This window comes from Loxodonta africana, chromosome Y (genome assembly GCF_030014295.1).
Source record: "Loxodonta africana isolate mLoxAfr1 chromosome Y, mLoxAfr1.hap2, whole genome shotgun sequence".
Lineage (NCBI taxonomy): Eukaryota > Metazoa > Chordata > Mammalia > Proboscidea > Elephantidae > Loxodonta > Loxodonta africana.
The window spans coordinates 24,810,940-24,883,028 of record NC_087370.1 but is presented as its reverse complement, the minus strand read 5'-3'; the positions used below and the strand labels follow the sequence as shown (position 1 = coordinate 24,883,028).

At 42.4% G+C, this 72,089-nt stretch overlaps 1 long non-coding RNA gene across 1 annotated transcript; it reads right to left on the bottom strand.

The window, feature by feature from the left end:
- Window positions 1-56,996: 56,996 nt before the first annotated feature.
- LOC135229051 (uncharacterized) lies at window positions 56,997-65,162 on the bottom strand. The gene is made up of 3 exons (XR_010319862.1): window positions 65,064-65,162; window positions 63,311-63,468; window positions 56,997-59,717 (listed from the first exon to the last, which is right to left on the bottom strand). It is a non-coding gene; the product is annotated as an uncharacterized LOC135229051 (long non-coding RNA).
- Between the last annotated feature and the right edge of the window lie 6,927 nt (window positions 65,163-72,089).

Below are 72,089 nucleotides of genomic sequence, written 5' to 3'. Positions count from 1 at the left end.
GCCTCTGTTTACACGTTCCCTTGTCTGCTGATCTTGCCTGAACATCCAGCAAAAAATACCAACCCCTGTTCAATCTCGACTTTTCACCTGCTTTCTTTTCCTCCAGAATACTTGTCAACAATCTGATGTTACAATACTATGTTGTTATTTGATTGCACACCGCCTCCACCATTAGATTGTAAGGACTTCTGCTTTTCAGCACTGTATACCCATTGTCTACACAGTGCCTGGCACATAGTTAGTGCTCAACATATATTCCTCAGATGAATTTCTCTTAGAGACCATAGAACACATGAGTGCTTCGGGCAATGGCTGGGTGGGGGCGCAAGAATTCACTACTCAGAAATGACACTAGGTATTCCCTAGAGAGGAGCAGACCCATAAACAAAATAGAGGATACCATCTACCATCATCCATCTACCTCAGAATAGAAACTCTTCTATTACTGCTAGGTTCGTAATGTCTGCGTGAAAATCAGTCTTTTTTTTCCTTAAACTTTTCCTCGTACTCAGTATGAACGCATGGAGCCAAAATATGATGTGTGAACTTCCAATTTTCTTCTTTTGGGATTTTCAATGGAACCAGAATTGCAACCCTTCCTGTCCGGGCCTTCCTGTCCATGTAGCTGGTCACCTTCATGCGGGACCTGACCATCAACCCAGGCATCATCTCAGACTCCCATCTCCAGCTGCACGTACTGTCCCTCTCCAGGCTGTCCTCTGCGGACATCGGTTACACCTCCACCACCACCTTAAAGATGCTACTGAACATCCAGACACAGCACAGTCCTCGGTTATGACGGCTGCCTCAGATGGGCTTTTTATGCTGTTTGTAGGGCTAGACAACTTCCTTCTGTCCACGACGGCTTATGTCTGGTTCTGTCGCCTCAAGAAATGCCTCATGCTCCCTCTCACTCTGGGCACTCACCTCCATCACGGGAACAGCCTGGGCTGCCTGTTGGAAGAAGAGATACCTCATGGAACAGAGCCCAGTCATCCCATCCAGGGCCATCCTAGATCACCCAGCATCCAGCCAAGCCCAAGTTCGTGAGAGAACCCAGCCTGGAGACGCAGCTTCCTCCTGGACCCTCAGCTAATGTAGGTGCATGTGGGAGCCAACCAAGACCAGAAACCCATTTTCACCTGCCCACATGTGCCTCAGAAGACCTCGTAAGAAAATGCCTAGAATAAGAACTGCCAGACTGCCCAAAAGACCTAAGATGTCATAGCATAGAAAACCGTATGGAACACGTTTCTACTCTGACAGACACGGGGTCCCCATAAGTCGGCACTGACTTGATGAGCGACTACTTTTCTTGGCAACTTGCTTTGGGTAATAATAAAAACTAGCATGTGCCAGGTCCCAGCCTAGGACTCCAGGGGCCTGAATGTCTCCTCTTACTCTGAGCACCCGATTCTGCCATGTGAATAGCCTAGGCTGCTCCAATTATGCATGGGTGGAGAGTGCCGCCTCCATTTAAATCCTTGCACCACAAGATATTGTGGTAGCCCTAAATGGCTATTACCAGGAATGTTAGTAAGAGAATTAATCCTCAGGTGACTGGAACCCTGAGCACAAAACAACAAATAACAAGGTTACACAGAATGACCCTAACCCCCATCAAAAAATCCAAAAAACAAAAAAATGAAACCCATTGACGTTGAGTTGATTCTGACTCATAGCAACCCCATAGATGAGAATTACCTACGACACAGTAATTCCACTCCACTAGGTATAGACCCAAAAGAATGGAAAACAGGGACTCAAGCATTCTGTGAATATTCATAGAAATATTATTCACAGTAGACAAAAGGTGAAAACCACCCAAGTACCCATCAAACCAGTAATGAACAAAATGTGATATATACACACAATGGAGTATTATTATTTAACCCTCAAGAGAAAGGAAATTCTGGTACATGCTATGACACGGATGAACCTTGAAGACATTCTGAGTAAAATATGCCAGACACCAAAGTAAAATACCCCAGGCAAACATTGTATGATTTTGTTTATATGAAATGTCAAGAACAGACAAATACAGAGAGACCAAAGTTTATAAACAGTTACCAGGGGTTGGAGGGAGGTGAAATGAGGCATTATTGCTTCATGGGTACAAAGCATGTTTGGGTGATGAAAATTTTTTTGACATAGATAAGGGTGACGGTTGAACAACACTGTGAATGTACTTACTGCATTTCCACAATTAAGATGGTTAAGATGGCAAAGTTTACATTACATATATTTTATCACGATTTTTTTTAATTCAGTTATAAAAAAACAAAAATTAGACCAAATGATGTCTAGTCGGTTCACACAAAACAAAAGGGCCTTTGACAGATTATGCACTCTTTCTTATAAAAAAACTTAAAACGAAAATTGGATACCACATTTTTGTTGACTGCTTTCAAACAGACTTCATTTTCAGACAGGTTTATGTTTATAGAAAAATTGTGTATAGAGTCCCCGTGAACCCCACCTACACCCAGTGTTTCTAATATCATTAACATCTTGCATTCCTCTGGTGTGGGACACATGGGTTACAATGAACAAATTAATATTAATACATTATAAAATTAGCTAAAGTCCATAGATTACATCACGGTTCACTCTTTGTGTTGTAGTCATATGGGTTTTGACAGATGTATGTCATGTGTTCATCATTACAGTACCCTACAGAATAGTTACACTGCCCTAAAAATGCCCAGTGCTCCCTCTATTCATTCTGCCTCCCTCTCCCTAAGCCCTTTTTGACCACTGATCTTTGTACTGACTCTACAGTTTTGAGTTTTCCAGAATTCCACAGACTTGGAATCACACACTATGTGGCACTTCTGGAGTGGCTTCTTTTACTTACTTCTTTCCACTCTGCAACATTTTTAACTCCCTAGTCGAAATGTGGAGCCACAATGGTACGGTGGTTAAGAGCACATGGCTGCTAACCAAACGGTCAGCACTTCAAACGTACCACCCCTACTCGGGAAAAAGATGTGCCAGTCTGCCTCTGTAAAGATTACAGCCTTGGAAACCCTATGGAGCAGTTCTACTCTGACCTATAGGGTCACTATTAACTGGAAGTCACACACCACAAACAACAAAATCTATACTACTGACAGGGCAATAAAGATACAGCCATAGGCAAAAAAAAAAAAAAAAAAAAAACCCGCTGCCATCAACTCGATTTCAACTCATACTCATAGCAATGCCATAGGACAGAGTACAACTGCTCCATAGGGTTTCCAAGGAGCGGCTGGTAGATTTGAACTGCCGACCATCTGATTAGTAGCTGAGCTCTTAACCACTATGCCCCCAGGGCTCCCAACCCATAGACATTGAGTCGATTCTGACTCACTGCAGCCCTATAGGACAGAGCAGGACTACCTCAAAGGCTTCCCAAGGAGTGGCTGGAGGATTCAAACTGGCAATCTTTTGGTTAGCTGCCATATCTTAGCCATTGCGCTACAAGGGCTCCTTATAAGTATAGGTATATATGCTAAATCTTAATAAATGTTCAAATGACAAACGAGATGTCCACTTTCAGTAGACTGGACCAAGTCTTCCCGAGATGACACCTTAAAAAGTCTAGATGGAGTAAGACACATCTTCATTAACGTATTAAACAAGATACTCAGGAACTGTCAGACGAAATTCAGAAAAATATGGAATAAGAGGGAAGTCAAGCATTTTCGCTGAACTTTATCAAGAAGGGGCTGATTCAGTTAGAAAACTATGGAAACGAGGTTCATACGCAGGGGCATAAATAGGCGCCCAAGCATCCCAAAAGTGGGAGCCATAGGAATACAACACAAGGGCTTGGTGGCCTGGTCGTGAGTCACCCAAATGGGAATCTCACGTTCCAAACGTCTGAAGGTCTCTGACGTGAGCAGCAATTCCACACACCTGGCATAGCAAAAATGGGCAGTGCCCACACAGGCGGCCTCTTGGCCTCATCAAGTCAGAGGTGAGGAGGGCGTACCAAGAGGTAATCCAAGGAAGTGGCAAAGGATCCTAATAACAAACGGATGCTACTTTGCAAAGTGATCAAAACGTTAATACTGTAGTATTATCTTCTTAAAGATGTTTCAGTGTATCAAGCGTCCCTTTAATGTTTTACGTATAGAAAAGTCTACTATATATTACATAATATGGCAACCACTTCACTAACTGATGTTAGATACGAACTGTACCTAAAAGTTCTGACTGACGCACAAATTTGACTTAAGGACAGACTTACGAACAGAACTCGTTCATAATTTGGGGGACTGCCTGTACTGCTATAAACAATTTAAAAGATAAAGGGGAGAGAAGGTAAAGATATTTCTTGCAAATTTCCAATTAATAAACATAGGAGAAATGATTGAAATAGAAAACATTTGGCACATTCATAAGGTTTCTGTCCCCTGTGAGTTCATTTATGCATAGTGAGGGCTGAGGAATCACAAAAGGCTTTCCCAAACTCCTTACATTCATAAGGCCTCGCTCCACTGTGAATTCTCTTTAATGAGGGATAAGGTATGTCTAAAGACTTTCTCCCAATCTTTATGTTCATAAAGGCTTTCTCTACTGTGAGATCTTATGTGTATAGTGAGGTGTAAGAACGAAAAGCTTTCCCACATTCCTTACCTTCCTAACATGTCAATCCGCTGTGAGTTCTCGTGTGTTTAGTGAGGTGTGAGGCTTGACTAAAGGCTTTCCCACATTCCTAAGATTTCACTCCACTGTCAGTTCTCATATGTCTGTTGAAGCATGAGGACCACCGAAAGGCTTCCCCACATTCCATACATTCATAAGGCCTCCACTCTGAGTTCTTATATGTTTAATGAGGGATGAGGACTAAAGGTGTTCCCACATTACTTACATTTACATGGCTTCTCTCCACTGTGGGTTCTTATATGTGTTGTGAGGTGTGAGGCCTGAGTAAAGACGTTCCCACATTCCTTACATTCATAAGATTTCTCTCCACTGTGAGTTATTTTATGTGCAGTGAGGCCTGAGGGATAACTAAAGTATTTCCCACATTCCGGACATTCATAAGGCTTCTCTGCACTGTGAGTTCTTATATGTCTAGTGAGGCCTGAGGGATAACTAAAGCATTTCCCACATTCCTTACATTCATAAGGCTTCTCTCCACTGTGACTTCTTTTATCTACAGAAAGAACTGAGGGCCATCTAAAGGCTTTCCCACATTCCTGACATTAACAGGGTCTCTCTCCACTGTGAGTTCTTTTATGAGTAGCAGTGGGCTGAGTAACACCTAAAGGTTTTCCCACATTTCTTACATTCATAAGGCCTCACATCATTGTGAGTTCTTCTATGTTTAATGAGGTATTTTGCCTGAATATAGGCTTTCCCACATTCCTTACATTCATAAGGCTTCTCTCCACTGTGACTTCTTTTATGTACAGTAAGAACTGAGGGCCATCTAAAGGCTTTCCCACATTCCTCACATGCATAAGCCCTCACATCACTGTGAGTTTTTCTGTGTTGAGTGAGGTATTTGGCCTGACTAAAGGCTTTCCCACATTCCTTACATTCATAGGATCTGTCTCCACTGTGAGTTCTTTCATGTAGAATGAGGTGTGAGAATCATCTAAAGGATTTCTCACATTCCTTACATTCATAAGGTTTATCCATATTAAGAAATTTTTTATGTAACGTTAGGGATAAAGGACTATAGGTTTTAAGACATTCTTCACATTCACTCATCTGACCTCTTACATGTGTCCAGAAGGATGAGAAACTACAGGAATCCTTCCCACATTCATTACATTCACAGCATTTCTCACTGGTGAGTCTCATCACAAGATTCCTAAAGGTTGAGATACAAATGAAGTCCTTCTCAAACACCTTACATTTATTGGGTTTCTTTCCATTAACAGTTCTCATAGGAGTGGTTGGCAGAGAGGGAGAACTGCAGGCTTCTCCATATTCCTTACACTGACAAGTAATGCATCCGTTGTAAGATCTGGTATGATGGTTACGTGGTGAGTGATCCATGAAGGCTGTTGCACAGTTATGGCATTGAAAAGGATTTACTTCGGGAGGATTTCTATTAAGTCCGGTAAGATCTGGAATCCAACAGAAGGCTTCCCAACATTGATTGCCTTCGTTACTTTCATGGAGGTTCTCTGCTGTATGACTTCTGTTAAAAATAGGCAACATGCATTGGAAATAAATTTTTTCCATTGCGCTATTACCAAACACACTGAAAGTACATGGTTTTTGTCCTGATTTGTCTCATGTTTCACAGATTAAATCGTCTATGATAAATACTACCATTATGTCACTGTTTTTCTAAAACATGAGACTTCTGATCATTGTATCCAAGTGAAATATGTTTCAAATACTCGAAACCTGACTCATTTTTTAAATATGTTGTATTATGAAAGTTCTCTGAACACACATACAGCTAGATTCATTTATACATACATAGATATATCTACACGTGCATACATACACCTACTCACGTATCAACCTTGAGATTCCAAAGATCGGGTCATTGTGCAAAAATGGATGGTAACCACATCAGATCATAAAATGAAGGATGACTATATCGTTACATAACTGCCAAAGTATATCCTTACATGACTGCCAGACCACTGAGATTCACGGCCTAGCCAAAGTGACACATAATCTTAACCATCATACCCAGTGTTACTCTTGCCTTGCACCTCAGCGTTGTTTACTTGCAAATGTATGTTGTTGATGTGCAAAATAGTCGGAGAGTAGATTTTTCACTATTGTCTTAAATGTAAAATGTTGGATACAGAAATAGTCAATAAGTGAGGAGGAGGTGTATTTATTACTACACATCAAGGCTTCAGAACGGTTTGTAACAGTTCAGGAACTGACAACATAAATGAAGACACTATACACATTCCATCAACAGCCAAGCTTGTTGTCCTGTGATTTTGATCCAAACAGGAAACAAAGAGCAACACTCTGCTCACAAATGGTGGCCTATATGCCACACCGAATGTGTGTTTCTCTTCACAGTCTTGCCAATAATTCCAATCACCCAAACAGATCCTGAAACTTTCAGGAGCTTGATGCAACAGATTGTTTTTCTGGTAGGAATGTGGAGAGCAACACGCATCCAAAGTGGCGCAGTCCACCAGAATCTTTGAGCAGGGCACCACTGATTGTTTGCTAATTGAGTCAAAATCCAAACAGACGAAACCCCAAGTATGGCCTCAGGACACCCATATAGCTCAGTAATGTGGTCACACCTGTGGTTCACCCTTCAACCAAAGATTAGACAGGCCCATAAAACAAAAAAGAAACTAAGGGGGCGCACCAGCCTGGCAGCAACGACAAGAAGGCATGAGGGTACAGGAAAGGTGGTAATGGAGAACCCAAGGTTAAGAAGGGGAGACATGTCGTGGGGTTGGCAGCCAATGTCACAAAACAGTATGTGCATTAGTTGTGTAATTAGAAACGAGTCTGTTGTGTAAACCTTCATCTAAAGCACAATAAGAAAAAATGCAGACAAAAAAGCAAATGGGCAACACATTTGGTTGCCCTACACTGTATCCGCTGCCCTCGTTACTTTGGCATTAGCTGAATCGTAACAACATGCGTGAAGTCCTAATACACATACATATATACACACATATGTATGTATTTCTATGTCATCACACTTTAGGGCTTTCTCCTGAGGCACTGTTTTCTTTGAATGACACTCACCTCAAATGTCTGCCCTGGTTTTTATACTGATCTTTATTGCCGTGCAATTCAAAGGTTTCTCCTAACATGGACAACGAGGTATTATTCTTCTTGTATCCCACCACTGTACATTCACTGGATAACTTTTCCCCATCATTAAAGTTTTGAGAGACTGACCCCGTAATTCAAGTTCAGGTTCACGACATAAAACAAAAAAAGAAAGGAATTGTTAGGGGATAAAAAAGGCTCTGAACAAAGAAACACGCAGCCACGTTTTGCTGTTGCAGCACACTCACGATGGTTAAAAAGCAATTTACTAGGAAATACTTCCGTGAGGATTTACAGTGATGGCGACGTAAAAAAGGTGTAGCTAGGAGAGCTAAATAGAAAAGCGCTGGGCATAACACACATGTAACATTTAAAGAGGCAAAAGGTCTCCATGACCACGGTTGTGAGGATTACTAAAGTCAGAAAAGTAAGCTCGGGTGTCTGCAAAGTTGTCTCCTCAACACAGTAGAGACTTTTTCTGACCGATTCAAATGTAATTCCCTCCAGGCAGGGCTAGTCCTTCAAAAAATTCTTGCTTTCCTGGTGCTTCCCCACACACTGACCCTGGGTGAATCCTCTCTCCACTGTCTTCAGATCTTTTCCCTGTTTCTCTGGGAAAACAAATGCTTACAGCGGACATGGTGTTCACGGAGAAACACACATCACAAAGGAGGACTGTGAAGAGCAACGGACATTTCCTTGACATGCAGCCAACACTTTGCTCTTCGGGCTCTCTGAACATAGGTGTGAGTTTATGTGCACCAAGATAATCATATCAGTCTTGTAACAAACACAATAAAACTCTCTACCAGGTCCCACACCACTTATCTCTCAGTACCCCAAAGGGACCCCTGCAGCCAGTATTTACACTTACAATGCTCCAAGAACCTGAGGACTTTTAATCACAAAGGAAATAAAAACTCACTTTAATACACAGAGCTTTATATTCATGGGGACGCCAGGATACGTGAGCTCCATAGACCAAAGGACCACCCCTGTTTTATTGAACAATTTATTGCCATTCCTCAGCCCAAATACAGAAGCATCGTCAATGAGTAAAATACTTATGTTCACTAAAGAAATAAATAGGGGGGAAAAAAAGAGTCATGCCATCCTTACCTACTGAGGCCAGGTTTCTGAAAGTTTCCATCATCACATCTCTGTAGAGAGTTCTCTGAGCAAGAGTCAGCAAAGGCCACTCTTCCTGGCTAAAGACCACAGCGACATCCTCAGCGATCACCGAGTCCTAAAACATCCCATATACATTCGGATCAGGAGGGTACCATGTATTCCACGGTGTCCAAGGACGAAGGCTGAGGCTGACGGTCACGGAGAACTGAGAATTGAAGGGGATTTGACACAAAGTTCTGTGCTCTAAGGTCTACTCGAGAGTACAGCCATCAGCCACGTCCCTTCACTAACTATATTCACTTCCTCCTCACTGACTGCGTCCTGTCTTGTGGCCTTCTAACGCACTGAAATAACATCACCACAGTTTGAAAGCTGCCAACTGCAGTCTTATTCTTCTCTCTTCATGGTCTAGGATAGTTAGAAAACACTGCAGACATTTGAAAAATGCTCTCACTCAGATCACCACCTGTATCTCCTTCCATTAAGACCCACCAGAACATTCAACGAAACACAAAGCACACGGTGAGGATTAACAACTGGATAACACTTCAGAATGGCAGTTTTTCCTTCTGACCTTCACAGCCATGAGAGGAACAAGCGCCCGCACAAATTAGAAACCCAAAGCCCTGGGCTGGTTATATTTTCTTGAACTCTAGCAGATCAAGTGGTGACAGGTTCATCAGCTAAAAAAAAAAAAAAAAAAAAATTCTTTCAGAGAATTATGGATTTCTATGTGTCAGTCAACTATTTTTCAAAAACTCACTTGTTCTGTCATACTTTCTGTCCCTTCCAGAGGCAGGCAAAGGTAATAAAAATTAAAACGAGCTCAGATGAGACAGGGAACATGAGAACCCAGATCTCCCCACAATGTTCAAATTCCAAGACCCCACGCAACTGGATGCACGCCAATTACATATTAGTGACTGCCCCCTCAACAAACATCAACGCATATGCCCTCACGCACACACACTCTCCTGCGATAAGATGACAGACGGCTACCTCTGCAGAAAGGACAACAGCATATACTTGTGTCTGCTGAGAAGTTACAACTTCCATTTTGTAAGGACCACCCAACACGATAAGCATAATCAATGACACCAAGTTACACGTGTAAACACTGTTGAATTTGCAAACGGTTCATTAGTTTTAATTTTTACAACAAAAACATATAATTTTGTAAGTAAGCTGAAATGCAGACGGATTAACTCTAAAATTGCCTGTGAAGCCTACGAAAGAGGATTACCACCAACCCTCCAGAGGCTCCACTCCAAACTTCTCTAATATTTGCAGCCCCTGGAGGCATACATCCATGACCACCGGAACCCTGACATGTGGAATCCCCTGGTCTGTAAGAGTGACCTCTGTGACATAGCACCGATCCGTCGGCTTCCTCACATAGCCAGAGGGTGCTAAGTCAGAGCGGCTTTAGAGGAAGAAGGCTCCTCTTGTCAGAGAAGTGGTGAAATGTGCTGACTATGTCCTCTCTAATCAGTCCTGGTATGACGGGTCACAACAAATTTTGAGCCAGAAGCAACATCCAATAGTCCCCTCCACTGCAGTGGACCAGGTGCATGTTTTAAAGACATCAAAAACCCTAACCTTCATTATAAGATAGAATAATGATAAAATATTCCACGTATTGAGCAACTACGGTTTATGAAAGGTTTTTCAAGTTTTCAACACACTAGCTTATTTATATCTCATGGCTCTCCTACACGGATATCATTTCAAACAGCTCACAGTTGAGTAAAGTTAGAGACAATCGATTAACCACGAGCTCGACGCTGCCAGCCAGAATGCTGACGTGCCAGGGTCAGGAGGCAGGTCCATTTGTCTTTGATGTCTCAATTTCTGACAACCCCGTTTCTGCTCATATGCTACAGTTTTGTTCTTAATCCTGGCTGTTATTCTCCAAAAGTACCATGGATGATCTAGAGCCCTGCTGGATACTAGGGAGACGAGACAAAGGAAACATCCTATTCAATTCACACAACCCGGAGATGCTTCTCCTGGTAAAGCCCTGTATCTCAGACAAGACTTTGTGCCTTCAGGTCCTTAACTGTGCTTATGTTCACTTATTAAAATTGATTTAGGTCACATTGACACACAGTCTACTTCATGTTGACAAAGCAGATACAGCTTTACAACAAAACAGAAATATATCTGGATAAGCAGAAATCGTTAACTTTCAGAGACATTTTCCTGACGGCACTGCAATACACGGTGAGCAAATGTTTTCTTGGTGTATAAACTGATGTCCATCCTGGATACCAGTTAGTGCACGAGTGTGTGCATGTGTGTAAGCGAACAGTGGTGGACGAGGCCGAAGAGTCTGGCCCAGATGGGACTGCAAAAAAAAAAAGAGAGAGAAGAAAACGGGCGCGGGGGCCGCGGAGTGCAGGTGGGGGCAGGACATTTAGGACAGAGACCTCACACCTGGACAGGACTGCCCAGTCCACAGCTGCTCCCTCAGAACGCTCACTTCTGCTTCCGGTTTCCGGGACTCTAGATGCTCAATAGAGGGCTTCCGTGCAGGAACCTGGAGTGCTCTCTATCTGGGGACCTAGGGGCTCAGTGGTTCTCCCTGGTGTGTGGGATCTGGCCATGGCTGCCCTTCATTTCCTCTACAGAGAAACGCCTGGTTTTTCTTGAATGCGTATATGAACTGAAATGCAGAATTCAACAATCTAATATACTGAAAAGGGGTATGTTCTCTACATTTAATGACATTTCTTAGAAATGACATGAGACACTTTTAGCTACAGCTCACTGAGAAAGCTTAGTCACATGGTACCATCTGGTAGCAAGGAATGCTGGGAAATAAAATGCTATTCCTAGGTGACCACAGTTACAACTCAAACTCAGGAATTCTATGACTAAAGTCCAAAAGAACAACAAATATTGAAGGAGACCAACATCTGTTACCAAAAGTGGGCAATACTGACATACGTGTTGGGGGTACAAATAGCAGAACTTGAGGACTGATTTAACGGGCAGTGACTGATGAAAGCAGACAGAAAACTCGTAATTTCCACTTTTAAGACCTAACCAACAGGACAAATGGCAGTGCCTTTCTAGAAATGGAGAAATCAAAGGCAGAGAAACTTGAGGCAACACAGGATTCATTAGTTACTATGACCTTGTCCACACAGCCCTGAAGAACAGAAGCAATTTTCCCATTTTCCTGTGCACATACTCAAAGATGTTTTATGACCTGAGATGTGTATCTGTAAGAGGCACAAAGACGAGGATCTAACTAAAGTTCTTTAAGGTTAATTTATTTTTACAAAAATACGGTGTGGGCCATTGAATGCATGTGTTCATTTCCCCCCAAAGGGGGTCTGTGGGTGTTCTGGAATACTCTGTCAACCGCAGAAAGAAAAGCGCACTCACGTAAGAAGGCCAGATACAAGCACTCAAAGGAGCCAGAGGATGCTACAGCACGCTTGGATACATGGCCACACAGGTGATTACACCCAGGGACAAAGCAACAACATGTTGGAACTATAGGAGAGGGCTTAAATATGGCAAGAGGGTCTAGATCTCGGAGTTGGGATGTGCTAAGAACTTACTGACCAGTTTAAAAGTTTCTACTGCCTTAGTGTGGGAAAAGCCCAGGACCAGAGAACAAGTATCAAGCCACAAGTTGTTTACAGCTTACCTAGGAAATGTCAACCAACATGGACAAAAAGTAGCAAACCTTCCAAGCCCACTGGCAGTCACTGGTGACAGACAGCAGGGACACAGGAGCATGTCCTGAGGGGGACAAGAGGAGCCGGTCCTAAGGAGGCCAAGAGAAGCCTCTCCTGAAGGAGCTGAGAGGCGGCCTGTCTTCAGGAGGCTACCAATAGAGATGCCGGTGTTGGGATAAGCTGGGACCTATGATGGGCCACAGCATTAAGCTGCCCCTCAGGCACAAAGGGAACTCTTATGCAATGCACATACACTGTAAAACGAAACACTGACCCAAATCCTAAAGCAGACTACCTCCTAGGAATTTTATCTGACTTGCAGAGAGCAAAGTTTCAGCCCTGGGGAATAGGATCCATGACCAGAGAGCCTGGAGCTCTACGTTGGAAAGCACTAAAAGCTGAATATCCTAGAAGCAATTTGTAATTTCAGGGGTCACTTTGGAAAAATGAGATCCCTCCTATTTCTCCTTCCACTTTGGGAAAATGAGTTCCCATTTGCGTTGTCTTTTCTTTCCTCTTTGAGGAATACTGATTGGGTGTTCAAGTTTTCTCACAGGGTCAGATACCTATACATCTGATATTCTGGCAAGTTAATAAGTTTTCTTTAGGACCTGTTTTTCTGCAGAATTGAGTCAATCTTACCAAGGAATTCATATACATTTTAAGACCCTGCGTTCCCTATTTGCTTTCTATTCTGTTACATTGTTTAAGAGTACAGGCCTGACTTTTCATCTGAACTCAATAGACTGATGAGTTTATGTTGTTTTTCTGTCACATTTTGCTCTGAAAGCTTGACTGTGATGTAGTAATTGTAACCGTAGTAATCTTTTAGTCCATTCAGTCCCATGTAGTTAATTTTGGTTCACTGTAATTCTGGACCAGCAGCACTATGTAACTGGTTGTTTTCTACACAAGAGTTCTAGAAATCTTAATTCAGTCTAGTGGTATCCACATTCAAACTATAGTAGTCTTTTTTATAAGGCTGAGAGATGGAATTACAAAAGTAATGCAAAGTTAAATAAAATCAATACAAAAATATAACCCAACTGAGGGAGCAGAAGAGCAGTGGGATGCAGACCCCAAATTCTCGTAGAAAGGCCAGACTTAACGGTCAGTCTGGGACTGGAGGGACCCCGGAGGCCATGGACCCCAGACCTTCTGTTACTCGAGGGCAAGAACCATTCCCAAAGCCAACTCTACAGACAGGGATTGGACTGGACTATGGGATAGAAAATGATACTGGTGAAGAGGGAGCTTCTTGGAGCAAGTGGTCACATAAGACGATGTAGGCATTTCCTGTCTGGAGGGGAGATGAGAGGGCAGAGGGGGCCAGAAGCTACCCAAATGGACACAAGGAGAGAGAGTGGAGAGAAGTACTGTGCTATCTCATCAGAAGGAGAGCAATTAGGGGTGCATAGCAAGGTGTATGTAAATTTTTGTATGAGAGACTGAATTGATTTGTAAACTTTCACTTAAAGCGCAATAAAAATTAATTTAAAATATATATATATAACCTAAACATATCTCTAACTATGACTTTCTTTTCAAGTGCTTTTTCACATATAATAGATAGTAATCTTGAGATGCAATAATGTATAGTGAGAATACAACATTTTTGCTGAAATAAGGCACACCTTCTACACATTTGTTAACCAACCACGGCCTATCCTAGACCAGCTAGCATCCAGTTAAGCCCGAGCTTGGGGGAAAATCCAGCCTGGATTAGCAGCTGCCTTTCTGACCCACAGCTGATGCAAAGGCATCCAAGGGCCTGCCAGGAATAGAAACCTGTTATGTGGACCCAAAAATAACAGCTTCTTTTTCTAACTCCCTGAGTTTTTACACAGTCATAGCAACTTAACCATTTTCATATAATTTAGTAACTTCAATTACATTAATCATGTTGTGCAACCATCACCAGTATTTGCTGTCAAACTTTCCATCACTATAAACAAAAGAAACTCAATGCCTGCCACAAGTCTGAGTTGACTGGAAAGCAACTTTTTTTAGGTAGCATAGGTTGGTAGAGGGGAAAGTCTGGGTGATTCAGGATCTGACAATCACATCAGCATTGGCCAGGGATAAGGGCAGAGCCTGATGACATAATCATCCTGGCCTTTCTACTAGGTGAGTCCAACTAGCACAGAAGCAGCTGCACGTGATTTGTTCTATGAATTTTACACGTCTTCTTTGATTTCCCTGGTCCCTATATCTCAATCTACTGTGTAAGTCCGGGCTCAACACACTACACAACCCCAGGCCAATTCTGCCCCAACAACTGCATTTATAAATAGCATTTCCTTGGAACATGGCCACGACAATTCATGGAAATACTGCCTATAGCTGCTTTCAAGATACACTGACAGAGCCAAGGCTTTGCAAAGCTAAATATCTGGGCTGCAAAGTCTAAAGTGTTTACTATGTAGTCCTTTACAAAAGTGTTTGCTGGACCCTGCTCTAAGTCATGGTACAGAACACATTTCACTTTCAAAGTAAACTTTCTTACTAGAAAGGAAATGAACACCCTACCCGTGTATGTAACTTAAAACCTGTCACATCACTTGAAATATGTGAATGTGTACCCCAGCTACACCCATCAAATGACGGGATCAGAGGGAACATGTACCATAAAAACACTTTGTCCAAAATAAGCCGTGCTTTCCCCCGCCCTTCCAGTTCTTCTACAATCTGCAAGATTCAAAACAGAAATAAGTAGCAGGAGGATCAAGATGGTGGCACAGATACGGCAGAAGTTGGAGGTCAGGCTTCCCAATAGTGGGAGCCATATCATTATATCACAGAGACTACATAGCCTGGCTGTGATTCATCCAAAAGGGAATACTGAGCTCTGAATGATCTAAGGTTTCTGAGATTGGTAATAGTAACTCCAAACACCTGTCTTGGCAAAAAAAAAAAAAAAAAAGCTCTTTGGAAAAAGAAAAATTATATCTTCAATTATGTCCTTAGTTGAAATATCTAACATATTGACAACCATTAAGCCTTGATAACAAATATCTGAACAACTCTTATTCTTTTAGTATACCTTAAACATGATTCCAAATAATAAAAAAAATCTAAAAAATATGACATCACAGAACCATAAAATTATCACACAGGAAATGAACCAAATAGACAACAGGAATAGATACGAGAAAGTAAACATACTCATAAATTCTATACTGAAACACAAGATTACAAAATTAGAAGCGGTAGATAGGTTTCATATCATTACATACACAGCAGGAAGTAGGTTTCGTGAACTTAAAGACTGTTGTTGTTACATGCAATTGCGTCAATTCCGAATCACTGCGATCCCATGTACAACAGAACACTTTTAGGTCCTACGCCATCCTAACAATACTTGCTATGCTTGGGCCAACTGTTAGAACTTCTGTGTAAATCCATCTCTTTGAAGGTCTTCCTCTTTTTTGCTGAACCTCTGCTTTACCGAGCGTGATGTCCTTCTCCAGGGACTGATTCCTCCTGACTACACGACCAAAGTATGTGAGACGCAGTCTTGCCATTCTTGCTTCCAAGGAGCATTCTGGTTGCACTTCTTCCAAGACAGATTTGTTCGTTCCTTCGGTAATCCATGGTATAGTCAATATTCTTCCCCCAGCACCATAATTTGAAGGCCTCAATTCTTCGCTCTTCTTTATTCACTGCTCAGCTTTAAAATGCAAATTAGGCAATTGAAAACAGCCTGGCTTGAGTCAGGTGCACCTAAGTCCTCAGGGTGACATCTTTGCTTTTTAACACTTTAAGGAGATCTCTTGAAGCCCATTTGCCCAAGATAATGTGTCTTTTGATTTCCTCACTACTGCTTTCATAGGTGTTGATTGTGGAACCAAATAAAGTGAACTTAAAGATACGTACAAAAATAAACAGAATAAAGCAGAGCTATAAAAGTTGGAAAACACTGATGGAATGGAAGGCAAAAGAGGACAAAAAAACTCATGAGAAGGAAAGTAGAGGTGGGTTAAAGTGGGCAAACCTTTCTTCCTGTAATACCCAGAGATCTTGTTTGTGGATATTCTGCTTTTTGTGAAAAAGCCTCTTTTCTCGAGATTTCTTCTGGGTTTTTAAAAATCAATTCAATGCTTTCAATTTAATCTCATACCCTTGGTACCTCTGATTCCAGGAGTGAGGTCAGAATTAGTCTCAATCGCTAGTACCACTTGGGAGTTGATCTTCTTCCACTCTCATGTAAAATCCCTTGTCCTTTTACTGTCTTTTGTCTATACCAGCTTCTTTCCCTCTTCACTGTTCTATGCCCATGTCCCAGTCTTTTAGTGGACTGATCCAGGACTTTTGAATCTGGCTCATCCTATTACAAAGATCCCCCCTTGCAGGAACTCCAGTCCTGGATCCCTTGCCCACTAGTGATACAGTGTTTCCGTGTTGCTCGTTCTTACTGTTTGCAGCTGGGCAGAGGCCAACATCCCCTGTAAGTTCAGGTAAGGAGTTGTGCAGGGGAAGGGTCCATGCTCTGCATTTCCCTCCCCCACCACCTGATGAAGTGGGCTCACATGTGCGGTGCCTAGGAGGGCAGCCTCCTAGCCTCCCAAACTCAGAGGTGAGAGAAACCTATCAAGACAGAATCCAATAAAGTGGTAGAGGTTCGTAATAACACACGGTTACAACTTTGTAATGCACATCAAAATGTCATTACTGTTATCACTGTACTATCATGTTCAAAATATTTTATTGAAACTACAAGTGTTTTCTTAGACCTTTTTTATGCATAGAAAGGTACTCTGTACAGTATATTCTAAGGAAAACATCCGACTAAATGACATTACATACAAATAATCGTACCTAAGCGTTCCGGTGTGAAAATTCAACTAAAAAACGCACTTAGGAATGGAACTCCACCATAATCTGCACTGCCTATACTATTATGAATAATCAAAAACAAATATCAGAGTAAAAGAAAATCTATTTCTTTCAGAATGCCAAGTTATAGATATATTTTATTGGATATCGGAACAAAAAATATCATCCGGTAAAGACCACAGTAATAATAATACATATTTATATGCAAATACTAACATAGGTAGGCCAAAGTACAATGAAAACCAGAGTATTTACACAGTCTCAAACTATCACTATATGACAGTTATTAATTATAACAGACAAAACAGTTTACGATAAGAATGGAAGGAATGTTTCAAATATGAAAACAAAACAGTCTGATCCAAATATAAGATGAGTGTATTTTATTGTTTGCAAAATAACATCAAGGATATAACATTAAATAATATAAAACCTCATTTGCTCAATGCTATTCCCTGCAGCCTCATTGGTAATAGCAAAGACTTTAACAAAGGTAAAATTTAGCTTAGACTGAGAAAGTAACAAACACTTATGAGGACAGTCCCAGTTACAATGAAACTGGCATTTCTCTCAAAGGCATAAATTATGTTTGAGGATCCTTTGAGTTAGTATTAATTTCTTACTAAAAGTCTTTGTTCTTTATTTATAAACTTTCAGAAATTTGCTGTTCAAAAGCATAACTGTAAGGATGAAATATCTCACTTTTGATCTAAGAGTAATCAATCAACTCGCTGTGAGTTCTTCTATGTGAAGTGAGGTGCGAGGAACAAATAAAGGCCTTCCCACATTGCTTACATTGATAAGGTTTCTCTCCACTGTGAGTTCTTTTATGCATAGTAAGGGCTGAGGAATAAATAAAGGCTTTTCCACATTCCGTACATTCATAAGGCCTTACTTCATTGTGAGTTTTTTTATGTCTACTGAGGGCTGGGGAACAACTGAAGGTTTTCCCACATTGTGTACATTCATAAGGTTTCTCTCCACTGTGAGTTTTTTTATGTGAAGTGAGGGGGGAGGAACGAATAAAGGCTTTGCCACATTCCTTACATTCATGAGGCCTCTCTCCACTGTGAGTTCTTATATGTGAAGTGAGGTGGGAGGAACAAATAAAGCCTTTCCCACATTGTTTACATTCATAAGGTTTCTCTCCACTGTGAGCTCTTTTATGCATAGTAAGGCATGAGGAATATATGAAGGCTTTCCCACATTCTGTACATTCATAAGGCCTCACTCCATTGTGTGTTTTTTTATGCCTAATGAGGGCTGTGGAACAACTAAAGGCTTTCCCACATGGTATACATTCATAAGGTTTCTCTCCACTGTGAGTTCTTTTATGTGAAGTGAGGTTGGAGAAACGAATAAAGGCTTTCCCACATTCCTTACATTCATGAGGCCTCTCTCCACTGGGAGTTCTTATATGTGAATTGAGGCGGGAGGGACAAATAAAGGCTTTCCCACACTGAAACATTCATAAGGCCTTTCTCCACTGTGAGTCCTTTTATGCACACTGAAGGATGAAGAACTACTAAAGGATTTCCCACACTGATTACATTCAAAAGGTTTCTGTCCACTGTGAGTTCTTTTATGCATACTAAGGGCTGAGGAATAACAAAAGGCTTTCCCACATTCCTCACATTCATAAGGCTTTTCTCTGTTAGGACATTTTTTAGGTAAAATGAGGGATAAAGGACTACAGATTTTACAACATTCTTTACATGCATGCTTATGGCCACTCACGTGTGTACAAAGGGATGACAAACTACAAAATCCTTTCCCACATTTGTTGCATTTGCAGCATTTCTCACCAGTGAGTGCTGTCACAGGATTCTTAAGGGTTCACATACAAATCATATCCTTCCCAGACACCTTACATTTATGGCGTCTATTTCCATGAAGAACTCTTAAAGGAGTGGTTAGGTGAGAGGAACAGCTGCAGGATTCTCCACATTCCTTACCCTGAAAGGCACTGCATCTGGTGGAAGATCTGATATGATGGTTATATGCTGAGTGATCCATGAAGACCTTTCCACAATCAGAGTATTCAAAAGAGTTTACTCCTGGAGGGTTTCTTTTGAGTGCAGTAAGATCTGGAATCCAGCTGAACGTTTTCCAAGACTGAGTGCCCTCATTACTTTCATGGAAGTTCTCTACTGTATGACTGCTGTTAAAAATAGGGAACATGGTGTTGGAAATTAATGTGTTCCCATTTCACCATTACCAAATATTCAGAACATGCTTGCTTTTTTCCTGACTTGTCCCATGTTTCCTAGGTTAAATACCCTAGTACAGATACGACCATTACTCTCACAGAGTATCCTTAAAATAAGAGGCTTTCTGATAACCGCGTCCAGGTGAAATACGTTTCAAATACTCTGTATCTCACTCATCTATTTGAATATGCTGTAATATACAAATTTCCAAAGTGCATACTTTTCCATCTATGTTCATATACATAGACGTCTACGTGTGTGTGTTGTGTACACCTTCTCCTCATTTATCAACATGGTTAAGTTCCAAAGACCAGCTCGTTATACAATTTTGGCATTATGTGAAAATGGAGGATGACATTAGATCAGAAAATAAAGGATGACAACATGATTCCATAATCACCAAGTTATATCATTACATAAGTGATAAACCAGTGAGAATCATGGCTCCGCCATGTTGACACAATTTTAACCATCACAGCCGGCATTACTTAGTTTTCATCTCAACATTCATTACCGCCAAATATCCATCATTAACGCTGAAAATAGTCAGATACTAGATTTTTTTTATCATAATCATACATGCAAAATAGATACAGAGACAGTCAAAAGTGAGAACGTAAACGTTTGTAGGTATCAAGATTTCAAAATGGTTCGTAATGCTTCAGGAACTGCCTACAGAAACAAAGGCAGCAAATACTTTGCATAGAAACTAAATATTTTGCCCATTCAATTTTGACGTCAGTAGGTAAAAAACAGCTGTGCCCCGATCAAAGATAGCAGTCAAGTGTGTGTCAATTTGAATGTGTGTCGTTCTGTCAATTTGAATGTATCTCGTTCTTCAGGGTCCTGTCAATAATCTACTCTCCCATATGGACACCAAAAGTCTCAGGAGCCTGATGCAGGAAATTGGATTACCGGCAGGACTGCAGAGAGTGACACATACTCAAAGTAGCACAAATAGTTGCCATTCTTGAGCAGGGCACCACTGGCTATTTCCTACTTGGGTCCAAACCTGACAGGGAACAGATTTGTTTTCTATGCAATGCATACACTGCCCTCGTTTATCTTGGCATGTACTAAACATTTACAATACTGGCTGAAAGTGCTTATATACATAGATAAATATATATGGGTGTACATTACTGTCAGGACACTTTTGGTCTTCCTCCTGAGGCACTGTTTTCTTCTTTGAATGACACTCACTTCAAATATTTCCCCTGGGTTTCAGAGTGATCTACATTGCCATGCCATCTGTAGACTTCTCCTAACATGGACAACTGGGGGTTATTCTTTATGTATTGCAGCATTGTATCTTCACCGGATAACTTTACTCCATGAATAAGGTTCTGGGAGACTGACCCAAATATTCAAGTTGAGGTTCAAAATACGAAATAAAAAACAGAGCAGTTATTGAGAAAAAGGCTGCTGTGAACAAAGAAAGACTTAACCACATTTCATTGAGCACATTCACAATGGTTAAAAAGCAATTTACTATGAAATAATTCCATAAGGACTGAGAGTGACGGTGACATAAATAAGTGTAGTTAGGAGAACGAAGAAGAAAACTACTGGACACGATACACAATATAACATTAAAGAAGAAAAGGCTCTCCTCTCCGTGACCACGGTTTTGAGGACACTGCTAAAGTAGAAAAGTAAGTTCAGGTATCTGTGACGTAGTTTCCACAACCCAAAAGGGAGTTTTTTTAGCTGACTAATTCAAATATAATTCCATTCACACAGGGCTTGCCCTTCCAAAAATTCCTGCTTTCCTGCTGCTTCCTGACACAGGGGTCCTGGATGGGTCCTATCCTCACTGTACTCAGATCTTTCCTTTTTTCTCTGAGAAATCAAATGGGTATAGCTCACATGGTCCTATTGGAGAAATGCACATCATGAGAGAAGACGGTGAAGAGCAATGAATATTTTCCTGACAGTGAGCCAATATTTTCCTCTTCAGGATCTCTGACGATAGAAGGTGTGACTTTATATACAGCAAAATAATCATGTTGAACTTGTAATAAATAATGTAAAACTCTCCACAAGGTCCCAAACCACCTACATCTCAATGTCCCATAGTGACCCTGAAGCCAATGCTTACACTTACAACACTTAGAAAGCCTCAGGGCTTTTCATCACAGGAGAAATGAAAACTCACTTTAATATAAGAAGAGCTTTATGCTCATCCAGAATCCAGGATATGTCAGCTCCATGGACCAAGGGACCACACCTGATTTAGTTAACCATTTATTCCCATTCCTCAGCCCAGATTCTGGAGTAAAGTCAATGAGTCAAATATTTTTGTTTGCTAAAGAAAGAAGTAAAAAAAGAAAAGATGCCCTTCTTACCTACTGAGGTCAGGTTTCTGAAGGTTTCCATCATCACATCTCTGTAGAGTTTCCTCTCAGCAACATCCAGCAACGCCCACTCTTCCTGGCTAAAGACCACAGCCACGTCCTCAATGACCACTGAGTCCTAAAACATTCCATACATGATCAATCAGCAAGGTTCCATGGACTTCAGTGTGTACAAGAAGGAAGGGTAGGGCTCACAGCCCAGGGGAACTAAGAATTCAAAGGGATTTGACACAAAGTTCTGCATTTTACCAAGGTTTACCTTTGGCTAGTCATCAGTCTCTTCCCTTCACTAACTACATTCACTGCCTCATCGATTCCATCCTGTCTCATACACTTTCAACAAGCACAAATAAGCTTTCCACAGTTTGACTCAGACCCACATAGCAGAAATTAGAGAAATACTCTCATTCAGACTATCACTTCCTTGTTAAAAAACAATTCCACTTCCTTCCACAGGACCCACCAGAACACTCAACAAAACAAAAAGCAAAGGGTAAAGGTAGGCTGAGGTATTACCAAGTGGAAAACACTGCAGAAGGACAGTGTTTCCTTTTGCCCCTCACAGCCATGGCAGGACCAAGGTCCTACACAAACTGGCAAACCAGGACCCTGAGCTGATCATATGTTCTCGAACTCGAAGACATCAGAAGGTGACACATTCACCTGCTGAATTCTTTTGGAGAATTAGGAATTTTTACAAGTCAATCACCTATTCCTCAAAAACTCAGTTCTTCTGTCATCTTCTGCCCTTTTCAGAAACATGCAAAGGGAATACAATTTTAAGAGCTTAGATAAGACAGGAAACAGGAGAATCCAGACTGCCACACAATCCTCACATTTCAAGATGTGATGTAACTGTACATTAATTATTAGTGACTGCTCCCCTCAACAAACATGAATTCATATATCCTCAAATAAAAAGAATCTAATGTTACCCTATGCCAAAGAGCAAAACCTTCGCAGACACAAGAACGGCACACCCTTGCGTTTGCTGAACGAGAAGAGGTTATGATTTCCATTTCATAATGATGACACAATGTGAGGAACGTAATCAATGTCATCAAGTCATACACGGTAAACTTTGTTGAATTGGTGAATATTACAGTATATGTAATATCTGCAACAATAGACACCATTTTTTAAGTAAGGTGAAGTGCAGTTTATCTGTTAAATTGCCTGTGAAGCCTAGGAAACAGTTACACACCAGCCCTCTAGAGACTCCGCTCCAAAATTCTCTCCCATTTGCAGCCCCTGGAAGGCACACAACCACGACTATCTGAACCCTGACCACTGGAATCCCTGGGTCTGTAAGAGTGACCTCTGTGAAAGAACACCAATCCATTGGCTTCCTCCTGTCATGAGGAAAGAAAAGGCTCCTAAACCAGTGCAGCTTTACAGTAAAAAGACTCCTCATCTTAGGGAAGGGGTGAAATGAGCAGTCTATGTCATTTCTAATCAATCCTGGTATGACGAGATCACGACAACATATTGGAGTGGCGATACATTCTACATAAAATGCAGGCCAGTAAGGGGATAAGCAGCCAAGTAACAGAAGTATATTTCCCTTTAGTAAATTAGTGAAGGGAGCAAAATGATTATTTCACAAAACATTAACTAGCGAAACTTGGCTTGGCAAGACAAAAAGGGATAGCACTTTCAGTTCTAAAAAATTAGAAGCAGACTGTAAACATTCTGCAAACACTCATATATGTTTAACATGCTTTTTGATGTCAACAAGTCCCAGAGTAGAGGTGCAGGAGCCAAAGGGCTCCACGAACCTTCATGCCCAGTAAAGGAAAGATATACTGCTTAAACCCAGGGAAAGAAAAAAACTCATTACCTGTAGGTCAAACATGTAAAGTTAGGAAATGGGAAAAACAAAAGCAGAATAAAGGAATATTATGAACAAAGTAACAAGAAAATAAAGACCACGATAATGACACAAAACACAAATGAAGGCTTCCAGTTTCTGGTCTGAGATAGAAGGAGCTTGAAAGCTGTCACTTCCATCCTCACAAGAAAAAACGAAATATCCTGAACTCAGAGAATTGACGTAACATGGGCAAACGGGTGTCCTAAAACTGGAGGGACACATAAGCAGCTATGGAGAATCATACCAGAGCAAAAACCTCCTCTAGGTTCAGTATCAGGGAAGGAAAACTTAAAATACAGTCGATGAATTGCTGGAGAATGGATGTGGACCAACTTCCAAGTTAAAAATGCAAGGGGTCCAAACTTAGGTGAATCCAGAGTTTTCTGAGTTTTACCTACAGGAACCCTATCAGGTCCTCAGTGAGACCATCAGGGAAAAATCTTATGATTCCTTCTAGTAGGGGGAAGAGGAAAAGAAGCCATTTCAAAAATTTCCCAGAGGGTTTCATTCTACCTGATAAAGCCTCCCTCAAGGGAACCTATTTTACAGAGTGTAACTGATCTGCAATAGTAAAACATCCAACTGCAGCCTCATCTAGGCTTCCTGTCTCACCAAAGTGGGTGAGGGGGAGCAGAGGAGCACCTGTAGGGTCACTGCCCAGGGCACAGGCTCACTAAAACTGAGACTTAATCACTCGGCTGTCTCAGGCCTCCCTTTTGTCCCTACCTTACAGCCTCATCTATAGGGCTCCTACGTAATAACAGGATTCCAACAGAATTGCAAGCCTCAGGCCTGATGTAAGAAGTTATCTAAGAAGCCCAGACACAATAGGTAAGAAAAAAACAAGCACATCAGAGCAACTGAGAACTACAGTATACAAAGCCTAATGACTAGCCAGGAAAAAATAAATCTCCTAAGAAAGGCCTATTTATTTACCTCATTTCTTTTACTTAATACATAATCCCTGTCTTTCAACAGAAATCTACCAGGCATACTAAAGACAAAACCACAGCTTGAAGAGACAATGCAAGCATCAAGATCAGCCTGAAGTAGAACCAACATTTTGTAATCACCAGACCAAAAATTTCGACTAACACACTTTGAGTTATTCTAACACTAAAAATGCTAATAATAAAGGACAGAACATGTAACAACACATGGTAAAGTTAGCAGAGAAGGAAACCGTAACAAGGAAACCAAAGGAAATGGCACAAATCCATTGCTAGTAACAACAATGAAAAACACCTTTAACAAATTCCTCTAATGACAGGAGAAAGCCAAGAAGAGATTAGTGAGCTTGAAAATATGTTAATGAACTCAAAACTGATATGAAAAAGATGGAACAGAATATGCAAAAACTTTCAGACAATTACTAGAAGAGGGTTATCCACATATTGAGGATGCCAGAAAGGAAAGAAAATAGAAACAGAAAGAAATAGTTCAGGTAATAATGACTGAGAAACTTAGAAAAGCTAAGACACACACCAAACCAAAGATTTAGGAAGCTCAGAGAATACCAAGGAGAACAAATAGCAAAAAACTATACCTCGTGATCTCACATTCAAAATGCTCAAAATCAAAAAGAAAATACGGAAAGAAGCCAGAGGAGAAAAAAAATCAACTTTTTACTGAAAAGAACCGTTAGAATTAGAGTATATTTGTCTTAAGAAATCATGCAAACAAGGAGAATGAAACATTTAGCATTTTGTTGAGAGAGAGAGAGAAAAAAAAGACTACACTAGAATTCTGTACCTAGCAATACTAGCCTTTAAAGGGAAGGAGGAACATAGGAAATAACAAGCGTTGGCAAGGATGTGGAGAAACTGGAACCATCATCTATTGCTCTTGGGAATGGAAAACGGCACACCTCCTGTGGAAAGCTTGGCAGTTCCTCAAAAAGTTCACCCCACAGCTACGATATGACCCAGTAATCCCACTCCTGTGCAAATAAACAGAAGAATTAAAGACAGAAAATCTGTACGCCAATATTCCTTGCAGGAGTATTCACAAGAGCTAAAATACGGAAGCAACCTAAATGCCCATCAACAGATGAATGGATGAACAGAATAAGAGTCTATCCACGCAACGGAATACTGATTAGCTACAAAGAGAAATAAGTCCTGATAGATGCTACACTACAGATGAGCTTTTAAAATGTTATGTTGAGTGAAATTAATTCAGTCAAAAAAGGACAAATACCATAGGATCTAACATCTAGGAAACAGGCAAATGTAGAGTGAACAAATTTATTAGTCATCAGCAGGGATGGGAAAGAGGGGAAAAGGAGGTTCACTGCAGAGAGGGCACTGAGATTCTACTACTGGTGGTGCAGTAAGGAAGAAAAAGATAGCGGCAAAAGTGGCAAAACAAATGAACTTAAACAACTTTGCTACATTATCGTTGATCTTAAGTTGTCATCTAGGTGGTACCAGACAGAGCAGGAAAAAAACGTAGAACAAAACTAAAATTCAAAAAAAGGGGACAGATTTAGTGGTCTAACAGAGACTGGAAGAACCCCTGAGATTATGGACCCCAGACACTCTTCTAACTCAGTACTAAAGCCACTCCCAAAGTCCACCTTTCAACCAAAGATTAGACAGGCCTATTAAAAAAAGCAGTAACACACGTGACCAAAGTGCTTCTTAGTTCAATCAAGTATGCAAGACCAAATGGGCAACACCTGCCCAAAAGCAAAGACATGAAGGTAGGAAGGGACAGGACAACTGTATGAACGGATACCGAGAACCCAGGGTGGAAAGCAGAAAGGGCAGAGTGCTGATGCTCTGTGGAGATTGCAACCAATGTCACAAACAATCTGTGCGTAAATTTTTGAATGAGAAACTAATTTCCTCTGTAAACTTGCACCTAAAGAGAAATTTTAAAAAATACTTTTCCAGTGTAGAGTTGGAAAGGAACATGGATAATCCAAAAAGGGCCATAGACAAAACATATACACCCAAACAATATACACACTTAGGTAGTCCACATTTTGATAGTAAAAGCAGATATCAAACTGATACCCATTATTCCATTCCGATTCAACCTCACCCAAAGGGTTATATCTGGTACATGACAACAAAGAAAATTAAAGAAAAAAAGTAAAGAAATAAGAACGTCAAATTGGGAGCTCCCCGTATTATTTTACAGATTAAATAACAGTACATGTAAAACTCCAAAAGACGGTGTAGACGATTATGGGATTAAAGAGATTTTGCACATTCAGATTACAAAATAAATATCAAAGGTGGAAAGGTTTCATTTACAAACACTAGTACCAATAAGTTGAGCAGTGAACTTTTAAAAGACAACATGCATTTTAGTTAAAAAAAACAACACCTAAAAGGAGTATAATTAAGTAGATTAAAGTTCCCAATGAAAAAGTGGTAAAACATTATAAATGACATCCAAATAGACAGCAGTAAATAAAACGGTACGATGTACCCTGATCATGATTCTCCCCAGATAAATTGTTATTTCCAATGCACTTCCATAAAATTCCAAGCAATGTCATTATTTTTTAGGACTTCACAAAAAACTGCGTTGAAAAAGTATTTCAAAGGGCAAATGCTCAACATTACCCAATACGTTCTAAGGAAAAAGGCACTGGGGTCTGTCCCAACACGTCATATGTAATGTTAAGACTTCTATTCATTTCCTTTATTGATAAAGTTATATTAGATTTATAAATATTTATGTTGTTTTATATTTATAGTAGATTTCAAATGACAGCTTGAGAAGACAAAGTATTATGACATGTGCAAAGACCTGGACTTAAAAAACCAAAAGGGAAGAACATGCTCAACATTTCTGAAGCTGAAAGAACTGAAGAAAAAATTCAAGTCTCAAGTTGCAATACTGAAAGATTCTATGGGCAAAAAATTGAACAATGAAGGAATCATCAAAAGAAGATGGAAGAAACACACACGGTCACTGTACCAAAACAAACTGGTCAACATTCAGTCATTTCAGATGGTACCCAATACTCAAGAACCAATGGTAATAAATGGATAAATAAATTATGGTATATTCACACAATGGAATAAAAAAACTACACATCAATAAGGAAAAATGATGAATCCCTGAAACATTTTATAACATGGAGGAATCTGGAAGGTATTATATGCTGAGTGAACTGAGCTGCAAAAGGACAAATATTGTATAATACCACTAGTATAAGAACTCCAGAAATAGTTTAAACAGGGAAGAAAATATTCTTTGATAGTTATGAGGTGGGGAGGGAGGAAGAGAGGGAGGGAGAGAGGTATTTACTAATTAGTCGATAAGAACTATTTTAGGTGAAGGGAAAGACAACACACTACAGGCGAGGTCAGTACAACTGGACTAAACCAGAAGCGAAGAAGTTTCCTCAATAAACAGAACTCTTCAAAGGCCAGCATAGCAGGGGCAGGGATTTGGGGGGACATCTAAGTCAACTGGCATAATAAAATCTATTCAGAAAACATTCTGCACCCCACTTTGGAGAGTGGCATCTGGGGTCTTAAATGCTAGCAAGTGGCCATCTAAGATGCATCAATTGGTCTCAACCCACCTGGGGCAAAGGAGAATGAAGAAAACCAAAGACACAAGGCAATTATGAGCCCAAGAGACAGAAAGGGCCACATAAACCAGAGACTACATCAGCTTGAGACCGGAAGAACTAGATGGTGCCCGGCTACAACCGATGACTGCGCCGACAGGGAACACAACAGAGAGCCCCTGAGGGAGCAGGAGAGCAGTAGGATGCAGACCCCAAATTCTTTTAAAAAGACCAGACTTAATGGTCTGACTGAGACTAGAAGTACCCCGGTGGTCATGGTCCCCAGACCTTCCGTTAGGCCAAGGCAGGAACCATTACCAAAGCCAACACTTCAGACAGGGATTGGACTGGTCAATGGGATAGAAAATGATACTGGTGAAGAACGAGCTTCTTGGATCAAGTAGACACACAAGACTATGTTGGCATCTCCTGTCTGGAGGGGAGATGAGAGGGCAGAGAGGGTCACAAGCTGGCCGAATGGACACAAAAAGAGAGAATAGAGAGAAGGAGTGTGCTGTCTCACTGTGGGGGGGGGCGGTGGGGGGCGGGGAATTAGGAGTATATAGCAAAGTATATATAATTTTTTATATGAGAGATTGACTTGATTTGTAAACTTTCACTGAAAGCACAATTAAAAAAAAAAGAACCGATGGTAATGAAGGATGAAGGCCAAGCTACACTGAAGACACCGGTGAAAAACAAGGCTCTAGAGATTGACGCAATACCAACTCAGATGTTTCACCAAGCGGATGCAGCACTACAAGTGCTCACTGTCGATGCCAAGAAATTTGGAAGACAGCTATCTGGCCAACTGACTGGGGAGATCCGTGTTTATGACTATTCTAAAGAAAGGTGATCAAACAGAATGTGGAAATCATCAAACAATATCATTAACATCACATGCAAGTAAAATTTTGCTAAGGATCACTCAGAACAGTTGTAGCAGTACGTCAACAAGGATCAGCCAGAAATTTAAGCTGGATTCAGAAGAGGACATGGAATGAGGGATATCACAGCTGATGTCTTAAAACAGAGAACACCACAAAGACCTTTTCCTGTGTTTCACTGACTATGCAATGCCTGCGTATACACCAAGAAGTAGTCCTTCAGACAGAACAAGGGGATACTGCACAGCTTAAAGTCAGGGAAGGTGTGTGTCTGGGTTGTATCCTTTCACCAAACCTATTCCATCTGTATGCTCTGCAAATCATCAGAGAAGCTACACTATATGAGAAAGAATTCAGCATCTGGATTGGGGAAAGACTTGTTAACAACGTGCATTATGCAGATGACACAACCTAGCTTACTGAAAGGGAAGAGAACTTGAAGAACTTATTCATGACAATCAAAGCCTACAACATTCAGTATGGATTATAAATCACTCAAGAACCCAGAGTAATAACGAAGTTACACTAAGCACAAAAGAGGCAAAGCTAAACAACACAGAGTTTATGGATTAAGACTTGGGTGACAAAGCTATAATATTACCAATAATATTGGTAGTAGTCATAAACTTTTAAATAGAGTTACCAACAATCTCCAGGAAAGAGAAGATGAGAACTTCCTCAAGATTTAAGCAAGCTCCAGAGTAACTTTTAAATAAGTTAAATTAAGCATTTCTCTGTGTCTGAGAAGTTTATATTCAGTTGAAAATTTTTCATTAGAAACACAACTAGGAACTTAGAATTTTCATCTAGCGTCATCTGTAAATCCGAGAACATCAATACACAAATCTCATAGGATCAGAGAACCCTTTAATTTTAGATCCTGATTTAAAGCTATGGAGAACATCTACAATTACACAGGTTTAAACACTAGCTCTAGGTGGGAGGACAAGGACCGACACTGGGGAGCCATGCTTTCCACACACCTGAAAGCTCGAGGTAAAAAAAAAATTCCCAAATGGAGGAAAAACAGGTCTGTGGAGCCCACACAGGACACAGCTGGATGCACCGTCCCAAGTTTCATAACTTTGTTGACATCAGGAGAGCACTACCATGATCCAGGACCCGGTAAACAGTCAGGGCCTTCCCCTACAAACTATCCACCCCCTTTTCTAACCCATATCACAGTGTGAACAGGGAGCTGTGGTTTTAGAACACCACAAGAAATGCTCCACTGCCTAGAAGGAGTCAAGAACATTGTTCAGAGAGATGGGACAAGGATGGCTCTGGAGGGCTGGGCTCAATCTGCACATCCAGAGCTGCTCTGTCTCTAGATTCTGCTCAGGAGACTGTTATTCAACACAGAGCACCAAGGCCCACGGTGGGGATGGTATTGCCCCACGGTGCCAGCTCTGAGAGTCACATAAGGAAGGTGAACCCAGGCATCTAAATCCTGACAAGCCACCTGTGTATAGGGGAAGGGCCCAATGACAGTGGGGGAGGGCCTCAGGGTGCCTCCTAGGCCTCAGTCCCTTGGCCTCCTCTGCTACTTTTTTTCTTCACTGAGGAACCACATCCCCGCAGCACACAGTTGCTCCCCCAACAATTCAGATCCAGCCTCACCCACTTTGCTAAGGACAAGCCAGTTCTCCGTAGAACTCACCATTTCCTTTTCCAACTTCTAGAATTCTAAGGGAATGTCGTCTCTCAGCCTAAGAAGTTACTTCAGGAAGAGGGATAGGAGTGGAAGCAGAGCACTGGGCAGTCTGGAGGCAGATGAATAATGCTTGGCCCACACACCAGCCAGAGCAGTTGAAATCCTTCTCTGTGATTAACGCATGTGCAAGATGGTCACCCTAGGTCCTCAGCTGCCTGGACTGGACTAGTTCTCTCTGCACCACACCGGAGACCTGAAATGGAAGACGGATAGGGAGGAAACAGTGTGGAGGAAGCAGGGAGTCACAGGCCTTTGGCCTCCTCCCAGGCTCAGGGCAAAGCTCCACCCTGAGGGCCTTTACACTGAAGGCAGAACAGGCTCCAGCCCCCACAGCACACACCTGCATTCTTCAGGCAGCACCATGGGCCTCTCCTTTCTGCAACAACACCACAGATGGAGGAATTTACCTCTCCCGGAGCATGAGGAGGAACCAGGCCTGGCCAGGCTGCAAAACTTGAACCTGATTTCCTCCAGGGAGTTAGGGGTACAATATTGAAGTTGTGGGCTCACCTGTGTAACTCCATCCCTTACAGATCAACACACGCAGTTACCTCGTATCAATGTGAATTGTCAGGAAGAAAATAGTTTTCAACTTTGGACAATGAACGTATCAAAGTTCAGTCATCATTAACCATGTGGAGCTAAATCTCTTGAGATTTGCTCTTTTTATAAGGAGTGACATACATATGCATGAACAGCGAGGGGAGGATCTTTAGTTTGGTGGTGCGTGCGCAGTCCGCATAATTTTAGTGCGTGGGCTTTTGTGCACGGCTCGGAAAATACTGCACACAGCCCTAAAAAAATGGCCGTGGCGCTCTATTATCACCCCAGGAAGGTCATATAGCAGGTCAATTTGAAATCTGTGCACCTGCGCCTCAGCCTCTTGCCACGAGAGGAGAACGAAACTGGGGATTCAACCGATCATGCTGAAGTGCTGTAAAAGTTGTAACAAAAACGCAGCCAGAGTAGACTTTTCTGAAAAACAACGATTACAGGATGGTGAATAACCCTTAATAACCGTTTCAGGACTGCCTGCTTCAGTGTCCTCAAAGAAAAAGGTTTAATAGAACTCCAAAGTTCTCACAATGGTTTTCAGATGGTAAATTCTTCCTATCTTCCCATGGGATGTCGCAGAAAAATCCAAATCCATTTGACTCGCTCATAATAATAATAAACCCATTGCCGTTGAGTCGATTAGTGACACTACAGGACGGAGTAGAATTGCCCCATAGAGTTTCCAAGGAGCGCCTGGTAGATTTGAACTGCCCACCTTTTGGTTAGTAGATGTGGCTCTTAACCACTATGCCATCAGGGTTTCCATAATAATAATCGCAGATATTACTTACTGAGCACTTATTCTCCCTCAGGGGTTGTGTTAAATATTTTATATGTATAACTTGCCTCACTGCCCTTTCGGGAAAGTTACCAAGATGATGAATACGTAATATATCCCCTTTTCTGTAATCTTGGTCAAAATTAGAAAAACAAAACACTCGAGCACCAAACCCAAGAAGTCATTAATTCCAAATTGGATGGATGGTTCATTTTGATCAACAGCATTTTCAACAACACATGTGTACAAGACTAAATGGGCACACCAACACGGAGGCCCGGGACCCTGCATGTCTCCCGCTCCCTGAGCACCACAGGTCTGCGCGGCTCCCACCAACTCACCTGTCCACGCACCGACACAAGCAGGTCCCACCTCCGCGGCCTCCACGAAGCAGCTGCGGCCGCGGGGCCGCGGGCGCGCAGGAAACAAGCGGACAAGCGGCGGCGGCTCCCCGGCTCCAGGGAGGTCCGAGGCTCTGGGAGCGGAGAGACCAGGAGGCCGCGGGGAGCTGTGGCTGCGCCCTCAGACCCGGGACACGACCTGCGCTCGTCGGGCCGCGGAGCGCTACGGTCACCGACTAGGGCTACCGACCGTGGACGCCCACTTCCGCTTCCGGGAATGCTGGTGCCGCAGAGAAAAGCTTCCATACGGGAACCTACAACGATCCAACTCGGGACCGCTGGGTTTAGTAGTTCCCTGTTGTATTAGGGATCTGTCCCCAGTCGTCCTTATTTCCTCTTTATTTTAGCCCAAAAGAGCAGTTTTAGACATTTTTTTCTCCCAAATTACCCAGTAAAATTGATACCTCAGACATACTCTGTATCGGTTTTTGTAATCATTGTCTTTCGAAGGCCTCAATTGATTGTAATATCCAGGAAATTTTAAGCTCCTAAACCCTATTTCTGCTGCGCCATTTCATTGCGTCAGGATAATTATGGCCTTATTTACTCTTCAGTTACACCAGTGGCTCCTAAACTTGATTGCACACACACATCACATGTGAATTTTGCAAAAATGCAGATTCTGATTACGCACGTCTGTGGTAGGACCCTAAAACTATCAAGTAGTGTTGGCGATGCTGAGCCACACTTGGAATCAAGAGACATTGGATGGTGATTATATTTATTACCACTATTTTATTTATGGAGGAGATATAACCGAACGAGGGCTGTTGTTGCGTCCTATTAGCCAGTTGAAATAAGACGGACGCCACACCACCAGTTACAAGAGAAACAAAATGGAAATTTATTGTCTGCGCACACAAGGAGCAAAGCAGGATTCCACAAACATGAGGCCATGTGCTCCCTCTCTGACGGGGTTGCGGATGCTTTTAATTCCGATGGCCTCTGGGGGTTGGTTTTGGTGCCCAGAACTCTCCGCCCTTAGCTCTCCCATGTCCACATCTGGAGGTCCAGATGTTGAATCATGTCGTGAAGTCCATGTCCAAGGACAAACTGAGGACACAGGTCTTCAGGTCCTGCGCATGCCCAAAGTACCGGCACCAAGTACAAATTGTGCTTAGAGCCGTGCAGTGTGCTCCAGCCAAAACGAAATGATAAGCCCTGGCTTGGAGGCTGCTAGCCGGGAGGGGAACCGCGACGGAATGGGGCGAAATCCCCACGGAGGCCTCAGAGGCATTTTCCTAACGGCACTGGAATACACGGTGCACAAATGTCTTCTTGGTGTGTGATCTGATGTCCACCCCTGACACCAGTTAGTGTGCGAGTCTGTGCGTGTGTGTAAGCGACCAGTGGTAGACCAGGCCAAAGGGTCTGGCCCAGAATGGACTGCAAATAAAAAGAGAACAGAGGGGCGTAGGGGGAGCAGGCTACATGTAACCTTAGGCCATTGAGGAACAGAGCCCTCACACCACAACACACTGCCATGTCCATGGCTGCCCACCCAGAACGCTCACTTCCACTTCCGGTTTCCGGGATGCTCACTGCTCAGGAGGTGGCTTCCCTACCAGAACCTAAAGCGCTCTAAGTCGGGGCCTGTGGTTGAGTGGCTCCCCCTGATGTTTGGGATCTAGCCATGGCTGTCCTTTATTTCCTCCACAGAGAAAAGCCTGGGTTGTCTTAAGTGCAAATGTAAACTGAAATGGGGAATTCAGGAATCAAATGTCCTTAGAGAGGTAAGTTGTCTACCTTTAAGGACATTTCTTAGAAATTACATATGACACTTTTAGTTAGAGCTCATTGAAGAGAACTCAGTCACATGGTCCCATATGGTAGCAAGGACTACTGGGATATAAAATGGTGGTCCTAGGCGACCAGATTTAGAACGGAAACTCAGGAATTCTATGATGAAAGTCCAAGGTGACAACAAATATTGAGGGAGGTGAACATCTGCTACAGAAGTAGACAATACTATGTTTTGGAGGTCCAAGTAGCAGAACTTGAAGACTGATTTAATGGGCAGTGACTGAGGTAAACAGAAGTAACACACCTGATTTCCACCTTTCTGACATAACCAACAGGGTAAATGGTAATGCCTTTCTACAAATGGAGAAAAGAAAGGAGGGGAAGTTTGAGTAAAAGACGAAGGAATAATTAGTTACTGTGACCTTGTCCACACAGCCCTGAAAAGGGGAAGCAGTTTTTCCATTTTACTGTGCACACATCCAGAGATGTTTTATGACCTGAGGCATGTATAAAAGAGGCTGAAAGAGTAGGATCTAAAGTTCTTCAAGGTTAATTAAAGAAAAAAAAAATCTCTCGGCCATAGAATACATGTGGTAATCTCCCCCCAAAGGGGGTCTGTGGGTGTTGCACAATGCTCTGTCAACCGCGGAAAGAAAAACACACTAACATTAAGAGGGCCAGAATTAAGCACTCATAGGAGCCAGAGGATCCTACAGCACACTTGGATACAGGGCCACACAGGTGATTACACCCAGGGACAAAGCAACAACATGTTGGAACTGTATGAGAGGGCATTAAGTATGGCAGGTAAAAGGGTCTAAGTGTTGGAGTTGACACGTGCTAGGAATTTATTGATCGGTTTAAAAGTTTCTACTGCTTTAGTGTGGGAAAAGCCCAGAACCAGAGAAAAAGTATCAAGCTACAAGTTGTTTACAGCTTACCCAGGAAATGTCAGTGAACCTGGACAAAAAGTAGCAAACCTTTGAAGCCCACTGCCAGTCACTGGTGATAGACAGCAGGGCCACAGGAGCCTGTCCTCAGGAGGCCAAGAGGAGCCTGTCCTGAGGGAGCTGAGAGGAGGCCTGTCTCCAGGAAACTACCAATAGAGAGACACTTATGTTGGAATAAGCTGGGACATGAGATGGGCCACAGCATCAGGCTTCTCATCAGGGAACTCTCATGCAGTGGATGTACACTGTAAAACGAAACAGTGAACAAACCCTGCTAGGAATTTTAATGGACTTGGGGAGAGCAGAGTTTCAGCCCCTGGGAATAGGATCCTTGACAAGGGAGCTTCAAACTCCACCTACTGGGATGCTGCTTTGGGTTTCATATCGAAAAACACTAGAAACTAAATATATTAGAAGCAATTTGGAATTTCAGGGCTCACTTTGGGAAAATGAGTTCCCACCTGCAACTTCTTCCACATTGGGAAAATGAGTTCCCATTTGTTTTATCTTTTCTCTCCTCTTTGAGGAATTCGGGTTTTCTCACAGGATCTGATATCTACCCATCTGATATTAGGACCTGGTTTTCTGTAGAAATGAGTCAGTCTTACCAAGGAATTGATGTACACGTTTTAAGGCCCTGGGTTCTTTATTTGCTTTCAATTCTGTTATGTTGTTTAAGAGTATAGGCCTGGCTTTTCACCTGGACTCAACAGACGGGTGAGTTTACGTAGTTTTTGTCTCATTTTGTTCTGAGAGCTTGACTCTGATGGAGTATTTGTAACCATAGTGAACTTTTAGTCCATTCGGTCCCATGCAGTTAATTCAATTCTTTGCAATTCAGGATCGGAAGCAGTATGTAAACCAATCATTTTCTATGCATGAGTTCTGGAAATCTTGATTCAGTCTAGCGGTATCCACATTCAAACTATCAGGTTTTTTTCTACGTCTGAAATAGGGAATTACAAAAGTAATGCAAAGTTAAATAAAACCACTACAAAAAAATTGTCACAAAATGCCTCTAACAATGATTAACTTTATTTTCAAAGTGCTTTGGATATAATACATAGAAATCTTGACATGCAATAATGCACGCCTTCTACATTTATTTGGCAACCACGACCTCCCCCCACAAGGTATTTTTCTAAGCGTGCTATGCCAACTATTTTCGTACAGCAACATTTTAAAAAATTCGGGATGGTGGCACTTAAAAAATACCTTGTGAGGGGAGGGCACAGTTGGCAAACCAAAGTACAAGGTGTGTATTATTTGGTTAAAAATATGGTATACCAAGAATATACCAAGATTATCAATTATACTCAATATCCATCAACTCAATTTAGTGCCACTTACTGTTCACCAAAGCCTTCCATACCTCCATACCCCTAGAACGTTGCTTTTAAACTTCTCATTATTGCCATAAAGGAGATGTTTTAGACGTTTTTGTCCTCTAATCGCCTATGAAAATGAATATCCCAGATATACTATTACCAGTTTATGTATAATAAACTTTAGGGGGCCAAAATTCATTGTAATATTCAGCTTAATTATGGCCCCCCAACTCTATTCTTACTTTTACCTTCCACTACCTCAAGGTAATTCTGATCCTATTTACTCTTCCTTCAGTTAGACCAGTGGTTCTCAAACTTTCTCGCAAAAACACATCACCTGTGGGTCTTGTTAAAATGCAGATTCTATTTCTGTAGGCCTGAGGTGGGGCCCCAGAAACTTTGTTTCTGAAAAGCTCCCACATGGGGCTAGTGCTGCTGTTCCATGGACCACACGTGGAACAGTGAGGTATTAGTTGGTGGTTAGAATCATTACCATTCAGTTATTTTCTAATGAAGGAGACATTTTTGTGATAGTGCTGGAATACACAGTACACGAATGTTTTCTTGGTGGGTAAGCTCATGTCCACCCCGGACACCAGTAAGCAGAAGCAAGGTGAACCCCCTCACCACCCCATTGTCTCTCATCACTGTGAAAATGATGACCTTGGACGAGATTCACCCTTCGCAACAGCTGAGGTAAATAAACCTCCATACGTATACGTTTCTTTCTTTTATCGTCCTTTGATTAAGCTGCTTTCCATAACATATTTATAAGGGTCTCCAGTCTGGGAGCAGCAGATGGCAAGATGTACATGGGACAGTTTTTAACCTTTCTTCCAGGATATCAGAAAGTTCTGCTGTCAGGGAGAGGTATTCGAAATGCAAATAGATGACAGACATTTATGAATTGGAAGGAAGAGGGGCTTTAAAATCATTGAAGAGACATGACAGTCATGGAGACTGCAAGGTTACCAGCTAGTAATACAAGAAAGGATGTTAGGAGGCGGGGCCAAGATGGCTGACTAGGTAGAAGCTCCCTCGGATTCCTCTTGAAACAAAGACTCGGAAAAACAAGTGAATTGATCACATACACGACAATCTATGAACCCTGACCATCAAACACAGATCTAAAGAGTTGACCTCAGTGACAGAGACTGAGAGCGAACAACCACGGGAAAGCAGAGCCTGTTTTCAGAGCCTGGAAACAGCGTCCCAGTCAGGAAACCTTGGCACCGGGCTTTGGACTGGGCTCAAGGGAGCTGAACAGGGCATCCTGTGAAGGCACAAACACGGGACGCAGCCCTACCCCCCAGAATTGGCCTCGGGGAAAGCCCAGCCAGTGCACACGGACAGCGCAGCGCCACAGCTGACAGGTGGAGAAGTCACCGGGGGCAGCAACTGGTTTTGCAGCCAGGAGTGCGGCGTCCCAGAAGGGGAACCTTGGCGCTGGGCTTTGGACTGGGAGCTGAGGAAATAACCGCGGCTTCTGAGACAGTGCAAGCACAGGACAGGGGCCTGACCCTCGGGGGCAATCTCTACCCAGCCAGCGCACAGTCGACGCGCCCCTCGGGAATCTCAGATAAAACAGTCATCCCAAGCAAGATAAGTAACTTTGTCTATATTCTGGGGTGCTACTCTCTCCTATTTATCTGAACCCTCCCATCCCCTTCCCAGGCAGCTTCATTAACATTGGAATTTCCTGAGCTAGAGAGAGAACTGGGCTGCGTTTCTTTTTTTTCTTTCCTTTCTTTTTTTTTTTTGGTCTTTTCCTAACCCATTCTCCTGGCCTAAGAGAAGTAGCTACAAAAAACCCAGGGACCAAAAATCCTTTCCTAATTGGACTAAAAACACACAACCAGCTCCAGCCAAGCATATGTGATCCACAGTCTTGGGTTTTCATCCCTACAGGGAAGAAGGTGGCTATTATAATGAAAAGACATTTCTGATAGAGATCTAACTGTAATTGTTTTAGCTGATTACTGGAAAGACAAGTTTCCAAGGTCTGATATCTCTGCATATTCAACAGAGCCCTCACTGACCCACAACAGGGAACTGAGGGCTGAAGCTCCCTCAGACCACCTAGCCTCTGGCCTTAGGGGTTGAAGGACGGTGACACTTACCAATCTGTAGAGGTACTTGCATTGGGGGCCTAAGGTACAGCTGCAGAGCCCACCCACCAAAGTGCTTTAGGAATAGAGACACACCGACCTCACTAGCACTTGGGGGAAGCCTGTCAGCATCTTGACCCCCCTGGAGTGTGAACCCCTGCTGTTACTAGAATCTGGTGCACACAACTATCACCACTACTTCTCTAGGTGGATAGTTGACAGTCTGCACCACACACTTGGTGACACAAAATCAGATTCTACTCAAGAATAGTGAAAAGACTCTTAGGCTTATATATCTGATAACAGCCCAAACCAGCTGGTAAGAGGACATAAGTGATTCAAGGGCTACAACAATCAAGACAGCACAATCTAGTAGCCCATCTACGTATATTGAAAGAAAACAAAACAAGATAAGACTCAGTTAGCAAATATAGAATAAATCACTACAATATCTTAGTGATGGCTCGAAGACAGCAGTCGATATCAAACCACATAAAGAAGCAGACCATGATTGCTTCTACAACTCCCCGAAACAAAATCTTCCCCAAATCAAGATACAATCCTGGAATTGCCAGATGCAGAATATAAAAAACTCATTTACAGAATGCTTCAAGACATCAGGGATGACTTCAGAAATGAAATAAGGAAATCTACAGAAAAAGCCAAGGAACACTGATAATGCAGTGGAAGAAGTCAAAAAGATTATTCAGGAACGTAGTGGAAAAATTAATAAGCTGCAAGAATCCATAGACTGCATTCAGAAATCCAAAAGATTTACAATAAAATTACAGAAGAAGACAACGCAATAGGAAGTCAGAGGAGCAGACTCGAGCAGTTGGAATGCAGAGTGGGAAATCTGGAGGACCAGGGAATTGACACCAAAATAGCTGAAAACAAATCAGATGTCTATCCAAGATGCTCATCGAACCGCATTTAAGATTGATCCAAAATGAAAATCACCAACACATATTATCATCAAACTTGCCAAAACCAAAGGTAAAGAGAAAATTTTAAAACCAGCCAGGGATAAAAGAAAGGTCTCCTACAAAGGAGAATCAATAAGAATAAGTTCAGACTACTCAGCAGAAACCATGCAGTCAAGAAGGCAATGGGATGACATATACAGAGCACTGAAGGAGAAAACCTGCCAGCCAAGGATCATATATCCAGCAAAACTCTCTGTCAAATATGAAGGTGAATTAAAACATTTACAGATAAACACAAGCTTAGAGAATTTGCAAAAAACAAACCAAGCCTACAAGAAATACTAAAGGAAATGGGTCAGAAAACCAATAACATCACATACCAGCACAATACAAGGTCACAGAGCAGAACATCCTGATATCAACTCAAATAGGGAAATCACAAGAACAAATTAAGATTAATTTTAAAAAGAAAAAAAATGCTCAAAACCGGGAATCATTGAAGTCATTACGTAAAAGATTACAATCATCAAAAAGAGGGACTAAATACAGGTGGCATAGAACTGCCATATGGAGAGGGATACAAGGCGATACAGGACAATAGAAGTTAGGTTTTTACTTAGAAAAATAGGGGTAAATACTAAGGTAACCACAAAGAGGTATAACAATTCCATAACTCAAAATAAAAACCAAGAAAAACATAACGACTCAGCAAACATAAATTCAACTACTATGAAAATGAGGAACACACAATTTACAAAGAAAAACGTCTCACCACAAAAAAGTCAGTGGAAAAATGAAATTCTCAACAACACACATAAAAAGGCATCAAAATGACAGCACTAAACACATACTTATCTATAATTACGCTGAATGTAAATGCACTAACCCCACCAATAAAAAGACACAGAGTCTCAGACTGGATAAAGAAACACGATCCGTCTATATGCTGCCTACAAGAGACACAAACAAACTAAAACTCAAAGGATGGAAAAAAATATATCAAGCAAACAATAAGCAAAAAAGAGCAGGAATAGCAATATTTCTGACAAAATAGACTTTAAAGTTAAATCCACCACAAAGGATAAAGACGGACACTACATAATGATCAAAGGGACAATTGACCAGGAAGATATAACCATATTAAATATTTATGCACCCAATGACAGGGCTGCAAGATACATAAAACAAACGTTAATAGAACGGAAAAGTGAGATAGACGCCTCCACAATTATAGTAGGAGACTTCAACACTCCACTTTCGGAGAAGGACAGGACATCCAGTAAGAAGCTCAACAGAGACACGGAAAACCTAATTGCTACAATCAACTACCTTGACCTTACTGACTCATACAGAACACTCCACCCAACTGCTGCAAAGTATACTTTTTTTTCTAGCGCACATGGAACATTCTCTAGAACAGACCACATATTAGGTCATTAAACAAACCTTTGCAGAATCCAAAACATCGAAATATTCCAAAGCATCTTCTCAGACCATAAGGCCATATGAGTGGAAGAACACACCTTGCCCATGGATAGGAAGACTTAACATTATAAAATGTCTATTCTACCAAGAGCGATCTATACATTTAATGCAATTCCAATCCAAATCCCAACAACATTCTTTAATGAGATGGAGAAACAAACCACCAACTTCATATGCAAGGGAAAAAGGCCCCAGATAAATAAGAATGACTGAAAAAGAAGAACAAAGTGGGAGGCCTTACTTTACCTGATTTTAGAATCTACTCTACTGCCACAGTAGTCAAAACAGCCTGGTACTGGTACAACAACAGATACACAGACCAATGGAACACAATTGAGAATCCAGACATAAATCCATCCACATATGAGCAGTTGATATTTGACAAAGGCCCCAAAACAGTTAAATGGGGGAAAGAGTCTTTTTAACAAATGGTGCTGGCATAACTGGATATCCATCTGCAAAAAAAAAAAAAAAAGAACCAAGACCCATACCTCACTCCATGCACAAAAACTAACTCAAAATGGATCAAAGACCTAAATATCAAATCTAAAACGATAAAGATCATGGAAGAAAAAATAGGGACAATGTTAGGAGCCCTAATACAAGCCATATACAGTATACAAAACATTATTAAGAATTCAGAAGAAAAACGAGATAACTGGGAGCTCCTAAAAATCAAACACCTATGCTCATCCAAAGACTTCACCAAAAGAGTAAAAAGACTACCTACAGACTGGGAAAAAGGTTTTAGCTATGACATTTCTGATCAGCGTCTGATCTCTAAAATCTACATGATACTGCAAAAACTCAACTACAAAGAGACAAATAACCCTATTAAAAAATGGGCAAGACATACGAATAGACACTTCACTAAAGACATTCAGGTAGCTACCAGATACATGAGGAAATGTTCACCATCATTAGCCATTAGAGAAATGCAGATCAAAACTACGATGAGATTTCATCTCACTCCAACAAGGTTGGCATTAATACAAAAAACACAAAATAATAAATGTTGGAGAGGCCGTGGAGAGATTGGAACACTTATACACTGCTGGTGGGAATGTCAAATGGTATAACCACTTTGGAAATCGTTTTGGCGCCTCCTTAATTTTTTTTTTTTTAAAACTAGAAATAAAACTACCATACGATCCACAAATCCCACTCCTCCGAATATATCCTAGAAAAATAAGAGCCTTTACAAGAACAGATATATGCACACCCATGTTTACTGTAGCACTGTGTACAATAGCAAAAACATGGAAACAACCAAGGTGCTCATCAACAGATGAATGGATAAATTATGGTATATTCACACAATGGAATGCTAGGCATAGATAAAGAACTGTGAGGAATCTGTGAAACATTTCATACCATGGAGGAACCTGGAAGGCATTATGCTGACTGAAGTTAGTCAGTTGCAAAAGGACAAATATTGTATAAGACGACTATTATAAGAACTTGAGAAATAGTTTAAACTGAGAAGAAAACATTATTTTGTGGTTATGAGAGGAAGGAGGGTGGGAGAGGGTTATTCACTAATTAGTTGGTAGATAAGAACTACTTTAGGTGAAGGGAAAGACAACACACAGTACAGGGGAGGTTAGCATAACCGGGCTAAACCAAAAGCACTTTCCTGAATAAACTGAATGCTTCGAAGGACAGTGTAGCAAGGGAAGAGGTTTGGGGACCATGATTTCAGGGGACATCTAAGTCAATGGGCATTAATAAAATCGATTAAGGAAACATTCTGCATCCCACTTTGAAGAGTGGCATCTGGGGTCTTAAATGCTATTAAGCAGCCATCTAAGATGCATGAATTGGTCTCAACCCACCCGCAGCAAAGGACAATGAAGCACACCAAGGTCCCAAGGTAATTACGAGCCCAAGAGACAGAAAGGGCCACATGAACCAGAGACTACATCATCCTGAGACCACAAGAACTAGATGGTGCCCGGCCACAACCGATGACTGCCCTGAAAGGGAACACAACAGAGAACCCCTGAGGGAGCAGGAGAGCACTGGGATGCAGACCCCAAATTCTCATAAAAACTCCAGACTTAATGGTCTGATTGAGACTGGAAGGACCTCCGTAGTCATGGCCCCCACAGCTTTTGTTAGCCCAGGACAGGAACCATTCCCGAAGCCAAATCTTCAGACATGGCTTGGACTGGACAATGGGTTAGAGAGGGATGCTGGTGAGGAGTGAGCTTCTTGGATCAGGTGGACGCTTGAGACTATGTTGGCATCTCCTCCCTGGAGCGGAGATGAGAGGGTAGAGGGGGTTAGAAGCTGGCGAAATGGACACAAAAAGAGACAGTGGAGGGAGAGAGTGGGCTGTCTCATTAGGGGGAGAGTAATTGGGAGTGTGTAGCAAGGTGTATATAAGTTTTTATGTGAGAGACTGACTTGATTAGTAAACTTTCACTTAAACCATAATAAAAAAAACACACTGGATGAAATAAAATACATCTTTCTAAAATTATTAAAAAAAATATTGAGAAGTTGCTGGGCACATTTTAGATGAATATGGAACGAGAGACAACAGTCAAGCATTTCAGATGAACTTAACCAACAGGAGGCTGGCTCAGTTAGAAAACTATGGAAATGAGGTTCAGATGTACGAGCAGAAGTTGGAGTTCAGGCTTCCCAAAAGTGGGAGCCATACCCATGTATCACAGGGATTACATGGCCTGGCCGAGAGTCATCCAAAAGGAAATACTGAGCTCTGAACGTTCTAAGATTTCTGAGATTGGTAATAGTAACTCCAGCCACTAAAAATAAAAAAATTCCTTTGGAAGAAAAATTATATCTTCAATTCTCTCTTTAATTGAAACATCCAACATATTGACAGCTGATGAGACTTTACAACAAATATATAAACAAGTCTTCGTTTTATTTCCTATATTTTAAACATGGTTCAAAATAAGAAGAAAAGCTAAAGAATATAAAGTCTATCAGAGAACAACAAATTATCAGACACACAGGGAATGAACGAGCATAGACAACAGAAACATACAAACAGATATAAAACACCAAACCTAGTCACAAATTCTGTATTGAAACATATAATTGCAAAATTAAAGGGGGTAGATAGGTTTCATATCATTCGATACACACCAGGAGATAGGTTTCATGAACTTAAAGCCTCTTGTTGTTATGTGCCATCGAGTCGATTCCGACTCATTGCGACCTCATGTACAACAGAACAAAACACTGTCAGGTGCTGCACCATCCTCACAATATCTGCTAACCTTGAACCGACTACTGCGGCCTCTGTCAATCCATCTCATTGAGGGTCTTCCTCTTTTTCGCTGACCCTCTGCTTTACCAAGCGTGATGCCCTTCTCCAGGGACTGATCCCTCCGGACGACACGTCCAAAGTATGTGAGACACAGTCTCTCCATTCTTCCTTCCAGGGAGCATTCTCATTGTGCTTCTTCCAAGACAGATTTGTTCATTCCTTTGGCAGTCCATGGTATGTTCCATACTCTTTCCCAACACGACAATTTTAAGGCCTCAATTCTTCTTCTGTCTTTTTTATTCACCGCTCAGCTTTCAAATGCAAATTAGGCAACTGAAAACACCCTGGCTTGGGTCAGGTGCCCCTTAGTTCTCAGGGTGACATCTTTGCTTTTTAACACTTTCAAGAGGTCTCTTGCAGGAGATTCACCCAATGCAATGTGTCTTTTGATTTCCTGACTGCTGCTTCCATGGGTGTTGATTGTGGAACCAAATAACATGAACTTAAAGATACATACAAAATAAACAGAATAAAGCAGAGCTATAAAAGTTGGAAAACACTGATGGAATGGAAAGAAAAAGAGGATAAAGAACTCAGGGTAAGGAAAACAGAGATGGGTTAAAGAGGGCAAACCTTTTTCCCTATAATTCCCAGTGATCTTGTTTGTGGACACTATTTTTTTGTAAAAAAGTATCTTCTCCAAGTTCCTTCTGGATTTTTAAAAATCAATTCAACACTTTCAATTTTATCTCACACCCTTTGTACCTCTGATTCCAGGAGTGAAGTCAGCATTAGTCTCAATGCCCAGTACTATTTCGGGGTTGATCTTCTTCCACTCTCATGTAAAATCCCTTGTTTCTTTTTCTGTCTTTTATCTATACCAGCTTCTCTCCATCTTTACCTGTTGTATGCCCACCTCCCAGCCATTTACTGGACTGTCTCATGACTTTCCAATCTGGCTCATCCTATTAGAAATGAAGATCCTCTCCTGCAGGAACTCAAGTCCTGCATCCCTTGCCCAGTGGTGATGCGGTGTCACCGTGTTGCTTGTTCTTACTGTTTGGAACTGGGCACAGGCCGAAGCACCCTGTAATGTCAGGTAAGGAATCGTGCAGGGGTGGGGTCCATGCTCTGTACATCCCTCCCCCACTACCCTATGGAGGGGAGTCACATGTGCAGTGCCTAGGAGGGCAGCCTCCTAGCCTCCCCAAGGCAGAGGTGAGAGAAGCGTATCAAAAGAGAACCCAACGAAGTAGCAGAGGTTCGTAATAACATAGGGTTACAACGTTGTAATGTGCATCAGAACGTCATTACTGTTGTTACTGTACTATTATGTTAACAATGTTTTATTCTAACCAGAAGTGTTTCTTTAAAACTTTTTAAGCACAGAAAGGTAAGTCATATGGTATATTCTAAGGAAAACAGTTGACTAAACGATGTTACATATTTACAATTATACCTAACTGTTCCAACATGAAAATTCAACTTAAACACAGTTAGGAAAGAAACTCCTTCATCATTTGTGGACTGTGTATCCTATTACGAACATTTAAAAATATGATAAAATCAGAGAGAAGGAAAAGCTGTTTCCTTCAGAATTCCAATTAATAGATATAGTATTTTGGGACATTGGAACAAAAAACATCATCTGGCAAACACCACAGTAATAATGATATGTAATTATCTTTGAATATTAAAATTAGTAGGCCAAAATACAACAAAAACAGAATATCTGAACAGACCCAAAGTACCACTATATGAGTTATTAATTATAATAGATAAAATAGCTTACTTTACAATAGGAATAAATGGAAAGAATGTTTCAAATATGACAAAACAGTCTGAACCAAATACAAGATGAGCATATTTAATTGCTTGCAAAATAACAGCGACAATAACGTTAAATAATATAAAGCCAATTATTCTCTGCAGACTCATTTGTAATAGCAACGACTTTCAGAAAGGTGAAGTTTAGCTTGGACTAAGAAAGTAACAAACACCGATGAGGACAGTCCCACAATTACAATGAAACTATCCTTTCTCCCAAAGGCATAAATTACTCTTAATGATCCGTTCTTTTAAGTTAGTATTGATTTCTTACTTACCAAGAAACTTTCGTCTTTAATTGCTGACTTTCAGAACTTTATCAAAATCTTAACAGTAAGGACAAAACATCCCACTTTTGACATAAGAATAATCAACTCTCTGTGAGTTCGTATATGTAAAGTGGGGTCTGAGAAACAACTAAAGGCTTTCCACATTGCTTATGTTTATAGGGCCTTTCTCCATGGTGAATTCTGACATGCTTAGTGAGGTTCATGTTCTGAAAAAACGCTTTCCCACACTCCTTACACTCATAAGGCCTCTCTTCACTGTGAGTTCTTTTATGTTTACTAAGGAATGAGTGTCAAGTAAAGGCTTTCCCACATTCCGTACATTCATAAGGTTTCTCTCCACTGTGAGTTCTTTTATGTGAAGTGAGTTTGGAGGAAAGAAAGGCTTTCCCACATTCCTTACATTCATAAGGTTTCTCTCCACTGTGAATTTTGTCTACCAAGGGATGAGCGAATAGTAAAGGCTTTGTCACATTCCGTACATTAATAAGATTTCTCTCCACTGTGAGTCCTTTTATGTGAAGTGAGGCAGGAGGAATGAATAAAGGCTTTCCCACATTCTGTACACTCATAAGGCCTCACTCCGTTGTGAGTTCTTTCATGCTTATAGAGGGTTGCATAACAACTAAAGGCTTTCCCACAATGCGTACATTCATAAGGTTTCTCTCCACTGTGAGTTCTCTTATGTGAAGTGAGGTGGGAGGAATGAACAAAGGCTCTCCCACAATGTGTACATTCGTAAGGTTTCTCTCCACTGTGAGTTCTCTAATGTGAAGTGAGATTGGAGCAATGAACACAGGCTTTCCCACAGTCCTTACATTTGTAACGCCTCTCTCCACTGTGAGTTCTTTTATGCACTTTGAGGACTGAGGAATAACGAAAGGCTTTCCCACATTACGTACATTCATAACGCCTCACTCCATGGTGAGTATTTTTATGCCTAGTGAGGGCTGAGGAAAAACTAAAGGCTTTCCCACATTGCGCACATTCATAAGGTTTCTCTCCACTGTGAGTTCTTTTATGTTTAGTGAGGCCGGAGGAACGAATAAAGGCTTTCCCACATTCCTTACATTCATAAGGCCTCTCTCCACTGTGAGATCTTGTATGTGAAGTGAGCTGGGAGGAAAAAATAAAGGCTTTCCCACATTCCTTACATTCATAAGGTTTCTCTCCACTGTGAGTTCTCTTATGTGAAGTGAGGTGGGAGGAATGAACAAAGGCTCTCCCACAATGCGTACATTCGTAAGGTTTCTCTCCACTGTGAGTTCTCTTATGTGAAGTGAGATTGGAGCAATGAACAAAGGCTTTCCCACAGTCCTTACATTTGTAACGCCTCTCTCCACTGTGAGTTCTTTTATGTACATTGAGGACTGAGGAATAATGAAAGGCTTTCCCACATTCCGTACATTCATAACGCCTCACTCCATGGTGAATATTTTTATGCCTACTGAGGGCCGAGGAAAAACTAAAGGCTTTCCCACATTGCGTACATTCATAAGGTTTCTCTCCACTGTGAGTTCTTTTATGTTTAGTGAGTCCAGAGGAACGAATAAAGGCTTTCCCACATTCCTTACATTCATGAGGCCTCTCTCCACTGTGAGCTCTCGTATGTGAAGCGAGCTGGGAGGAAAAAATAAAGGCTTTCCCACATTCCTTACATTCATAAGGTTTCTCTCCACTGTGAGTTCTTTTATGTTTATTAAGGAATGAGCGACAAGTAAAGGCTTTCCCACATTCCGTACATTCATAAGGTTTCTCTCCACTGTGAGTTCTCTTATGTGAAGTGAGGCTGGAGGAACGAAGAAAGGCTTTCCCACATTCCTTACATTCATAAGGTTTCTCTCCACTGTGAGCTCTTTTATGTTTACGAACGGATGGGCGACAAGTAAAGGCTTTCCCACATTCCGTACATTCATAAGGTTTCTCTCCACTGTGAGTTCTTTTATGCGCAGTGAGGTTGGAGGAACAACTAAAGGCTTTCCCACATTCCTTACATTCATAAGGTTTCTCTCCACTGTGAGTTCTTTTATGTTTAGTGAGGTCGGAGGGATGAATAAAGGCTTTCCCACATTCCTTACATTCATGAGGCCTCTCTCCACTGTGAGCTCTTGTATGTGAAGCGAGCTGGGAGGAAAAAATAAAGGCTTTCCCACATTCCTTACATTCATAAGGTTTCTCTCCACTGTGAGTTCTTTTATGTTTATTAAGGGATGAGCGATGAGTAAAGGCTTTCCCACATTCCGTACATTCATAAGGTTTCTCTCCACTGTGAGTTATTTTATGTGAAGTGAGGCTGGAGGAACGAAGAAAGGCTTTCCCACATTCCTTACATTCATGAGGTTTCTCTCCACTGTGAGCTCTTTTATGTTTACGAAGGGATGGGCGACAAGTAAAGGCTTTCCCACATTCCGTACATTCATAAGGTTTCTCTCCACTGTGAGTTCTTTTATGCGCAGTGAGGTTGGAGGAACAACTAAAGGCTTTCCCACATTCCTCACATTCATAAGGCTTATCTCTGTCAGGACATTTTTTAGGTAAAATGAGGGATGAAGGACTATAGATTTGACAATATTTTTGACATGCATGTTTATGACCACTCACACATGTCCAAAGTGATGACAAACTACAGAAACCTTTCCCACATTTGTTACATTCACAACATTTCTCACCAGTGAGTGTTGGCACAGGACTCTTAAGGGTTGGCATACAAACTAAGTCCTTCCCACGTACCTTACACTTATCGGGTTTCTTTCCATGAGGAACTCTCAAAGGAGTAGTTAGGTGAGAGGAACAGCTGCAGGATTCTCCACATTCCTTACACTGAGAGGCACTGCATCTGGTGGAAGATCTGAAATGATGGTTATATGGTGAGTGATCCATGAAGATCTTAACACACTCAGAGTATTCAAAAGAGTTTACTTCTGGAGGGTTTCTTTGGAGCACAGTAAGATCTGGAATCCAGCTGAAGATTTTCCAAGACTGAGTGCCCTCATTACTTTCATGCAGGTTCTCTACTGTATGACTGCTGTTAAAAAATAGGGTGCATGGTGTTGGAAATAAATGTGTTCCCATTTCACCGTTACCAAACATAGTGAAGCTGCTTGGTTTTTGCCTGACTTATCTCAGGTTTCCTAGGTTAAATCATCTAGCAGAGACACGACCATTACTGTCACTGAATTTCTAAAATATGAGGCTTTCTGATAATTGTGTCCAAACAAAATATGTTTCAAATACCCTGTATCTCACTCATCTATTTGAATATGCTATATTATGAAAACTCCCAAAATGCATACTTTCCCATCTATGTTCATATACATAGACACCTGTATGTGTACACCTTCTCCTCATTTATCAACATGACTAGGTTCAAAAGACCAGGTTGTTGTGCAATTTTGGCATTACGTGAAAATGGAAGATGACGTTAGATGAGAAAATAAAGGATGACAACATCATTACGTAACTGCCAAATTACATCATTACATAGCTAACAGACCAGTGAGAATCGTGGCCTGGTCACTCTGACACATAATCTTAACCATCACAGCCAGCAATACTTATGCCTTGCATCTCAGCATTCATTACTGCCAAATGTCCATCTTCAATGCTCAAAATAGTCGGATAGTAGACTTTTTACCATTGTCAAATATGCAAAATGCTGGGTAAAGAGACAGTCAAAACTGAGGAGAATCTGTACATATTAGTACATTTCAAGATTTCAAAATGGTTTGTAACAGTTTAGGAATTGCCTACATAAACAAAGGCAGCATATACTTTGCACAGAAACAGAATCAGTTGCCTGTTCAATTTTCACATGAGTAGGAGAAAAACAGCAGTGCCCAACTCCGAGATGGCAGCCAAGTGTGTCACTTTGAATGTGTATCACTTTCCAATGTCCTGACAATAATCCCCTCTCCCACATGGATCCCAAAACTCTCAGGGTCCTGATGCAGGAAATTGGATTATTGGCAAGACTGGGGAGACTAACACATATTCAAAGTAGCGCAAATAGCCTCCATCCTTAAGCAGGGCACCGCTGATTGTTTCCTACTCCAGTCAAAATCTAACAGGAAATAGATCTGGTTTCTATGCAACGCATACGCTGCCCCTCGTTTATGCTGGCAAGTACTGAACATTCACAAACCGGCTGAAAGTGCTAATGCACCTGCGTAAACATGTATGTCTATACGTTAATGTCAGGACACTTTTGGTCTTTCTCCTGAGGCACTGTTTTCTCTTGTTTGAATGACACTCACCTCAAATGTCTCCCCTGGTTTTCAGAGTGACCTATATTGCCATGCCACGTCCAGATTTCTCCTAATGTGGACATCCGGGGATTATTCTTAATGTATCGCATCATTGTACATTCACTGGATATGGATAACTTTTCTCCACCGATAAGGTTTTGGGAGACTAACCCAAATATTCAAGTTGAGGTTCACAATATGAAATAAAAAAGAAAGGAGTCACTGGGGAAAAAGGCTGCCATGAGCAAAGAAAGACTTAGCCACATCTCACTGTTTGAGCATGTTCGCAATGGTTAAAGAACAATTTACTAGGGAATAATTCCATGAGGATTGAGAGTGATGGTGACATAAATAGGTGCAGTTACGAGCACTGAAAACAAAAATATTGGACACAATGCGCAATGTAACATTAAAGAAGAACAGTCTCTCTGTGACCATAGTTCTGACAGGACTGCTAAAGTCAGAAAAGTAAGTTCGGGTATCTGTGAAGTAGTGTCCACAACCCAAAAGAGAATTTTTCTGGCTGACTAATTGAAATGTAATTCCATTCATATACGGCTGGTCTTTCCAAAAATTCTTGCTTTCCTGGTGCTTCCTGACACAGGGGCCCTGGATGGGGCCTATCCTCACTGTACTCAGATCTTTCCTTTTTGTCTCTGAGAAATCAAATGGGTATAGCTCACATGGTGCTAATGGAGAAATGCACATCATAAGGGAAGACAGTGAAGAGCAATGAACATTTCCTCGACACTGAGACAATACTTTCCTCTTCAGGATCTCTGATGATAAACGGGTCTGACTTTATATACAGCAAAATAATCATCTTCAACTTGTAATAAATACTGTAAAACTCTCTACAAGGTCCCAAACCACCTACATCTCAATGTCCCATAGTGACCCTGAAGCCAATGCTTACAACACTTAGAAAGCCTCTGGGCTTGTAATCACAGGAGAAATGAAAACTCACGTTAGTACATAAAGAGCTTTACAGGGAATTCAGGATATATCGGGCCCATAGACCAAGGGACCACATCTGATTTACTTAACAATTTATTCCCATTCCTCGGCCCAAATTCTGGAGTGAAGTCAACGAGTCAAATATTTTTATTTGCTAAAGAAAGAAATAAAAAAAGAAAAGATGCCCTTCTTACCTACTGAGGTCAGGTTTCTGAAGGTTTCCATCATCACATCTCTATAGAGTTTCCTCTCAGCAACATCCAGCAATGCCCACTCTTCCTGGCTAAAGACCACAGCCACGTCCTCAATGACCACTGAGTCCTAAAACATTCCATACGTCATGGATCAGCAAGGTACCATGTACTCCAATGTGTTCAAGAATGAAGGGTATGGCTGACAGCCATGGGGAACTAAGAATTCAAAGGGATTTGACACAAAGCTCTGCATTGTACCAAGGTTTATCTTTGGGTAGTCATCAGTCTCTTCCCTTCACTAACTACATTCACTTCCTCACTGATTGAATCCTGTCTCATATACTTTCAAGAAACAGAAATAATCTCTCCACAGTTTGACTGCAGCCCACTGCAGTCTCATTCCTCTTTATGGTCTAAAACAGAAAACATAGCGGAATTTAAAGAAATACTCTCATGCAGACCATCACTTCCTTGTGATAAAACAATTACACTTCCTTCCATAAGACCCAGCAGAACATTCAACAAAACATAAAGCAAAGGGTAAAGGCAGGGTTGAAGTATTAACAAGTGGGAAACAGTGCAGAATGGCGTTTTTTCATTTTGCCCTTCACAGCCAAGGGACCACTAAGGCCTGAAAAAACAAACTGGCAAACCAAGACCCTGAGCTGCTCATATGTTCTTGAACTCTAGGAGATTAGAAGGTGACAGGTTCACCTATATAAAAAAGAATGATTTTGGAGAATTATGAATTTTTACATGTCAGTCACCTAGTTTTCAAAAACTCAGGTGTTCTGTCTGTCATCTGTCCTTTTTAGAAACAGGAAAAGGTAATAGAAGAGATCAAATGAGACAGGAAACAGAAGAATCCAGATCGCCACACAATTCTCAAATGTTGAGACCTGATGTAACTGTACATCAATTATTAGTTACTGCTCCCCTCAACAAATTCATACATTCCAACATAAAATAGAGTCTAATGTTATAAGTTGTTGTCAAGTGCCACTGAGTCATTTCCAACTCCTAGCAACCCTACGTACAAAAGGACAAAACGCTGCCTGGTCCTGTGTCACCCCCACAGTCATCGTTATGCTTGATCCCATTGTTACAGCAGCTCTGTCAATCCATCTCGTTGACGGTCTTCCTCTTTTTTGCTCACCCTCTACTTCACCAAGCAGGATGTCCTTCTTCACAGACTGATTCTATAATTCAAATTTATGCACCAACCACTAAGGTGAAGAAATTGAAGATTTTTATCCATTTCTGTATTCTCAACTTGATCAAAACTGCAGTCAGGATGCATTGATAATTACTGGTTGACTGGAATGAGAAAGTTGGAAACAAAGAAGAATCGGTAGTTGGAAAATATGGCCTTGGTGACAGAAACGATGCCGGAGGTTGCATGATTGAATTTTGCAAGACAGTGTGGCATTGGCAAAAGAAAAGGCAAATAGATAAATGGAACAGAAGAGAGAGCTCAGAAATAGACACAAATAGAGTCTTCTGATCTTTGAATAAGTACCAAAAGCAATTGAAAGGAGAAAGACTAGCCTTTTCAATAAATGTGCTACACTTGTACAACCTCTAGTAAAAAAAGGGAATCCAGATGGAGATCTTACACCTTTTACAAACATCAACTCAAAATGGATCAAAAACCTAAATGCCAATGTAAAACTATAAAACTCCAAGAAGACAACATAAAAGAAAACCTACGTGATCTCCGGGTTTGGGGACAATTTTTTAGATACAACATAAAGTACTAGCCATGATGGAAACACATAAATTGGACTTGGTTAAAATTAAAAAATGTTTTATTACCTACTTATTTACAACAAAATGGTTTTTTGAAAAAGGAAAAACTTCTGGTCTGCAAAACACAGTGTTAAGAGAATGAAGATAGGCCAAAACCTAGGAGATAATCTTTCCCAAACACATAGATGATAAACGATTGATATTCAAAAAAGGATCCTGAGTAGGGCAAACAGTTCATGCTCAGTTGCTAATGTAAAAGTTTACAGTTCAAACCTACCCACCGGAACCATGATATAAAGTCATGGTGATCTACTTCTGTAAAAATTACAGGCAAGAAAGTCCTGCCCTGTAATCCACAGAGTGGACATTACTTGGAATTGATTCAATGGCAAAGGGTTTGGTTTTCCTTTTTTTTTTTTTTAATTCAAAATATATAAAGAACTCTTAAAACTTAACAAGAACCACCCCCAAAAAGAAAACAAATTAGAAAACGAGCAAAAGATCTGAACAAATAGCTGACAAACAGGTGTATGAAAAGATGTTCAACATCATGTATCAGTAACAAACTGCAACCTACAATAAAAAAATACCACTACATATTGATTAGAATGGCTAAACTCCCCACCAGTGACAACACCAGGATGCGGGGCAACAGGAACTCTAAGTCACTGCTGTTTCGAATGCAAAACGGTACACCCCGTTTGGCAGTTTTTTACAAAATTGAATCTCCCCTTACCACATGATCCAGCAATTTCACTCCTTCATACTTATCCAAAGGAGCTGAAAACCTTTGTCCAGAGAAAAATCTGCAACGAATATTTCTAACAGTTTCATTCATCCTTGTCAAAAGCTGGAGGCAATCAAGAGGCCCTTCAGTGGGTGAATAAATAGATAAGCAAAGTGTGGTGCAACTACACCCCAGAATATTACTCAGCAAGAAAATGAAGTGAGCTATCAAAAGTCATGTAAAAGATTTGGTGAGTAGCGTTTGGCATCTTAAAGGCTTTTCGGTGGCAATCTAAAAAACACAACTATCGGTCTCTTCCAGTCAGCAGCAAAGGAGAGGGGAAAAAACAAAAGACCCAAGGGAACAATTAGTCCAAAGGGCTAATGGACCTCATGAACCACAGACCACATGCCTCGGAGACCAGAGAGCTAGATGGTGCCGGGCTACCCCTACGGACAGTTCTGACTGGGATTACAACAGAGTGGGAGAAAAATGTAGAACAAATGGTCAAATTCACAAAAAAGACCTGACTTACTGGTCCGACAGAGACTGGAGGAACCTGAGACTATGGCCCCCAAACACCCTTTTCACTCACACTTGAAGCCATTCCCAAAGTTTACCTTCAGCCAAAGATCAGGCAGGCTTATAAGATGAACAATAACACACGTGAGGAACATGCTTCTTAAATCCATCAAACATATGGAGATCAAATAGACAACACCTGCCCAGAAACAAAGACAAGAGAGTGGGAGGGGACAGGAAAGCTGGACGAATGGACACGGTGGCCCTGGTGTGGAAAGGGAAAGGGAGAGAATGCTGACACAATGTGGGATTGCAGCCAACACCATGAAAAACATCTGTGTATACATTTTTGAATAAGAAACTAATTTGCTCTGTAAACTTTCACCTAAATCACAAGAAAAAAAAAATCATGTAAAGACACAGCAGAACCTTAAACGAATATTGCTCAGTAAAAGAGACTACTCTGAAAAAACTACATACTGTAAGATTCCAACTCTGTAAGATTTTAGAAAAGGGAAAAGGATACAGACAGTAAAAAGACAAGCGGCTGCCAGGTTAAAGGGTAGAGGGGAAAAGATGCGTAAAAGTGGAGCATAAGGGACTTTTAAGGAAGAGAAAATATTCCACATGATATCAGAACGGTGGATACATTGATATTACGCATTTGTCAAATCCCATATAGCGTACAATACAAAGAGCGTACCCTAATGTAAACTATGTTTTTTTGCTGATTATACGGTACCCATGTTGCTTCAGCAATTGTAACAAATTTCGCATACTAATACTAGATGCTGTAATACGGAAAACTGAAGTGGAGGGACAGGAGGAAGTAGAGGTACATGGGAACTTTGTATTTTCCACTTGATTCTTCTGTTAATCTAAATCAGCTCTAAAACAGAAAATCTATTTATTAGAAAACAAAAATGAATAACGGAAAATAACATAAGCTAAAATTTGTCAGTCTTCTCTGTAATTGGGATATATAACTGAAAAACTCAAAGACCTCCCTATTCTAACAGTTAGAGACTCAGCAATCAACAATAGGACGTTACATCACAGGAACATGGAAAGGTGATTAGTCCAGTGGAAAAATGAAAGGTAGAGCAGGATCCAGAGTACCTGCAGCGCTGACAATGCAAGCAGCGGCACTAAGGAGGCGGTTCAGACTGGGCTTCACTGAAAATAAACACCTGAGCTAAGACTCAAGGGATAGGAAGCAACGATCCAAGAAATCTGAGAAGACATTGTTCCAGAAAGAAAGAACAGCCAGAGCACAGGCCAGAAGGTGGGAAGGTATCTGAATGTTTTAAGACCGAAACGCCACCAAGTTTGGAGCAGAATGAGAGTAATGTTAGAGGAAAGGGGACAAGCGACTGAGGTCAAGGGACCTATCACATTCTAGGGAACCTGTTGGCAACTGAAAAGACTAGGGCTTTTTAATCTGATGGAAATGCAGAGTGATTTAACAATCCTGAGTGGAAGAGGAAACCAATAGAACAGCTTATAAAGAACTGGTGTGTAGGGGACTAATATAATAGAAAGATATGCTATAAAGTTACGGGCATGAACAGATAAGAAATGATGATGCCTGAGACTGGAGCTGTGGCTGGAAAAATGGCAAGTGCGAGGGATGGCCCTAGACTTTCAAGGTAGAGGTAAGAGAATTTCCTGACGCACTGAACACTGAAGTGTAAAAGAAATAGAGGACAAAGATGAGTCCAAGATTTTTTCCTTTGAAAACCAGAAGGATGGTGTCATGGACCGAACTGTGTCCCTCTCTGATCCCCAAGAAAAATATATGCATTGCACAGCCTAACCCTATACCTATATTGTAAAGCTCAACACCGTCAGTCAGAACAAGGCCAGGAGCCGACTATGGGGCAGATCAACAACTGCTCATATGCAAGCCAAGATGTAGCTGAAAAATATTAGAACGACTCCACGAGAGCCAAAGTATGACCTTGAGTAAATCCCACCCGAATTTAGAGACCATCTCAAGAATATAGTCAATGCACTGAGCATTAAAGACCACAGACCAGACGAGCTGTGAATGACATCAAGAACATCATACACGAAGAAAGCAAGAGATCATTGAAAAGATAGAAAAGACCAAAACGGATGTCAGAAGAGACTCTGAAAGTTACTCTTGAACAAACAATAGTTAAAGCGGATGTCAGAAGAGACTCTGAAAGTTACTCTTGAACAAACAATAGTTAAAGCGGATGTCAGAAGAGACTCTGAAAGTTACTCTTGAACAAACAATAGTTAAAGCAAATGGAAGAAATGATGAAAGAAAAGAGCGCAACAGAAGATTTCAGTGGGCAGCTCCAGAAGACAAAGTATTACAACGAATGTCCAAAGACCTGGAGTTTGAAAACGAAAAGGGAAGGGCATGCTTGACAGTTCTCAAGCTGAAAGAACTGAAGAAAAAATTCAAGCCTCGAGCTGCAATACTGAAGGACCCTACAGGGAAAATATCGAATCATGCAGGAAGCATCAAAAGAAGATTAAAGGAAAACACGGTAAGTGTACCAAAAAGAACTGGTCGACATTCAATCATTTCAGGAGTTAGCATAGGATCAAGAACCAATGGTACCGAAGGAAGAAGTCCAAGCTGCACCGAAAGAACTGGCGAAATACAGCCATCCAGAAATTGATGGAATACCCATTGAGGTGTTTCAACCAACAGATGCAGCGCTGGAAGCGCTCACTCGTCTATGCCAAGAAGTTTGGAAGACCGTTTCCTGACCAAGCAACTGGAAGAGATCCCTATTCAGGCCTATTCCAAAGACAGGTGATAAAACAGAATGTGGAAATTATCGAACAACATCCTTCATACCACATGCAAGAAAATTTTGTGAAGATCATTCAAAAGCAGTTGCAGCAGTACTTCAACAGGGAACTGCCAGAAATGTAAGCCAGATTCAGAAGACCACATGGAACAAGAGATATCACAGCTGCTGTCTGAAAGCAGAGAATACCAGAAAGATGTTTACCTGTGTTTCACTGACTATGCAAAAGCATTCGACTATATGGAACATAAAAATGATGGATAACATTACGAAGAATGGGAATTCCAGAACACTTAACTGTGCTCCCGTAGAAACCGCACACAGACCAAGAGGCAGTCGTTCAAACAGAACAAGGGAATACCGTAGTTTTAAAGTCAGGAAAGGTGTGTGTCAGGTGTGTTCTATCTTTTCACCATACTTACCCAAACTGTACGCTGAGCAAATAACCAGAGAATCTGGACGATATGAAACAGAACACAGCATCAGGATTAGAGGAAGACTGAAAAACCACCTGGGCAATGCAGATAACACAATCTTGCTTACTGAAACTAAGAAGAGAAGTTGAAGCATTTTCTGATGAAGATCAGACTATAACCTTCAGAACAGATTACAAGTCACTGAAGAACACAGACACAGTAATAACAGAAAGCTCAAAAGAGGCAAAACTAAACAACACAGAGTTTACGGATTCAGACCTCGGTGGTAAAGCTATGATACTGGGAATAATATCAGTAATGGTCATAAACTTATAAAAATAGATGATAACAATCTATAGGCAGGAAATGAGAACTTTCTGCAGATTTAAGTAAGCTTTAGAGAAACTTTTACGTAAGTTAAAAATATGCATTCCTTTGTGTTTAAGAAGTTTATATCCATTAAATTGAAAAATTCTCAGTAGAAACACAACTAGTGATCTAGAAATTTTCATCCACTGGAAACTGTAAATCCAAGAATTTAAACACACACATCTCTTCTGCTTAGAGAATACTTTATTTTAGATTCTAATTTAAGACTAGGGAGAACATCAACAATCATAGGGATTACACACAGCTCGAGTCACAGGTGGGAGGACGAGGACCAAGACTGCGGAGTCATGCTTTCCACATACCTGAAAGCCTCAAGGCAAAAGCCTTCCCCAGTGGGGGTAAAAATGGGCTTGGAGAACGCAGACAGGATCCAGCTGGACTCACTGTCCCCAGCTTCATGCCTTTTTGTGACATCAGGAGAGCACCACCAACACCCAGGACCCCATAAACACTCAGGGCCTTCCCTACGAACTCTCCTCTCCTTTTCTAACCCATAAAACAGTGTCACAGCTGCAGGTGTAGTTTCAGAACGGCACTGAAAATGTTTCAGTGCCTGGGGGGAGTCAAGAACATTGGTCAGAGAGACAGGACAAGGATGGCTCTGGATGGCGGGGCCCAGCCTCCACAGCCAGAGATGCTCCATCTTCAGGCTCTGGTCAGGAGACTTTGTCATTCAACACAGAGCACAAAGTCCCGGGGTGAAGATGTTAACACCCCAGGGTGGCAGCTCTGAGAGTCACATAAGGAAGGTCACTGCAGGCATCTAAATCCTGAAAAGCCACATGTGTATAGGGGAAGGGCCCAGTGACAGAGAAGCAGGGCCTCATGGTGCCTCCTGGGCCTCAGTCCCTCCGCCTCCTCTGCTACCTTTTCTCTTCATTGAGGAACCACAGCCCCGCAGCACACAGCTGCTCCCCCAACAATTCAGATCCAGCCTCACCCACTTATGCTAAGGATAACCCAGTTCTCCACAGAACTCACCATTTCCTTCTCCAGTTTCTGCAAGTCTAAGGGAATGTCGTCTCTGAGCCCAAGAAGCCACTTCCAGGAAGAGGGACAGGACTGGAAGCAGAGGCCTGGGCAATTTGGAGGCAGATGAATAATGCTTGGTCCACACACCAGTCTGAGCACTTGAAATCCTTCCCTGTGATTGAGGAATGTGCAAGATAGTCACCTGAGGTCCCCAGCTGCCTGGACTGGACTAGTTCTCCCTGCACCACACCTGAGGCCTGAAATGGAAGAAGGATAGGAAGGAAACAGTGTGGAGGAAGCAGGGAGTCACAGGCCTTTGGCCTCCTCCCAGGCTCAGGGCAATGCTTCACCCTGAGGGCCTTTACACTGAAGGCAGAACAGGCTCCAGCCCCCCAAACACACACCTGCATTCTTCAGGCAGCTCCATGGGCCTCTCCTTTCTGCAACAAGATCACACATGGAGGAATTTACCTCTCCCAGAGCATGAGGAGCAACCAGGCCTGGCCAGGCTGCAAAACTTGAACCTGATTTCCTCCAGGGAGTTAGGGCTCCAATGTTGAAGTTGTGAGTTCACCTATCTACCTCTGTCCCTTACAGATCAACACAGGCACCGTCATTTGGAATCAATGTGGGTGAACCGTCAGGATGAAGTTTTCAGCTGTGGTCAATGAACTTATCTAAGTTCATTCATTATTAATTATGTGCAGTTAACACTCTTTTATTATGCTTTGAAATCTTTTTTTCATTTACAGCACTCTAACATGTAATAGGTAGTTTTCCCGTTGCTTTGCAATGAACATTTCTTTCTTCCCCTTGAGTTTTTTCCCCCTCTCCTTCATTCTCAAACCATGACACCACCAGTCCCTAAACATCTGAGAAATCAGGGAAGGTTGCTAAATATTTGTCTTTCAACCTTATACTAAATCAATCAGAAAATCACTGAGTTTTCTCTATGGAGCCCTCCCCTGTCTCTGTTCCCATTGCTTTCCACCTTGCTCCCCGCCCAGCTGACTGCTATTCTTTCGTTTCTTGGTCTCAGAGTCAACGTTCTCTCTCTCACATGATCTTTATGCCAGTGTCTCCCCTTTAAGCATGATCCTTACTTTTATTATTTCCTCTAACAGCACTAATTTTAATTCACATCCTTATTCCTAGCCTTATACCCAGCACAGACTATAAGATTGTTGAGTTTGTAGACTCTTGCATCCCACACCAGAACTGCTGAATCAAAATCCACATTTTAGCAACATCCCCAGAGTTACCCACACTGTTTTAATTATCTAGTGCTCCTATAACAGAAACACTACAAGCGGATGGCTGTAACAAACAAATTGATTTTCTCACAGTCTAGAAGGCTAGGAGACCAAATTCACAGCACCACCTTCAGGGGAAGGCTTTCTCTCTATCAGTACGGGGAAGGTTCTTATCATCCATCTTCCCCTACTCTAGGAGCTTCTCAGTGCGGGGACCCCAGATCCAAAGGACATGCTGTGCTCCTGATGCTTCTTTCTTGGTGGTATGAGGTCTCTCTGTCACTCTGCTGGCTTCTTTTACATCCCTAGAGAGACTGACTCAAGATATAACCTAATCTTGTAGATTGAGTTCTGCCTAGTTAACATAACTGCCTCTGAACAAAAAAACAAACCCAGGGCCCTCAAGTCGATTCCAACCATATAGGACAGAGTAGAACTGCCCCGTAGAGTTTCCAAGGAGTGCCTGGCGGATTCGAACTGCCAACCCTTTCATTAGCAGCCGCAGCAGTTAACCACTAAGCCACCAGGGTTTCCTAACTGCCTCTAATTCTCCTTTATTAACATAAAAAATGTAAGACTTAAAACACATCCGAAAACCACTTCAGAGGATAAAATGGTGGCCAATCACACAATACTGGGAATCAGGGCTTAGACAAGTTGACACACATTTCTGGGGGCCACAATTCAATCCATAACACACATAGACATTCAAGTCACTAACTGATCTATAGCCTGTAAGTCAAGGATGAGCAGTCCAACATCGGACGCCCTGTGAACCATCTACATCTACATTACATCACCACACTATCTTCCTGATGGAAACCCTGGTGTCACAGTAGTTAAGAGCTATCGCTGCTAACCAGAAGGTGGGCAGTTTGAACCCACCAGGCATACCTTGGAAACCCTGTGGGCAGTTATAACCTGTCTTACAGGGTCACTAGGAGTCGAAATGGACTTGACAGCAATGGGTTTTTTTTTTTTTTAATCTTCCTGATCCACAACCCATCTTCATGTCTAGGCCTCCTCTGTCTTCCCTAACTTGTTCATAACAAGCTCCTGCCTGAGTCACTCAATCATGGTTGTCACTTCCAAATCCTATTTGTAGCACAGGAACTGCTGAGTGCCAGTCAGTGGCTGAGACTTTGCCTACAAAGAGCCCAAAGTAGTCAGCTGGCTTCGAAACAGCCTGCTGTCACTTTCTTTACTCCGATGTCCAACCACCTTGTTTCCTCTGCTTCAATCATCTCCGACTTTCATCACCGAATGGATACTGGGTTCTCTGTTGCCTCAGGAATTTCAACACTCATTTTTCCCAGCTGAAATACTCTTTCCACCCCCACCCGTAAAACATGCTATGAGCCCTACACAATCATGCATGTAGCCAAATAAAACTAATTTTTTTTAATCTTCACTTCAATAATTTTCCTTTTCATGCTGTCCAATCTCTCAGTTTAGGTCCTTTTAGTACAAGTACCGCATGTCCCTGGTTTTTCACTACGTATTTGGAAACCCTGGTGGCACAGTGGTTAAGTGTTACGACTGCTAACCAAAAGAGTGACAGTTCAAATCCACCAGGTGCTCCTTGGAAACTCTGTTGGACAGTTGTACCCTGTTCCATAGGGTTGCTACGAGTTGGAATTGACTTGACAGCAATGGCTTTTTTCTCTTTTTCTTTTTATGGCTTATCACACTGACACACAGAAATTATCACCTGTTGTATATACTTATGAGCAGCACTATCCAGGAGAACTTGCTGTGAAGACAGCCATGTTCTGTTTCTGCACAGTCTAACATGGTAGCCTCCAGCCCACGTGCCTACTTAGCACTGAACATATGACTAATACGATTAAGGAACTGAACATCTTCTTTTAGTTGTAATTTGTTTTAATTGAAATAGCAACCTCTGGCTACCAACCACAGCTCTCGTGGACTCACCTCATTTCCACAGCCACACCAATTCCCTCCCCCTCTTCCTCCCCTGCCCCTGAAACCCTTGCCTTTTTCTCAGAAACTGCATGAATAAAGAAAGGCCACTTGACATAACCTGGTACATAAAAGCAATAACCTCCCTGACTCAAAGGAGTCAGTCCTTTGGAGACACTTAGTCTCCCAGCTGACTCCTGTCACTTGACTCAGGCAAAAGAAATCTTGCTGAAGGTAAAGTTCGTCTTTAAAGTGTATTCTTACTCGAGGAAAAAACAAGAACCTTTTGTGTGAAATTGACAACTGGTACCAACAAGGCACGTGTAGGGAAGCTTCCCGCGTTCTTAGGACGACCTACTCAGAACAAAAATGCTATTAAAAGACCGGAAAAGAACCGAAGGGCTGCACAACAAAACTGAGGCCAAACACTGAGAAGCCCGAGGTCGGGTACCCGCATCCGGCTCAGACATCTGCCCCCGTCCCGCTGTTCCTGTGCACAGGATTCCCCACAAACTTCCTGAATACCTATAACTTCCTTATTCCGTCACCCCATAAACATGCAGCGCACCCCTCAAGCAGGGAGCCTCACCTGAGGAAATGTTTCCCGGGTCCCCGCCTGCGGACTCCCAATAAACGTTGCGTTAGATTTCCCAAACGCCAGAGTCTTGCTCAACCGGCTTTCCCTGCCCCCGTCACGACCCCCATTCTGCCCGCTCACAGGACGTCACATCTGGCCGCAGCTGGACCCTAAAGACACACAAAAGAGAACCGGAGGGCGGCGGTGGGGGTGGGGCACGGAGACGCACGGAGCGACCCCGGCGCCCGGGAGCCCCGGGACCCTGCATGTCTCCCCGCTGCCTGAGCGCCACATGTCTGAGCGGCTCCCTCCACCTCACCTGTCCAAGCACGGAAACACTCAGGGAGCGAACACCGCCACCCGGGAGGCCTGGGATCCTGCTTGTCTCCCCTTCCCCTCCCCCTTTGTCTTGATAACACTAAGCTTGTTTTGAGCAGGAAGTCGCAGCAGGCAGTGGCTGGGTCCACTGACTAGCCCTAGTTACACCTTGAAGCACACTCAGATCGAAATCACATCCTTCACCTGACCCTCCCCCCACCCCATTATAGGCAGGGGAGGGCTAAAGGCGGCAGATTCTAGGTACCAAACCCAACCCCTGAGGCCACAGGAAACAAAAAGCTCCCCAGCTTCCCTAGTCAGCCAGCCCGTGGCCATAAGGTCCCTAGGCCCCAGGCACTCCTTGTATGTGCAGACAAAAAACCTGCCACTTTCTGTTTCCCGTGCAATCAGTGTCCATCTTCTTTCAATCGGCTAATAAGACAGGACAAGAACCTGAGTGGTTAGGTTACACTTCAATTCCCAGTACCCAATCGACCACAGACTACACACCCAGGGTGTGTGATACCTATAAATCATTCGTCGCCTGCATTAAGACTGTTCAGCAACGTCACATTTTATACTGGACCAACTAGGCCTGGCTGTACGGTTTCTCACACAATCGTGATGAAAATTTCTGCCTTAATGCCCAAGAAATTCCTCGAAAGGTGCCTGTATTAAATGTTTTCCTCCTGAAACTGGGACAAACGTGCTCCTAAACGTACATACTATTTCCAAGTCATGTTTGTTGAGTGTTCATCAGTCCTAAATACATATACCCATCAAAGGAGGTAGTTATATTCCTCACCACAATCTTCATTTCCCCAGGACCGCTAATACTCAACAAAAGTCCTGCCTGATGAAGCACAGAAAAGAAAGAGGAGCCGTTTCGGGCAGGGAGACTGTGATCACTATGCCCCTTGAAGTAAGAACAGATTTGCATTTGAATTCAGACACTGCCACTTAGCAGATATTTGTCTACGGGCAAGGTATTAAATTTCTCCGAGATTATTCGACTTCTGTAAAACGTTACAAATCGTCGCTCCCTGACAGTGGTGTTTGGAGGCTCAAAGGAGGTGCCTTAGACAAAGTTCTTCACCCCGTGCCCAGCCCTCCGGAAACACCTCAGTAAACGGTAAATACACAGACGGGCCGGCGGTGACTGAGGGCTGAGGAGCTGCTCGAGGTGACCCCGCACCTGTGTCTGCACCCCACGTAGGGACACGCCATTCAGACGCCGGGAGCGACCCGAGCACCCAGGAGGCCCGGGATCCTGCATGTCTCCCCGCTCCCTGAGCACAAGTGTGCGCGGCTCCCATAGCGCCCACCACCTCACCTGTCCACGCACCGACACACACAGGGAGCGACCCCGGCGCCCGGGAGGCCCTGCACCCTGCATGTCTCCCAGCTCCCTGAGCACCACAGGTGTAAGCGGCTCCCACCACCTCACCTGTCCACGCACCGACACACGCAGGTCCCACCTCCGCGGCCTCCAGGAACCAACTGCCGCCACACAGACCTCACACCGGAGAGCGAGGGTCAGGACCTTGGCCGCCCTCTTCCGCTTCCGGTTTTCGGGACTGTCGGTGCGTACGTCAGTGCTTCCGTGCGGGAACCCAGAGCGCTCCAAATAGGGACCGTGGGGTTCAGTGGTTCCCCTTGGTATTTGGGATGTGACCAGGGTTGTCCTTATTTCCTCTACGGAGAAAAGGCTGGGTTTCCTTAAATGTATACCTGAGCTGTAACGTGGATTTCAGTAATCAGAGATACCCTTGGGGGAACAGAGGATGTCAGTATTTGCATATTTGGCCATTTGAAAAAGTCTTCCCATATTCTGTATGAGACACGGAAGAAAAAGGGCCTGTGCCCCTAGGCAAGGTACCCTGCAACACCTGCAACTTGCAAGCTACTTACAAAAATTATGTGCTTGGCTAATGACGCAAAACCCCCATCCTGGAATGTGCGATAAGGAAAGAAGGAGCAATATACTTCCTTGTAAGATGTTTTTCAGAAGCACTGACCGGATCAGGTCCCTGGAGCACGCATAGACATCCACAAGGTGACCGACGGATGACTTCTGCCTGATGCAAGTACTCGCGACAGGAATCGAACCAGCACCATGGGAGGGACTGCGCAGGTGCGACACCCCATAATAAGTCCTGCCACCCAGTCCCAGGATGGTTCCATCTTAGATTCCAGATGGGCATGGAGTCTAATTTAGAATGCACCGCCATTCTGAGAAGTACCCGCCCCTTGAAAGAAACCTGCTAAATAAATATTCGTCACCGTATTATCCTCGCCAAACCTATATAAGCCCCAGAAAAAATCCTTTGTTCGGGGGAACAGAGGCTAGTGTTGCCCAGTCCCTCTCTGTTCCCTGCTCTTGATCTTTTGTTCCTGTGGAACCTCTGAGCCTCTCCTGGTCATCCTTGGTGAGTTTTAGGCAAGAACCGAGGCAGGGCATAGCTCCAAGCTGGGAGCCTTGACCTGCAACACGTAGAGAATTACTTCCATTGCTCCTCATAAATGTTTCCCAATCTTTAGGATTGGTGAAGTCTCTAGTTTGGCCTCTATTTCATGGTTTGTTGTCTCTTGCGTATCCAGTACCTTTCCTTAGGAGCAGCATACAGACTGTGCACACCCAGTCTGACCTCCCTAAGTGCTGAGGAACCTGGGAGGAGGAGTTTTCCAGGGTGAGAGGCAGGGAGATACCAGTCATAGGTAAAAGGTGAAGTATCTTTGAAAATGACAATTACAAACTGTATACTTTTGTCTCATATACACACATAATAAAGTGCACGATGTATATTAATCTTAGTGTATGTCTTAGTTATCTAATTCTGCTATAACACAAAAACCACACGTAGATGGTGTCTTAGTCACCTAGTGCTGCTGTAACAGAAATACCACAAGTGGATGGTGTCTTAGTCACCTAGTGCTGTTGTAACAGAAATACCACAGTGGATGGTGTCTTAGTCACCTAGTGCTGCCGTAACAGAAATACCACAGTGGATGGTGTCTCAGTCACCTAGTGCTGCCGTAACAGAAATACCACAGTGGATGGTGTCTCACTCACCTACTGCTGCTGTAACAGAAATACCACAGTGGATGGTGTCTCACTCACCTAGTGCTGCTGTAACAGAAATACCACAGCGGATGGTGTCTTAGTCACCTAGTGCTGCTGTAACAGAAATACCACAGTAGATGGTGTCTCACTCACCTACTGCTGCTGTAACAGAAATACCACAGTGGATGGTGTCTCACTCACCTAGTGCTGCTGTAACAGAAATACCACAGCGGATGGTGTCTTAGTCACCTAGTGCTGCCGTAACAGAAATACCACAGTGGATGGTGTCTCAGTCACCTAGTGCTGCCGTAACAGAAATACCACAGTGGATGGTGTCTCACTCACCTACTGCTGCTGTAACAGAAATACCACAGTGGATGGTGTCTCACTCACCTAGTGCTGCTGTAACAGAAATACCACAGCGGATGGTGTCTTAGTCACCTAGTGCTGCTGTAACAGAAATACCACAGTAGATGGTGTCTCACTCACCTAGTGCTGCTGTAACAGAAATACCGGAGTGGATGCTGTCTCAGTCTCCTAGTGCTGCCATAACAGAAATACCACAAGTGGATGGTGTCTCAGTCACCTAGTGCTGCTGTAACAGAAATACCACAGTGGATGGTGTCTCAGTCACCTAGTGCTGCTGTAACAGAAATACCACAGTGGATGGTGTCTCAGTCACCTAGTGCTGCTGTAACAGAAATACCACAGTGGATGGTGTCTCAGTCACCTAGTGCTGCTGTAACAGAAATACCACAGTGGATGGTGTCTCAGTCACCTAGTGCTGCTGTAACAGAAATAACACAGTGGACGGTGTCTCAGTCACCTAGTGCTGCCGTAACAGAAATACCACAGTGGATGGTGTCTCAGTCACCTAGTGCTGCTGTAACAGAAATACCACAAGTGGATGGCTTTAACAAAGAGAAGTTTATTTTCTCATAGTCTGGAAGTCTAAAAGTCTGAATTCAGGGCACCAGCTCCAGGCGAAGGCTTTACTCTCTGCCAGCTCTGGAGGAAAGTCCTTGTCATCAGTCTTCCCTTAGACTAGGAGCATCTCAGCACAGAAACCTCAGGTCCAAAAGACATGCTCTGCTCCTGGCACTGCTTTCTTGGTGATATGAGGGCCCCAACTCTCTGCCTGCTTCCTTCCCTTTTATCTCTTGAGGGATAAAAAGTGGTGCAGGCCACACCCCAGGGAAACTCCCTTTACATCAGATCAGGGAGGTGACCTGAGTAAGAGTAGTGTTACATCCCACACTAATCCTCTTTAACATACAACTACAATCACAAAATGGGGGACAACCACAGAATACTGGGAATCATGGCCTAACCAAGTGGACACATATTTTAGGGGGGACACAATTCAATCCATGACAGTGTACAATGCGATGGATTTTTCAATCGGGATATACCCTCGTATAACCTCCTCTGAGGTGGAGGTAGGGAAATTTTCCAACACACAGAAGACTTCCGCCTGCCCTCTTCCCTGTTGATATTCACCCTAGAAGTAACCAGATGGGCGGCTCATGTCTGGAGGCACAATGAGAAGGCAGGAAGGGACAGTAGTTGGTTGTATGGACACAGGAAATCCGTTGTGGAAAGGACCCCAGATGCTACTCACCGAAGTACAATGTTCTGTGTTTATTCAAGAAGCTGAGTGGCTGGATATAACATGATATATATTCCTATTTTTCTTCCTATCCCTTCTACTCATCATACTTTATTCAATTGATTTGAACACCAAAAACAATGACATTCTATAACTTCAGCTCTCCATTTAAAAATATCTGCATTGGCCTTTCTACCAACTCATTGGAAAGACAAATCACATTGTTTACAAATGACACAAATTATCTATTGCTGTGGCTTTTTTCTTTCCTGAGAGTCATTCGTGAACAACCTGGTGTTGAAGCCGTCAACTCATAGGTTCTTGTCAAGCAGACTAGTGAACTGAAGCCAGCCAGACACAGGGTTGTTGTGGCGTTGGTGAAGAATACTGAATATACCATGGACTGCCAAGAGAATGAACAAATCTGTCTTAGAAGAAGTACAACCAGAGTGCTCCTTAGAAGCAAGGATGGCGAGACTGCGTCTTACATACTTTGGACATGTTGTCAGGAGGGATCAGTCCCTGGAGAAGGACATCATGCTTGGCAGAGTACAGGGTCAGCGGAAAAGAAGAAGACCCTCAACGAGGTGGATTGACGCAGTGGATGCAACAATGAGCTCAAGCATAACAACGAGTGCAAGGATGGCTCAGGACCGGGCAGTGTTTTTTTTTTTTTTGCACAGGGTTGCTATGAGTCGGAATCGACTCGATGGCACCTAACAACAACAAGACACAAGATTGGAAGAACAGAAAGGTTTATTCACAGTTTGCAAACTGGCAGACTGGCAGGGTCTTGTGACCTAATGCTGCCAGCTCCCTGGTCCAGGGCAGACTTGCTGGTTTTATAGGGAGTGACATACATATGCAAGAACAGCAAGGGGAAGATCTTTAGTTTTGCGATGTGTGCACAGTCCCCATAATTTTACTGAGTGGGTTTTTGTGCACGGCACTAAAAATACTGCACACAGCCCTAAAAAAAATGGCCATGGCACGCTACTATCACCCCAGTAAGGTCATATAGCGGGTCAATTTGAAATCTGTGCACCTGCGCCTCAGCCTCCTGCCAGGAGAGGACAAGGAACCTGGGGATTCAACCGATCATGGTGATGTACTGTAAAGTTGTAAGAAAAATGTAGCAAGAGTAGACTTTTCTGAAAAACAACTATTATAGGATGGTTAATAGCCCTTAATAACATTTTCAGGACTGCCTGCTTCAGTGTCCTCAAAGAAAAAGTTTTAACAAAATTCCAAGGTTCTCACAATGGTTTTCAGATGGTAAATTGTTCCTACCTTCCCATTAGATGTCGCAGCAAATCAAAATCCATTTGACTCGCCCATAATAATAATAAACCCATTGCCGTTGAGTCAATTAGTGACCCTACAGGAGAGAGTAGAACTGCCCCATAGAGTTTCCAAGGAGCGCCTGGTAGATTTGAACTGCCCACCTTTTGGTTAGCAGATGTAGCTCTTAACCACTATGTCATCAGGGTTTCCATAAAAATAATAGTAGATGCTCCTTACTGAGCACTTATTCTCCCTCAGGTGTTGTGTTAAACATTTTAGATGCATAACTTGCCTCACTGCCCTTTAAGGAAAGCTATCAAGATGACAAATACATAATATGTCTCCTTTTCTGTAATCTTGGTCAAAATTATAAAAACAAAACCCTCAAGCACACCAAACCCAAGAAGTGATAAATTCCGAATTGGATCAATGGTCCATTTTGCCCAACAGCATTTTCAACAACAAGTGTGTATGAGACTAAATGGTCGCACCAGCCCAGGGGCAAGGACAAGAAGGCAGGAGGAGACAGGAGAGCTGGACAAACAGAAATGGGAAACCCAAGATGGAGAAGGGAAGAGTGTTGACATGTCGCTGGGTTGGCAAACAATGTCACAAAACCATATGTGTGTTAATTGTTTAATAAGAAACTAATTTGTTCTGTAAACCTTCATCTAAAGCACAATAAATACACATATACAGTCTGCTGACCTCTTGGTTAGCAGCCGTAGCTGTTAACCACTACGCCACCAGGGTTTCCATATATATATATATACACACACACACACTCACACGTACTCCCATACCCATTGTCGTTGAGTCAGTTTGGACTCATAGTGACCCTATGGAACAGAGTAGAGCTGCCCGATAGGGTTTCCAAGGAGTGTCTAGTGGATTCCAACTGCTAACCTTTTAACTATGTCACTAGGCTTTCCATACATATATATATATATATATATATATATATATATATATACACATATGTATTGTGGACCATGGGATGCATGTCTTAATTTGGACTGAAAGGTGGTTTCTTGCTGTCGGAGATAGTCTGACACGTGCGACAGAAGAAAAGTGAGACTCATAGGAGAAAGCCAGAAAACAAATAGAGTTTAGTACTCACAGGTACCAGACAGGAAACTACCACATGCTTGAACACAAGGCCACAGAGGGGATCTCACCTAGGAACAAAGCAACGACACTTTGGGACTGTAGGAGAGCTTTTACGTATGGAATGGCAAGAGGGTGTAGGTCTTGGAGTTAGCATGCACAGAGGACTTACTGGTCAGTTAAAAGGTTTCTAGGGCTTTAGTGTGAGCAACGCTCAGAACCAGAAAAAAAAGTATCAAACCAAAAGTTCTTTACAGCTTACCCAGAAAATGTCCATCAATCTGGACAAAATGAAAAATGCTGGGGGGCCCAGTGGCAGATTAGTGGTCACAGAAGGCAGTGCCAAGAAGAGCCTGTCCTCAGAGGGCCCAGGGGAGTATGTCCTCAGGGGGCCCAGGGGAGCCTGTCCTGAGGGAGCCGAGGATAGCTTGTCCTAAAGGGGATTAGGGGAGCCTGCCTGAGGGGACTGAGGGGAGCTTGTCCTCAGTGGACCCAGGGGAGCCTGTCCTCAGGGGGCCTAGGAGAGCCTGTCCTGCCAGGGCTGAGGGGAGCCTGTCCTGCCAGGGCCGAGGGGAGCCTGCCCTCAGGGGGCTAAGGGGAGCCTATCCTTGAAATAGAGAAAATACATTTTCTCCAGTGTTTTAATAGTAAAGTAGAGAGAATATATTTTCTAGTTTGTTTTAGTATAGCTGTATAAGCTGTGATTAATCTCTAGTCTTTAGAAAATGGCACAGGCTCTGTTCAAGATATGGCCGAGCAGCCTGTGCCACTCTTAATCATAACAGACACCCTAATACCTTACAACGTGTTTTCTCCTCTTCAAAATGGGTGATTGAGAGCTTGACGTGACTAACGCCGTAATGATGCTCTAAGTAACCGCTAAACACTTTTATATTGCACCAGTGCACGGATCTCTTCCAAAGGGGTGCGGAGCTCTCTCAGTGCCTGTGGCCTTGGTCTCTCTTCTCTTCTTTGTTCTCTTGAGAAATGGCCTTTAGCCTGCAAAAGGGCAGAAAGGCTGCCTGGCATTTTTAATCTACAACTTTCTTTCTTGCTCACTATCTCAGCCAAGTGGACTTAGCAGAACAGTTCCACTAGCTGAGAGATTCTTACGCGAGTTTTCTTCCAGCCTGTTACAAACATATTGATTAGAGTCCAGATGTCTGATATGCATATCTTTAGTTTAATAAAGGGTTTCTTATAGTTGTTTTGTGATGTATAAGGCCATCTGTGGGCTCTGTGCTTAAAAACATTAGGTAACCCTGACCTTCCCCCTACAAAACCCTCCAGCTAGCTCTTTAGAATTAGAATTCCGGAGAAATTTAACCCCCTCTGTCCCTTGAATACCAGTGTTCAGTAAAGCCCTCTTGCCTTTTACCTCCTCCTGTCTCAGTCCTGGCTTTGTGGCA